At 44.2% G+C, this 53797-nt stretch overlaps 5 protein-coding genes across 5 annotated transcripts; 3 read left to right on the plus strand and 2 right to left on the minus strand.

The window, feature by feature from the left end:
• The first annotated feature begins 5972 nt into the window (after positions 1-5972).
• stmn4 (stathmin-like 4) lies at positions 5973-9422 on the plus strand. Its single transcript, XM_079291000.1, has 5 exons — positions 5973-6028; positions 6782-6877; positions 7125-7330; positions 8001-8192; positions 9095-9422. Exons 1-5 carry the CDS (start codon positions 6016-6018, stop codon positions 9152-9154), a joined length of 567 nt encoding a protein of 188 aa, XP_079147126.1. The 5' UTR covers positions 5973-6015; the 3' UTR covers positions 9155-9422.
• Positions 9423-11667: 2245 nt separating this feature from the next.
• il17a/f3 (interleukin 17a/f3) lies at positions 11668-13398 on the minus strand (the record flags this gene model as incomplete). Its single annotated transcript, XM_079291116.1, has 4 exons — positions 11668-11800; positions 12696-12839; positions 12978-13147; positions 13390-13398. 4 exons carry the CDS (start codon positions 13396-13398, stop codon positions 11668-11670), a joined length of 456 nt encoding a protein of 151 aa, XP_079147242.1.
• A 10440-nt stretch (positions 13399-23838) lies between these two features.
• Positions 23839-30536, minus strand: mcm3 (minichromosome maintenance complex component 3). The gene is made up of 17 exons (XM_079290237.1): positions 30386-30536; positions 29983-30095; positions 29408-29616; positions 29153-29283; positions 28800-29038; positions 28609-28717; positions 28353-28506; positions 28099-28230; positions 27809-28017; positions 27541-27715; positions 27324-27450; positions 27057-27207; positions 26795-26935; positions 26606-26709; positions 26446-26519; positions 24799-24895; positions 23839-24682 (listed from the first exon to the last, which is right to left on the minus strand). The coding sequence occupies exons 1-17, from the start codon at positions 30458-30460 to the stop codon at positions 24484-24486; spliced, it is 2439 nt and encodes an 812-aa protein (XP_079146363.1). The 5' UTR covers positions 30461-30536; the 3' UTR covers positions 23839-24483.
• Positions 30537-34996: 4460 nt separating this feature from the next.
• LOC306793240 (uncharacterized protein) lies at positions 34997-39063 on the plus strand. Its single transcript, XM_079290755.1, has 5 exons — positions 34997-35054; positions 35295-35431; positions 36748-36787; positions 38119-38176; positions 38261-39063. Exons 2-5 carry the CDS (start codon positions 35307-35309, stop codon positions 38341-38343), a joined length of 306 nt encoding a protein of 101 aa, XP_079146881.1. The 5' UTR covers positions 34997-35054; positions 35295-35306; the 3' UTR covers positions 38344-39063.
• Positions 39064-41741: 2678 nt separating this feature from the next.
• Positions 41742-50841, plus strand: znf395b (zinc finger protein 395b). The gene is made up of 10 exons (XM_079290530.1): positions 41742-41832; positions 43893-44073; positions 44593-44783; positions 44874-44986; positions 45721-45920; positions 46095-46195; positions 46492-46804; positions 48172-48267; positions 48479-48585; positions 50102-50841. The coding sequence occupies exons 2-10, from the start codon at positions 43951-43953 to the stop codon at positions 50211-50213; spliced, it is 1356 nt and encodes a 451-aa protein (XP_079146656.1). The 5' UTR covers positions 41742-41832; positions 43893-43950; the 3' UTR covers positions 50214-50841.
• Positions 50842-53797: the final 2956 nt, after the last annotated feature.

Raw genomic sequence — 53797 nt, forward strand, 5'->3', positions numbered from 1 at the left:
ATGTTTGATGAGAGCTGCCAGAGTGAATCAAAACAGTACAGTTGAGGGCAGTAAAAACCAAAACAACAAGAGGAAAGACACTAAAATGAACTCCAGAATCAGGTGATGACCTGACACAACAAGCAGTCATGGGACCACATCACTTTTAAAATAAAATATTGATCAAAACACAAACTCACCTTTAAAGCAAAGTCAGATAACACACGCGTGAACTAGGTGTGTAACGAGACGCGTATTCGCATTGAACCGTTCGGTACGAGGCTCACGGTTCGAGACGCATGACGAACCGAATACGTTTTTTTAAACCTTTATTTAACCAGGTAGTCCCATTGAGATTAAAAATCTCTTTTGCAAGATGTAAGTAACAATACTACATAACATTAAGGAGCAGGTTTTTTTATGCTTATGTGTTGCTAAGAAGACACCCCAGAAGATGAGTCACTCAGGTATAGTTCCATCATTGTTCAAAGTCAAAGAATAACTTCATGATGTTAGTTGTAATGAATAAATATATTTTAAAATAAAGTACATTTCTCTGGCATTTATAGTTTTCTACTGTACCGAAACGTACCGAACCGTGAGTTTTGTGAACCGTTACACCCCTAATGTGAACCCATACAGACGCTTTTGTCTGTGAGCGAGGCTGGAATATTAAAGCGGGGAACTGTCAAGGCCCTTCTCATGCAATAGAATAATGTACCCAATGTTGGGTAGGACAGCAGAATACATCATATGAAAATGAATATGTCGGACCATATTTTTTTTTATCAAAAAAGAATGCAATCAGGTTCCAGCAAGAACACGCCGATAACACAACAGCTACACTTCTACTTTGGTAGTGGCAAAATAGTGTGAATGATAGGAGAAGAATGAGTTGTAAAGTAGTTCAGATAGTAGTAGAGGTACCAGTATATGTGATCTTCACACAAATATAAAATAGAGTTATTTTGAAGAACTGCATGTGCTTCACACTGCAAAAGGTTCTCTACCTGTTCTTGTATGTACTGTCAGGTTCTAAATCATTTAGTGTCCTGCGTGCTTCCAAGCGGGCCCCCTGCTGAGATGCACACACACACACACACACACGCACAGACGACCAATCTTCACCAATTTCTCACACTACTTCGCTCAACCCTCCACCATGCATAATATACATACCCACAGGCACACACTCCTGCGCCATATAATAAAACAGCGGTCCCACCACCCACCCTGCAGTACAGCAGAAAGAGCTCACAACCCTCCCCCGATCCTTCCTCTGCGCTCTTATTGGCTGAGATGCTCCAATGCTGGCCGCGTCTCGGGCCAATGAGATGTCTCCAAGGTGATGTCATGGAGGCAGCGTTGATGCTGATGCTGTTGCCCGGCGCCGCCTGTATCCGTGCAGCCAGACGGGGGTAACCGTAGTCACCGGTCCATCAGCAGCAGCGGAGAAGACAGGGCCAGAGGGGGGTGAGTCTGCATCACGAGACACACAGCTGCACACATCTGCATTTCACTTCATGAACTTTTATGTTTGAATGTAAAACTGTAGGTCATGTGCGAGTGTTGGCATAGGGGGTGAGGGGTGAGGATAGTGATGCAGCGGTTGCTGCTGACAAAAGGGAGAGAACTCGGTGTACCCACAAACTGCACGCTGTGTGACATGTGTCATTTATTATTCATCTGCCATATGTGCAGACACAGCTTTGTGTCTGCATTCGGGAAGGGGAGAGGAAAATGAGTTTGTACGTGCTTTTATGGGGAAAAGGTATGTGTATGTGTATGTGTGTGTGTGGGGGGTGTGGGTGTGACAAAGCAGGATACAACAAAATTAAACAAGTGTGACAAATTGTTTCTAAAAGTTCCTATTCTTGTTATATTTTTGGTCCATTTTGAACATGCATTTTATTGAGTGTTAATTTCACCCCGGGCTGTACAACGCTTTAGGTTTATTACTGTGTGTGCACAGCGTCTCTTCAAGTGCAGCTGTTCTGTAAGAAAAGCTGGGAAGACAACAGTTTACAAACGTAATCTCTGTGAAACCAGTAAAACCAAACCGACTGAATCAAGATGGTTCATAAAGATCTCAGATATAGATGGGTGGTAAGGGCTACATTTACCAGTTCTCTTCATGTGTATCTGGGAGGTGTGGTTTGAAGTTGGTGTCTGTTATAACAGCTCATCCTATAAAAAATCAAAATACTCCACAAATAATCAGAGGTGTAAGATTGTGTTCAGAATTCATGCGAGAATACGAAAATGTTTATAAGTAGTGTATCATATACTGCCAATGGAAACAGAGTCAATAATAAACGTAGGGAAAATAACTTTCGTTAGATGAGAAGAAAATAACGATTTGCCTCTTTAAGGATGTTATGCACCTTTGGAGCTGCTGGTAGGCAGATTTTGTTACTGAGGGACAGAGCCAGGCTAGCTGGCTTTATGCTAAGCTAACCGACTGCTAGATAAAGGAAGGAATAATCAAGTATTATGATATTATGTACAAGCCCAATTTTTAGAGACCTTAAAGGCGAAATATTAGCTTCAGCGAACATGAAGGATGGTGGTCTTCCTGGAAAGAAGTCCCATGAATATCATAAAATAGTTTTATGAAAAAACTTCACTCTGTTTTTCCCAACATGAGTTGTTTTCTCTCTCTCTCTGTATTGACACACAAGAAAGGGAGTGCTCTTACTCCTGCAGCAGGAAGCAGTGCATTGATCTGTAGCCTGGTGGTTCCATAGGATCAGAAGCAGCTGTGTGCGCCGTGCATGTGTATTCCAACAGTGTATAGCAGTACTGCCTGATTAGTATGGGTGTGCGCAACTGTGCATCTTACGGTATCTGCACATTTATGTTGCATGTGTCTATGTGAGCATGTGTGTGTGTGTGTGTGTGTGTGTGTGTGTGTGTGTGTGTGTGTGTGTGTGTGTGTGTGTGTGTGTGTGTGTGTGTGTGTGTGTGTGTGTCCTTGACTGTTTGTCCCACCGGGACACATGTCAGGGTGGTTAGGTGAGCGTGTGCCCTACACTGTAATGACACGTCTCCCACTCGCTTTGTCATCGGTTGTCTCATTAGTGCACTGCTCCTCAGGCATTTCACATGCTGAAAGACTGATAGCATGAAATGCTAACAACATTATTAGCTGTGTCAAAGTTTAAAGGATTTGTTCAACATTTTGATAAATATACTTATTTACTTCCTATCTGAGGGTTACAAGAAAAGACTTATTCAACTGTATTGGCTAGGCGAATAGCCTAGCTTAGCATAAAGACTGGAAACATGGGGAAACAGCTAATTTTGGCTATCTCCGAGGTTCAAATGCCACCAACACCTCTAAAGCTTGCAAATCAACATTGTTGGGGAGTGGAAACACTGCAAGCTTACACATTGCCCATTAACCTTCAGGTAGTGTAGCTAGTTGTTGGAATGCTGTTAACGCTTCTTCAAATATCACTGCTGCTACAACTAGTACTTATTCAAATGCTACTGATACTGCTAATAATACTTCTCCTACAACTACAACTTCTACTACTACTACAACAAATATCACTACTGCTGGAATTCTTTTAAGCTACAGAAACCGTTCGAATATCAAAATATTCAGCTCTTTCAGGAGAGGGGTGACATAACTTCATATTTGTAATCTTTCAACTTTTTGAATTATTCAGCTTTTTGCAATTTTTTAAAAATTGGATATCTATTTTCAGCAATGTTTTTGAGATTCATTTCAGCTTTCAGCATTCCAACGCATTTTCAGCAGGAAATGCATTTTCTAGTTACAAAATGTAAGATGAAGGATGGTGGTCTTCCTGGAAAAGTCCCGTGAATATTAGCTATTATTTTTAAGCAAGTAGTGCATTCTGTCTCTGGCTGGGCAGGGCTTTAGCATACAGCATTTACCAGTGTATATTCCAGAATACTGGTTTGGATGATCATCTATGTAGAACTCTATCTTAGAAGATGAAGGGGAGTTAGTTGAGAGCGGGGGGGGGGGTTGGGCAGACACGTCCCACCACAGATCTTTGGTTAAATTAGGCCCACACACGGAACCAGTGGGATGTCTCGCCCTGAAGTTCAGTCTTTCATTTACTCTGCTATCACTCCTCAGCCTGTTTGCTTCAACACCTAGGTCCTCGTGGGTGTCCACATGATGATACTACCAGAATTAAATCCAAACTTAATTAGCGTGTGCACTCAGCTGTGGATAGGTCAAAGAACTGCAGGGTGCTCCTAGAACTACACATATGAAAGCATTCGCCAAACAGCTGACATTTAAGTATTCAAGACCTGTGAGTGTTTGTTGATTTGATTAATCATGAGCAGCAATGATGAAGGAAGTTGTGTCCATCTTTTAATATGATCGCATATTTATTTGCTATGATGGTCATTGGACTAAATAGGAACTCGAGGGGTGAGGAACCCTTTGTTCTCTCTCATTATACAACCATCTCTTTCACTAGTGTGTTTGCTCGACCGATTTGCAGCATCCCTCAGATGTCCATCAATTCAGTGTTGATGAGACCATCTGACAGACAGACAGACAGAGAGACAGACAGACAGACAGACAGACAGACAGACAGACAGACAGACAGAGAGACAGACAGACAGACAGAGTGCGAGCAGGTGGTGGAAGGTCTGGTGAGACAGTTCTTTGCTTCTGCTCTCTCTCTTTCAAGGCAATTCAGTTGGATGCAATGACTGCTTGAATTAAGTCAGATTTCAATGAAAGTATTCTTGAATTTCACCCCCCCCCCCCACACACACACACACACCCAGTCAAATATGAATGCGTATAATTTGCTGTGATCATTAACAGGCCATAGTCGGTATCACAGAGACATATTTGCTTCAACACGCAGGTTTGAAGTACATGCTCAGCAACTGGTGAAGCAGGCTGGTGTCATTGTTGATGCCTTCCTCTTCCTTTCTTGCATCCTCTCGACGACTTACTGCTGCTCCTCTCTTGCATCACGGCTGTGATTCACTGCAACACGGGGGGGGGGGGGGGCGTCCATAAGAGCGGGAGTTTGTGAGATCACAAGTAGTTTGGTCGCCATTCATCTTCCAATAAGAAGCAATGTGGTAAAATATGGCAAATACAAAACCGTCTGAGCAAATAAATGGTGCACAAGAAGCGTGTGACTTACTTCAGTAGAGCTTCAGTAGAGTCAGTAGAGCTGCTGTTCCATCACATCGCCATGTTTTTCGTTCGTTTGACGATTGACTGGCGCTCTTTTATTTATGTCATTTGGTAGCGCCCTCTACTTCTGCAGTGGTTAAACGGCACGCGACTGGAGAACTGGCACCACCTTATCTCGACGAACTAACTCCTATTATAATATTCAGATACTGTACTTTATAAATTGACATGCACTTTGGATAGAAACTTTGAAGAATTCAAGTAAAAAAACCACATCAGACACAAACTTGTGTGTCTTTTGACATGTCTGTGGGATCTTTCAGCCTGTTCTCTGAGGGTTGTGCAGCACCAGTCTGGGAAACAGAAGAAATCCCTGACATAGAAGTGGACACCACAGATCAGTGATGTATAACCGTGTTCAGGGTCAACAAGAATGCACTTTTGAAGTGAGGGAGCTTTTAAACGCTTATGTCTCCTATTAAAGGAGGGACGGGCTATCTTTCTTCACATGAGAATAAGACGATGACGTATTTATGGTATTATGTGTTTGATGATGTCTTTATATTTATTAGTTCTTGTTTACGTCTCTGGTTTGGTTTTCCCAGTGATCCATGGCAAGAATGACCCTCTGTTTTGGCCCACATGAATTCTTTGAAGCAGAGCTGTTCTCTCATTGGTCAAATTAAACCTGAATGGGAGGTGCTTGCACTGCAGCTTGCCGTCCTGTTCATTCTCTCCGTAGCCTGCTTCTCCCATTCATTATATGACCTTTGAATGTGCTTCATTCAGTCCTCTCTCTCTCTCTCGCTCTCTCTCGCTCTCCCTCTCTCTCTGACAGACTGAGAAGGATTGTTAGCATCTCTGGAGAGTTATACATACGCAGTGAGAAGATGACTCTGGCAGGTAAATGCAGCCACAGCAGAAAGTCACACACACCATGGCAGCTCCCTGAACTCGCCTTTATGAACTGCTCATGATTCCATTGTGGGAATGACAACGAGAGTGCACTTTTATTATCTGAACCATGTGTCGTGACAGTGTTATGACTGTCGTAACAACATAATGAGGATGACTCACTGTCAGCATCGTTCAGTTAGAGTCAAAATAATAAGCATCACAAAGCAACTACATATCTGTGTATGTGTGTGTTTGTATATATTACTCATGTTGTGGGGACATGAATCTGTTTACACAGTCACACTGTGGGGACTCACCTTCTTTCTGGGGACAAAATGCACATCCACATAACGTGAATCGACTTGGTTTAAGGCAAGTGTAAGGTTAAGTTTAGGTTTAGGTTAGGGTTAGAGTAAGATCAGGTCTAGCTCAATGTTTGGGTAAGGTTAGGTTTAATTCAAGGTTGAGGTTAAGTTAATGTTAATAAAATGTTACGGTTGAGGTTGGGTTAGGGTTAGGTTCAGTTCAAGTTAAAGTTAGGTTTTGGTTAAGGTTAGGTTAGGTTGGGAGTGATAAGGGTTAGGGTTAGGATTAGGCTGGTAGTGGTTAATTAGGGTCAGGGTAAGTCTCCAGGAAATGAATGTAAGTGGATCTAATGTCCTCTTAAGTGATGGAAACACGACTGTAATGTGTGTGTGTTCTGTGTGTGCGTGTGTGTGTGTGTGTGTGTGTTCTGTGTGTGTGTGTGTGTGTCCTCAGCCTACAAAGAGAAGGTCAAGGAGCTCCCCCTGGTGTCTCTGTTCTGCGCCTGCTTCAACCCACAGACTGCAGACAAACCTACATACAAGGCAGAAGGTAACAATAAATCACTTTAGCTTGCATGTAAACGATCTTACAGCATTCTAGCCAGATATACGCACTCGTCATTCTGGGAAATGTAGGAGTTATTGTTTCCAAAGCACTTAGCAGAGGCCTGGAGAAGGGCCGTAGGTAAACCACAAACCACACGCTGCACCACAAATCACATTGACGATGTGTAATAGTGTATTAAAAATCCATTGCAAATGAAGATTCTAAACATGGCCACAATCCAACGCCACAGATGCGGTGGACCTGGGCTGGTGCGTCATCAAAGACGTGGAGGTAATTGAGCTGAACAAACGGACATCTGGCCAGGCCTTCGAGGTCATCCTCAAGCCCCCGTCCTTTGACGGGATGCCAGAGCTCAACGGCTCCATGCCGCAGCGCCGCGACCCGTCCCTGGAGGAGATCCAGAAGAAGCTGGAAGCGGCCGAGGAGAGGCGAAAGGTGAGAGGAGCGGAGGGGGGGGGGGGGGGGGGGTGGGTGGGGGTGGGGCTGTTGTCATACCCACGACGAACCCAACCGGACCGGCCCTCAACCTAAACTTGGAACCCTAACCCCAGCTGCTGCTCATCCAGGCATTGTCAAACATCTGACAACTCTCTTTGTGGGCAGCGTGATTTATCGACTCAGGAGGAAATAGGGTGGAAATGTATAAAAAGAAAGAGGGGGGGGGGGAGTGTTGGACTGGGTGGAGGAAGCAGAGGGAGGGTGGAAAAGATGAAAAGAGGGACATGAAAGCACAAGGGCAATCATGAAAGGATGCACCCACCGTGGCTCATGTTCATCAAGCAAAGAGGACGGTGGAGAGAGGGAGAGGAAGGGAGAGGTGAGAGCAATGATAGCCGGCCTGCAACAGAGCGCTCACGCCACACCTGCAGCATCATTTTCTTTAGTAACCAGTTGTTTAAATGTCTTAAAGGCCCCGAAGATGTATTTTCTCAATCAGATTGTTACTTATGAGTGATGAATAAGCCGCAACAGGTTTAGTTCCTTCATATTAGAGCTTTCCCCATTTTCTCTGGTTCGTAGTGGGCGGGACTTAGTTTGAAAAAGGTGATGCACTAACATCCCACGAATAGTTGAGGACGTTGACTTGATCTCTGTCTCCCTCTAGTGCCAGGAGGCAGAGCTGCTGAAGCACCTGGCGGAGAAGAGGGAGCACGAGCGCGAGGTGATCCAGAAGGCCTTTGAGGAGAACAACAACTTCATCAAGAACGCCAAGGAGAAGCTTGAGCAGAAGATGGAGGCCAACAAGGAGAAGAGAGAGGCCCTGCTGGCCGCCATGCTGGAGAGGCTGCAGGAGAAGGTACGGTCCAGTTGACCTTTGCTCTCAAGATCTCCCACTTTATGAAAGATCCACTCTAACACACAAAAAACATTATTGGTGATGTAGGCCTACTATTTTGTCGTTTCTATACAAATGATGATGGATTTGATGAAAAAGCAGTCCCTCAGAGCAGTAAGGGCTTCTGTGTATACATAAACAAGATTTGGAGGAGATTTATCAAAGAGACACACCTGATCTGTTCTGCGCTAGCAGTGCAATCGAGGAACTATTAAAGGAATAGCTCAACTCTTCGTGTTCATTTGGACCGAACAACAGTTAGATGAGAAGATTGATACCACTTTCATGTCTGTGCGATAAGTACGGAGCTAGAGGTGAGAGACGATTAGCTTAGCTTAGCACAAAGAACATATATTGTCGTTTTTGCATTTCTGTTTCTGTGTGGATTAAACAAACACAACACAATGTGTTAATCAGTTAGTCGTAGAGGTGTAGGTATGGGCTTTTTTTACTTTGAGAGATAACCAGGCAACCTGTTTCCCCTGTTTCCAGTCTTTATGCTAAGCTAGGCTAATCGCCTCACAGCTCCACCTCCAAAGTTAGCGTGCGTGGTATCGATCTTCTCATGGAACTCTTTGTAATAAAGAAAACTTTCCTTTAACCTAAAATATTTTCTTCAGTGTAAATGACGCAAGCCTGGGCTTGCATCTCCATTCCAATGTTGTTCACAGGCTTGATCAGTCATCATGAATATTATATGAGGTGGAAAAGAGTTTTTACTTCTCTCCACTCTGTATCATTCCCCTGTTCAATTCTTCATGAACAGTCGCTGAGTCATCGCCTTGTTCAGCCGGCGTCTCCCTCATTAATGCTAATGTAACCATGAATGCTAACATTGCCGTGTCTCTGTGTGTGTCTGGCAGGACAAACACGCGGAAGAAGTGAGGAAGAACAAGGAGATGAAGGAGGAAGCCTGCCGGTAGATGAATGGAGAAGAACAGAAGAGAGAGAGAGAGAGAGAGAGAGAGAGAGAGAGAGAGAGAGAGAGAGAGAGAGAGCGGGACTGGGATTTTTATGATCGGTATAAAAAAATAAAATCACAAAAACCAAGGAAATCAAAATAGTGCAGGAAAGATTTTTTAAAAGAACACAAAAGCAACTGAACAAAGGGGAACGGGGAGTTTTCACTTTTGATGTGTGCTGTAACGATTCTGAACAAGCTGTACAAAGTTTAGCCAACTCAAAAATAAATCTGTCTCTTTGTACGAAAGGAAAAGTGGGTGAGTGGGTGGGTGGGGCATCAAAATAAACATTTACAATTTGTAAAAGAGGGGCAGCGATGGTTGATTGGTGAGGAACGAAAGCATCGAGGCAAAAGATGCACACATTTAAATCACGGCTCTGAATGCTGCAGCAGGGAGTAATAACGCCTGTTCACTGATCTGTGTTTGATGCTTTATATCAGGAGTGGTGACCGTTGTAACACAGCCAATCATACAGAGTAGAGCTGTGATCTAAACTGTTGCCGGCTAAAACATGACAAATGTGTGATGTGCTCAAACAAAACAAAAAGCTGGACGCACGGATGTAGTTTAGAAGTTCCAGTCAGTCCAGACCAGTACAAAGCTGAGAGTCCCAGGCTTTCGTTTACAGGACACTTACCAGTCAATACACACAATCAGGAAGTAACACAAGCTTCTGCTGTTTCCCTGATTCAAAAAGATTTCCCTCGCTCCACCGCTCTCATGCATTTTGTGTGATTGTTGTGTGTGTCTGTTGGGAGGCCTGCGCGGACAGAAACTCAGTGAATCTCACGATATGGTTTATGAATATCAAAGGGAAGAATCAGACCAGGGGGAGAAAGAGAAAGAAAAGAAAGGTTTGAGAAGGGGGAGGGAGCTCTGCTGCAGTCTGACATTTCCCGGCTCTTTGTAAAAAACACTTTTACCTGTCGTGTCTCGTTGTAGATCAGTAGATCATTTGAGTCTTAGATTTAGAGCACTGATTGCACTCTTATTTCATTAAGCACAATTCAAAAGCACATGTGCACACACATGGAGGACAGCAGATATATATATACATATATATATATATATATGTATATATATATATATATATATATATATATATATATATATATATATATATACACACACAGTATAAACAACAATAACATCACAAGGAGGCAAAGAAGTTCAGAATTTGGACAGATTTGGTCATGAGGATGAGGATTGTTTTTGTGGGGGGGGGGGGATTCTGGCTGACCAGCGGTCTCACGTTGCTTTGGCATGTGTCCCTGTGCTCTGATCGTCAGTGTTTGGTTTTCAAAGGAATGTAAACCAAAAAGAGTAAAACGAAAAAGTCAAATTTATCTTGTTGAGTCATACTGACTTGATTGAGGTACATGTTTGCAGTGTATCTGGGGAGTGGGTGTACTGGCTGTGGTGTCGCTGTGTATCTTCGAGGTTGGGTTGATTGTATCTTTTTTGGCATGGTCAGTAAAAACGGCTTGACTGAACGCTGGTTCTCCTCATTCCTCGTGTTCATTGATGGCGCAATGTGTTGCATGCACTTGTACACTCGGGGCAATAAAAAGGTCATTCAAACCCATAATTTAATGAAAGAGTATTTCAATAAATGTTTTATGTGACAGTTAAATTTGACATATTAATATAGATGCTAGAATAGAAGGTTAATACTAATTCTCTTTTTAGTGAAGATGAAAATAAAGCAATCTGATAGCAATATCTGTTAGAGAGGCAGCAAAGTAAAATGATTTGAAGCACACACTGTACACACTGGCTCCCGATGTGAGATTATGTTTTAGGTTGCATCCATGAAACAATAAGACCACATCAAGGGCCATGAATATGTATAAGCATCATATGTGAATCTATGGTGTGAACTTTTACAGGACGCTTATAGGATATATCATATTCGTCGTTGCATGTAAATTCACCAACATAAATAATGTTTTTTTAAATAAATTACAAAATAAACCCATGCCCTACTCATCAAATTATAATAGTTTTTCACAGCCCACAAGATATCAGAGTTGAATTAAAAACTTTAATAAAGCATTCTGATATTGTTTACAATAAAATAAGAACAGAGTTATTATTATTAAATGGTGAGTTGAAAAGGTGAGTGTTTTACGATCAACAAACAAATAATATGGCATATACAAATATATATTTCCAACAACATCCTTTTGATGACTGAGAAAATGACACACAGGAAATGACAGCCTGTACCTACTGCATGTAGTATTTTCCACCACTAGGGGCCAGAAAGAAGCTCTTTGAGTGTAATAAGCAATAAGCAATGAGTAACATGTTAAAGGCCCGGCCACATTAGAAAGCGCTACAACATTATTCCTTATGTGTGTCTTTTGGAAAATACATAAAAGATGATTCACTCAAAACTTTAAATAATATTGGACGTTTGAGTTAGAAAATGGTAAAACATTGGCAATATGCTGAAAGAGTTGCTACCGTCACAAGAGTGCTCTGTGTGGCTGCTGTGGGACGACACTGGGCCTCACGCAGGTGCAGCCCACTGTGATCACCTCCGTCCCCAGTCTGAAGCCGTACCATTTCCTCCTGCTACCGGGCCTTTGCTTGGAGATTCTGGAGCGGGATGGAGAAATGAGGGAGCGCTGATTAAACACAGACAATGTCATTCTGAGATCCTTAAATGGAATCACATAGAAAAGACGAGGAAGAAACAAGTTAAAGTCAACAAGACAATCTAATACAATCCAGTGTGTTTCCATTCAGTTGGAACTCTTGGAAAACAGTGAGTCGATACCTCACCTTGTATTGGTATGCGTTAAAAACTCAGCTATAAAAACATTCTTTTACGTTTACGCATATATTGCTGTTTTTACATTTCTGTTTTTGTGTAGATGAAACAAACAACGCAATGTGTTAATCAGTCAGTTTTAGAGGTGTATATCTGGGTACTTGTTTTTTAAATCTTTGAGATGCTAAGCTAGGCTAATGTGCAGAAGAATACAGTGTTCTCTGTTCTTGTAATGGAAACAGTGAAACAATAGCTCATCTTGTACTCGTGTATGAGGTGTATTAGTGCCATTTTACGGAGTCGGGGGAGGGGGGTAATATTCTGAGAAAAAAACTCATAATGTCCCAGATTAAAGTCGTGAATTTTTGAAAAAAAAACTTCTCTGAGATTCTTGTGACAAATTTATGGAAACAAACTTACAAATTTGCGGTCATAAAATGTATGAGAAAAAAATCTGAAATACAATTTAAAAATCCAGCAATAAAAACAGATTTTCTCTGCCACCATTTCAAAATAACTGCTGCCCAGCAGCTTGTTTCAACATTAGGATAGAAAATGATCTCCAAACTACATTTCACTCTGTTAGGTGGACCCACTTGATGAACTTACTGTGTTTATCTACACATACGGACATTTGTAGCGCAGTAACTTCAACGAGAAACAAAAGCAGAGGCCAAAACTACATCATTAGCTGCTTTTACAAAGACTGCGGTGGCTCACTTGTGGAGGACCAGGACCTGGTGGTAGATGGGTTTGGCCTCAAGGGCTGCATTCTCTCCTCCCCCCTGCAGGCTCAGACAGCCAGAGGTCAGGCACACAGCATGAAAGATCCGCTGAGGCAACCGAGACTCCACACAGGACTCTCTGGAGAGGGAGGAAACACGTCTTCATGAATGGGAACACAGGCTTTGAAAGTCCAGAACTGAGAACTGAACCGCCCAACAAACGGGTGTTTTTTCTTCGGCACCAGCTTGTGCAAAGCGATGAGAGAAGGACCGGTACCTGTATGTCCACGGAGACAGAGACATGTTGGCGATGGTCGAGGCGGACCTGCCGAACTGAGGCGGCACTGAGGGATCCAGGACCAGTCTCACAGACGTGCCACTCAGTCTGGCTCCTTGCCCCGACTTCAGGGAGACCGCCAGACCCAGCACCATCAGAGCTCTCAACACCTGAACGCCAGCAAGGACTTTATCGGTTAGAAGGCATGTCAAACAAAGAAGAAATACATTTACACAAAAGAGATTTGTCTGTCATTTGCTTCACAATGTTAAGACCAACAGTTTGGAGGCATTAGATACATTCACTTTTCATTTAAAGTGTTGACATCCCATTGGGACATGTCCCATCATGAACCCTGTAGTCACCCGGTGAACAGTGATCTGGTGGCCATGGATAAGATTGAAGCACTCACCAGCAGCATGGTTCGTCTCGCCTGCAGAGCCCGACTTTAACAGTGAGGCGGTCCTGTGCTGTCTCGTCGTGTCTACGTCCCGCTCTGTGCTTATATGCAGGCGGACTGTGTTGGTGTGTGTTGGCAAGATCTGCGGTGCATTCCCGCTATGACTGTCTCTAATTTTTAGAGATGTCGATCTGGAGATAAGATTTCGTGGTCTTTCCTGGTCCCCGTCCTCTCGTCACTTTCTACCCGTGTGTGCACTTTTCTCGTGAGACAATGTTTGTCGTTACGGCGACAAACATTTCAAACATACGAAGGCCGTCCTGCACTGGATGAAGTTACTACTTTTGTGTTGCACAAAGCATTGTTTGTTTGTTTTACTTGGCCCCATTTTGACCCGTCAGTGCCGAGAAGAAGCAATACTTCCTCTGAGTGAGATGAGCCAGCTGACACCCAAAGGTGTGAAAACCTTTGTTCTCCTATGGAACTCTTTGATGTGGTTGTAAAAACTACACTATTTGTTACTTTAAGTTAAAGAAAAAAAGCACTCGTGTGAAAATCTGCAACTGAAGCTTGATTCTTTTTTTTTGTTCTTTCAGTGCACAAAACAAACCAGCGATAATTTTGTCAATCTAAACCAAAGTAAAACAGATAATTATTTATTATGTCTTGAAATGGTCCTGTTATTGTTAGTATTCCTTTAAGAAACCGACTCATCATCACGAACAGCCTCAACTTTGATTTACTTCTCCGAGTCATATAAAACACAAGTAAGCACACCTACACACTGCCAGCCCAGAATGAACGATGTAGGTCAGGGAAACGCTGAGGAGACGTCTGGTAATGAATCAGCAGAACCACTTTCAAACAGAAACTGTGCGATAGCATCTCCTCTCCTCCTGCGTCATAAGGAGCCTACGAACTGGAGCACGGTTACTGGATGTAGGAGTGAGGAGAATCGTGTTCAGAACTTCTGCGCTATCTGACCGAGTTTGCTGCATAAAAAAATCCTTCTCACGAACATCTGATCTTGTGACCTTAAACCTGGTGCTGGGATAGAAACTGACCACTTCTTAACTGGGTTTATTGAATGCCTGGCAGGCCTCATGTTCAGCTTGAAACACATTTTTAAACTACAGTTGAAGACTTCTGACTGTAACTCCTCTGTCGTTGTGACATTAACGTTAGTCATCGTGAGACGGCTCGAACACGTGTTGAGATTGAAACGGTTCGTCAAAAGCATCCACCGAGCTGGTGGCTTGGCCGGAGATGAGCTGTTTCTCCACGACGATGTAGAAAAGCATCCATTCTGTTCCGGGTTCAGCCAACAGCAATGGTGTGTGGTTGTTTGCAGTCCATGCTGCAGCAGGAGTGAAGAACAGAACAGTAACGTGAACACCTTAAAGTGATAGCTCAGAGTCTTACTCACACAGGTAGTGCTGCTCCATGAGAGCGCAATAGATCCTCCAGTTTGACCAGTCGACTGCCCCGTGTAGCAAGAACCCAGGTTTTACTGGGACTACAATCCTCCCGAATAAATGAGGATACTGCTCACCTGTACTTCCCCTTTCATTTGAAGGAACAACAGAAACTGTGGGATTGCCACTCTGAGCATCTTCATCGACATCATGGTTGTCATGGCCAAGTTGAACTAGTAGCAGTATGATAGATCATTACCTGTGGCAGAAAGGGATTACAGAATTATCACGAAATGCTGTGAGAAACTGAAATAGAGAGAAGGAGAGAGAAAGGAAGGGTTGTTTTCACAGAGTGTCCCACTCTTTATGTGGAACAGGAGTCTGAATGTAGTGCAGTCTCATCTTTAGTTGTGAGTTTAAGGAGACAATTAGAAACAATTCTTGAAGCAAAGGTTTTGTGACATACTGACATTTGGGAAATCACATCCACTAGTATTCACTTTCTTGCCAATAGTTATTTCAATAATAATAATAATAATAATAACTTCATTGATTTAGCACCTTTAAAAACAGAGTTTACAAAGTACTTTGACAGACAAAGCAGCAAAAGCAAGGCAATAATAACAACAAGAGAAAGCTCAGTGAGACCGTCGATACGATAAAAGTAACTAAGTAAATTATTTCTAAGTAAACTAAGAAATAAATAAGATAAAATAAAAAACGTTTAGTAAAATAATTTAGTAAAATCAAGAAATAAAAATAAAACAGAAAAACGACGACATCACATAAAAAGAAGTGATTTAAAAGAGATTATCTCCTCAGGGAGGTCATTTAAAAGCTGAGGGGTCCTGATGGAGAAAGCATGGTCACCTTTAGTTTTCAGCCTCGACTTTGGAACAGCCAGAAGGGCCCCACCTGAGGATCTCAGGCTGCGAGCTGGGTCATGAGGGGTCAACATTGACTCTATATATGATGGGGCCAGATCCATACGTGCTTTCAAAGTGATCAGTAAAATCAATTCTAAAACGTACAGGGAGCCGGTGGAGAGAAGCCAGGGTTGGGGTGATGTGACGCAGTCTGTTCAAACCAGTGAGAAGCAGAGCTGCTGCGTTCTGAACTAGTTGGAGGCTGAATTACTTTTTCCAGGTCAGGTTGAGAGAGAATTCTTTTGACTTTGGAGATGGTTCTAATTTACAGGACTGTACAACTTTTGTGATTTGTGGTTTGAAGCTTGAATCTGAATCACATCGTACTCCTGAGTTTCTGGCAGTGGACTTTATGTTAACGGACAGAGGGCCAAGGACACTTTTAATGGGAGTGATAGGGTTTGGGGGACTAAATCTTATGATTTCTGATTTTAAGTTATTGAGTTGAACAAAATGTTGTGCCATCCAACAGCTGATATCATTAAGACAGCCTGGATATGAAGCTAAGGCCAGTTAGCTTAGCATTAAGACAATTCACCTGGCTCTGTTCAAAGGCAGCAAGACCTTCTATCACTCTGTTTCTTGTTTTTAAGTGCTGGTAGGCAGATTTAGCTATTTCCCCGTCAGCTTAATGCTAAGATAACCAGCTTAGCACCTTGCCGTAGCCTTTTATTTACCATTGAACTTTTATGTTGAACTATTGCTTTCAGACATAAAAACAAAAAGACCTAAAATGCAAGCCTGTCTTCTCTTGCGCTTTACCAAAACTCACAAGCAATGACTGCTAATCCGCCTGCGATGTTTCTTTAGGAGGGTCACAGTAACTTTGAATAATTTGCTTATTCTAAGAAGTTTCTATAATCATGTGTAAACCCAGCTTTAAAAGACGAAAGTAAAACTAAACTGGGTGTCACAGCTGAGGTGTAAGACGCGAGGCTGCTGCAGCAGGCTGCAGCCTTTGATACCATAAGTGATATGAGTCAGCCGTGGGTGTCGAGAGCCCGAGGCCTCTCGTGTCCCGGATGGTTGATCAGAACCACAGCAGAGTTACCAAAGCCCAAAGTCAGATACCGTACGTCCCCTCCACCATCACCTGAAACATAAGCCGACTCGCCATGCTGAACTGTTACGTGAGGGGAAGCAGCGTGTCAGGGGAGGTGGGAGCTGAGCACAGGGGACTTCATGGGACCGGCCTCCCACACGGAGTGGATTCTTGGGGGGGGGGGGGGGTTCAGATTCAGTGCTTCTTGGAAATACTCTGTAACTCCAGCAGGAAGAGGTTAATCATTCGAGAGCAGCTCTTCTGGGAAATCACAAAGTTCCCCAGCATCTCCGACCATTTTTCAATTTCACTATGCTCTTCATTGAACAGGTGTTCCATGCGCATTTTTGACATTAAAGTTAATTTCCGCACCATTGTTTGGTACACTGGAATAAATAGGTTTGAACAAATTCGATTTTTTTTTGTCTGCAATTGGTTCAGATTAGCTGCTCATTCTGTTTTATGAAACAAAAAGGAAAGAACAGCACACTAGTCTTTCTGGTTATTCCATGATGTATCTGATGTCAAAGATCTATCAGACAAATGGAGAAATGGAGGCCACGTGAACCCTGGAAGAAATAAGTTGTTCTGTTTCTTAGCTTTATTTTAATCCGGGTGTCGTCTGAGCAAATTTTAAAATTTCAAAGCCTTTTTAAAATGTCAGCTTGTCCTTTTCGGACACATTTTTATCAAATTAGACATTCAGTAAAAAGAAAAAAAAGTTGAATGAAGCCTTAAGTAAAGAGGTAAAAATGAAACAAAAATTGCAAGTGCATGGGGCATGCAGTGACTTCTCAGGATGCAAAGTATGTATGCTGCACAACAAATATAAACGCATCATATTTGTTTTTGCTGCCAGTTTCACGAGTTGAAATAAAAAGATATTTTCTACACACACAAAAGTCTTATTTCTCCCGTTCTGGTCAAAACAAAGTTCGCTTTGTTGCACTTCTCCTTAGTGGCGATTCAAGATGCTGAAGTTACTACACAGGTGTGTCTTGGGCTAGTCACAAAAAAAACAAAGGCCGCTCTGCAATATGGGATATATCTCACAACACCACAGATGTCTCAGGTTTTGAGAGAGCTTCCCATTGTCATGCCAACTGCAGGACTGTCCAGCAGAGACGTCGTATGTGAATCGAATGATCGTTTCACTGCCGCGAGACGTATCCAGCTGTCGTTTCTGAGAATTTGGTGGTGCAGCCAACAGTGCTCGACGTCCTGGTACACCAGGGTCTTGACCAAACAGCAATTTTACATCGTAACCGACTCGAGTAGCAAATAAAAAAATGCACATCTGTAGTCCTAGTCACATGAAAGCCAGAGTTCAGAGCTCCCAATGAATGTCTTTTTTCACGATAAAACTGCACGTTTTGAAGTGGCGTTCTGTTGGGACCAGCCCAAGGCACACCTGTTTAACAACGATGCTGTGTAATCAGCATCTTGATGTGTCACACCTGTTTAATAACGACACTTTGGAATCAGCATCTCGATGTCTCACACCTGTTTTATAACGACGCTGTGTAATCAGCATCTCGATGTGTCACACCTGTTTAATAACGACGCTGTGTAATCAGCATCTTGATGTGTCACACCTGTTTAATAACAACGCTGTGTAATCAGCATCTTGATGTATCACACCTGTTTAATAACAACGCTGTGTAATCATCATCTTGATGTGTCACACCTGTTTAATAACGACGCTTTGGAATCAGCATCTTGATGTGTCACACCTGTTTAATAACGACGCTTTGGAATCAGCATCTCGATGTGTCACACCTGTTTTATAACGACGCTGTGTAATCAGCATCTCGATGTGTCACACCTCTTTAATAACGATGCTTTGTAATCATCATCTTGATGTGTCACACCTGTTTAATAACGACGCTTTGGAATCAGCATCTAGATGTGCCACACCTGTTTAATAATGACGCTTTGGAATCAGCATCTCGATGTGTCACACCTGTTTAATAACAACGCTTTGTAATCATCATCTCGATGTGTCACACCTGTTTAATAACGACGCTTTGGAATCTGCATCTTGATGTGTCACACCTGGTTAATAACGACGCTTTGGAATCAGCATCTCGATGTGTCACACCTGTTTTATAACGACGCTGTGTAATCAGCATCTCGATGTGTCACACCTGTTTAATAACGACGCTGTGTAATCAGCATCTTGATGTGTCACACCTGTTTAATAACGACGCTGTGTAATCATCATCTTGATGTGTCACACCTGTTTAATAACGACGCTGTGTCATCATCATCTTGATGTGTCACATCTGTTTAATAACGACGCTGTGTAATCAGCATCTCGATGTGTCACACCTGTTTAATAACAACGCTGTGTAATCATCATCTTGATGTGTCACACCTGTTTAATAACGACGCTGTGTAATCAGCATCTCGATGTGTCACACCTGTTTAATAACGACGCTGTGTAATCAGCATCTTGATGTGTCACACCTGTTTAATAACGACGCTGTGTAATCAGCATCTTGATGTATCACACCTGTTTAATAACAACGCTGTGTAATCATCATCTTGATGTGTCACACCTGTTTAATAACGACGCTTTGGAATCAGCATCTTGATGTGTCACACCTGTTTAATAACGACGCTTTGGAATCAGCATCTCGATGTGTCACACCTGTTTTATAACGACGCTGTGTAATCAGCATCTCGATGTGTCACACCTCTTTAATAAAGACGCTTTGTAATCATCATCTTGATGTGTCACACCTGTTTAATAACGACGCTTTGGAATCAGCATCTCGATGTGTCACACCTGTTTAATAACTACGCTTTGTAATCATCATCTCGATGTGTCACACCTGTTTAATAACGACGCTTTGTAAACATCATCTTGATGTGTCACACCTGTTTAATAACGACGCTTTGGAATCAGCATCTAGATGTGCCACACCTGTTTAATAATGACGCTTTGGAATCAGCATCTCGATGTGTCACACCTGTTTAATAACAACGCTTTGTAATCATCATCTCGATGTGTCACACCTGTTTAATAACGACGCTTTGGAATCTGCATCTTGATGTGTCACACCTGGTTAATAACGACGCTTTGGAATCAGCATCTCGATGTGTCACACCTGTTTTATAACGACGCTGTGTAATCAGCATCTCGATGTGTCACACCTGTTTAATAACGACGCTGTGTAATCAGCATCTTGATGTGTCACACCTGTTTAATAACGACGCTGTGTAATCATCATCTTGATGTGTCACACCTGTTTAATAACGACGCTGTGTCATCATCATCTTGATGTGTCACATCTGTTTAATAACGACGCTGTGTAATCAGCATCTCGATGTGTCACACCTGTTTAATAACAACGCTGTGTAATCATCATCTTGATGTGTCACACCTGTTTAATAACGACGCTGTGTAATCAGCATCTCGATGTGTCACACCTGTTTAATAACGACGCTGTGTAATCAGCATCTTGATGTGTCACACCTGTTTAATAACGACGCTGTGTAATCAGCATCTTGATGTATCACACCTGTTTAATAACAACGCTGTGTAATCATCATCTTGATGTGTCACACCTGTTTAATAACGACGCTTTGGAATCAGCATCTTGATGTGTCACACCTGTTTAATAACGACGCTTTGGAATCAGCATCTCGATGTGTCACACCTGTTTTATAACGACGCTGTGTAATCAGCATCTCGATGTGTCACACCTCTTTAATAAAGACGCTTTGTAATCATCATCTTGATGTGTCACACCTGTTTAATAACGACGCTTTGGAATCAGCATCTCGATGTGTCACACCTGTTTAATAACTACGCTTTGTAATCATCATCTCGATGTGTCACACCTGTTTAATAACGACGCTTTGTAAACATCATCTTGATGTGTCACACCTGTTTAATAACGACGCTTTGGAATCAGCATCTTGATGTGTCACACCTGTTTAATAACGACACTTTTTAATAAACATCTTGATGTGTCACACCTGTTTAATAACGACGCTTTGGAATCAGCATCTTGATGTGTCACACCTGTTTAATAACGACGCTGTGTAATCACCATCTTGATGTGTCACACCTGTTTAATAACGACACTTTGTAATCAACATCTTGATGTGTCACACCTGTTTAATAACGACGCTTTGGAATCAGCATCTTGATGTGTCACACCTGTTTAATAACAACGCTGTGTAATCAGCATCTTGATGTGTCACACCTGTTTAATAACGACGCTTTGGAATCAGCATCTTGATGTGTCACACCTGTTTAATAACGACACTTTGTAATCAACATCTTGATGTGTCACACCTGTTTAATAACGACGCTTTGGAATCAGCATCTTGATGTGTCACACCTGTTTAATAACGACGCTTTGGAATTAGCATCTTGATGTGTCACACCTGTTTAATAACGACACTTTGTAATCAACATCTTGATGTGTCACACCTGTTTAATAACGACGCTTTGGAATCAGCATCTTGATGTGTCACACCTGTTTAATAACGACGCTTTGGAATCAGCATCTCGATGTGTCACACCTGTTTTATAACGACGCTTTGTAATCATCATCTCGATGTGTCACACCTGTTTAATAACGACGCTTTGGAATCAGCATCTCGATGTGTCACACCTCTTTAATAACGACGCTTTGTAATCATCATCTTGATGTGTCACACCTGTTTTATAACGACGCTTTGTAATCATCATCTTGATGTGTCACACCTGTTTAATAACGACGCTTTGGAATCAGCATCTTGATGTGTCACACCTGTTTAATAACGACACTTTGTAATCAACATCTTGATGTGTCACACCTGTTTAATAACGACGCTTTGGAATCAGCATCTTGATGTGTCACACCTGTTTAATAACGACGCTTTGGAATCAGCATCTCGATGTGTCACACCTGTTTTATAACGACGCTTTGTAATCATCATCTCGATGTGTCACACCTGTTTAATAACGACGCTTTGGAATCAGCATCTCGATGTGTCACACCTCTTTAATAACGACGCTTTGTAATCATCATCTTGATGTGTCACACCTGTTTTATAACGACGCTTTGTAATCATCATCTTGATGTGTCACACCTGTTTAATAACGACGCTTTGGAATCAGCATCTCGATGTGTCACACCTGTTTTATAACGACGCTGTGTAATCAGCATCTCGATGTGTCACACCTCTTTAATAACGACGCTTTGTAATCATCATCTTGATGTGTCACACCTGTTTAATAACGACGCTTTGGAATCAGCATCTTGATGTGCCACACCTGTTTAATAATGACGCTTTGGAATCAGCATCTCGATGTGTCACACCTGTTTAATAACTACGCTTTGTAATCATCATCTCGATGTGTCACACCTGTTTAATAACGACGCTTTGTAAACATCATCTTGATCTGTCACACCTGTTTAATAACGACGCTGTGTAATCAGCAGCTTGATGTATCACACCTGTTTAATAACAACGCTGTGTAATCAGCATCTTGATGTGTCACACCTGTTTAATAACGACGCTTTGGAATCAGCATCTTGATGTGTCACACCTGTTTAATAACGACGCTTTGTAGTCATCATCTTGATGTGTCACACCTGTTTAATAACGACGCTTTGGAATCAGCATCTTGATGTGTCACACCTGTTTAATAACGACACTTTGTAATCAACATCTTGATGTGTCACACCTGTTTAATAACGACGCTTTGGAATCAGCATCTTGATGTGTCACACCTGTTTAATAACGACGCTTTGTAATCAGCATCTCGATGTGTCACACCTGTTTTATAACGACGCTTTGTAATCAGCATCTCGATGTGTCACACCTCTTTAATAACGACGCTGTGTAATCAGCATCTCGATGTGTCACACCTCTTTAATAACGACGCTTTGTAATCATCATCTTGATGTGTCACACCTGTTTAATAACGACGCTTTGGAATCAGCATCTTGATGTGTCACACCTGTTTAATAATGACGCTTTGGAATCAGCATTTCGATGTGTCACACCTGTTTAATAACGACGCTTTGTAATCATCATCTTGATGTGTCACACCTGTTTAATAATGATACTTTGGAATCAGCATCTTGATGTGTCACACCTGTTTAATAACGACGCTTTGGAATCAGCATCTTGATGTGTCACACCTGTTTAATAACGACGCTTTGGAATCAGCATCTTGATGTGTCACACCTGTTTAATAACGACGCTTTGGAATCAGCATCTTGATGTGTCACACCTGTTTAATAACGACGCTTTGTAATCATCATCTTGATGTCACACCTGTTTAATAATGACGCTGTGTAATCAGCATCTTGATGTATCACACCTGTTTAATAACAACGCTGTGTAATCAGCATCTTGATGTGTCACACCTGTTTAATAACGACGCTTTGGAATCAGCATCTTGATGTGTCACACCTGTTTAATAACGACGCTTTGTAATCATCATCTTGATGTGTCACACCTGTTTAATAACGACGCTTTGGAATCAGCATCTTGATGTGTCACACCTGTTTAATAACGACGCTTTGGAATCAGCATCTTGATGTGTCACACCTGTTTTATAACGACGCTTTGTAATCAGCATCTCGATGTGTCACACCTGTTTTATAACGACGCTTTGTAATCAGCATCTCGATGTGTCACACCTGTTTTATAATGACGCTTTGTAATCAGCATCTCGATGTGTCACACCTGTTTTATAAGGACGCTGTGTATTCAGCATCTCAATGTCTCACACCTGTTTAATAACGACACTTTGTAATCAGCATCTCGATGTGTCACACCTGTTTAATAACGACACTTTGTAATCATCATCTTGATGTGTCACACCCGTTTAATAACGACGCTTTGTAATCAGCATCTTGATGTGTCACACCTGTTTAATAATGACGCTGTGTAATCAGCATCTTGATGTGTCACACCTGTTTAATAACGACGCTGTGTAATCACCATCTTGATGTGTCACACCTGTTTAATAATGACGCTGTGTAATCAGCATCTTGATGTGTCACACCTGTTTAATGACGCTGTGTAATCAGCATCTCGATGTGTCACACCTGTTTTATAACAATGCTGTGTAATCAGCATCTCGATGTGTCACACCTGTTTAATAACAACACTTTGTAATCATCATCTTGATGTGTCACACCTGTTTAATAACGACACTTTGTAATCAGCATCTTGATTTGTCACACCTGTTTAATAACGACGCTTTGTAATCAGCATCTCGATGTGTCACACCTGTTTAATGACGACGCTGTGTAATCAGCATCTTGATGTGTCACACCTGCACATGAGGTAAAAGGTATGAAGTAACATGTTGTAATATAGCGCTTGACCATTAATTCAAGAACCCAAGTCGTGTCCCATTACATTTATTTTTTAATACACAACTAGTTACAATTTCAAAACTTATTTTCAACTAGATACAAATCCAGACATCAGAAGTGTTGGTATGCCACTTAATGTCATTATCCCGCTGTAGCAACAGTGGAACAATCTGCACCACAGTGGATCCAAATCCATCGGGACAATAAACAGTTTGAGATCATCATCGGTGCCTCATGTGAGGAACTCACTGGAGATCAGGGTGTGTTTTGCGTGTGCCACATGAAGAGATGAAACAGAGGATGCATGACGGTACAGAAAAAAATGAATGTGCATTTGAATACAAGTCTCGGTTTCTTTCAAAGTCCATGCAATCAACGTCAGTCCCTCAGATGAGGAAGATGATGTCGTCAGCCACCATGACCTGGTTGTCGTCCTGCATGCGAGCCAGGGCGCCGCGAACCTCTGGCTCTGTGAAGCGGCACTCGCGCCCTTTGTTGATGTCGTCCGTCAGGTTCGTCATCTTCACCGACTGAGCGTGAGCGGACTGGAACACGGCGAACAGGGAGGACTTGAACTCCTTCAGCCTGGTGAAGGAAGCGCACGAAAGGAACGCAGCGTTATTTATAGCAAGTAGTAGCTGATCGTGAGGAACATATCTGGAATGCATTGATACACTTGTTTGTTTGAATGCGCCGCCTACCTCTCTGCGGAGAGCTCCGAGTCTTCAGCCTGTGACGCGGCGTCCATGGGCTCCTCCTCCCGCTGGGGCTTGGCTGGTTTTGGGGTGCCGGCCTGAACTAGAGAGCAGAACGACCAACGTGAGAACTCCAGTCGGGAACATGCATGCTTAAAGTAAGGGTTCCATCCTTTGAACTGCTTTGAAGAGGCTGCTTTGAAGAGGCTGCTTTGCGTGAACCTACACGTCATACAGGAACGCTATTCATTGTTATTTTCAGCCTTGGTGGAAGAGGTAATCTTAATAAAATGGTACTTTAAGATTTATCATAACTGATGTATAAACACATCAGAAGGAATTTAAAGTAATGTAATGTTATCTGTGAGGTCGAGATCATTTTAACAAATGAATATGCTGTTACAGGCAAGTTCATAGGACTGGAGTAGAACTGACTGAGTAACTGTTTTCAGAGGTTGCCAGGAAGATGAGTGGACAAAGCTCTGGCTAGCTGAGAGCTAGCTAGCTAACTAACTAGCATACAGCTGGCTAGTTAGCGAGGCAACGTTAGCGTGTCCTTCTCCGGAGCGAGGAAGAGCAAACATTACACCCAGCGTTGCCGTAGGCCACCAGCTCGCTGTTCGGCTCATTTTCTGTGCTCAGATAGCATGCTAGCGAACTCGTCGGCTAGCTAGCATGCTAATTCCACAATACTTAAATACTACACATGGTTACAGAGACTAAGCTCAAAAATGTTTTGCTTTCCTACGCTGTGACAAGTGGGTGGATGAAGAATTAAGTTGTTAAAATGTACTCATATACACACCATGCTTTTTAAATTGACCACACTGTTTGTTTTAGTTGTTACTGCAAAACTACTCCTCCGTGAGTCCACACGCTTATTTGGAAGTTAACCAAGCCGCTATAGCAACGATGCACTGGACATGGTCGCTGCTCTAACAATCCTGCTACGTTGATTTGAAGGGAAATGTCCTTTCTACTCCTATTCTAGTTCCATGACCAGGTTTATCGGTCGCAATGCATTCTATTTCACAAGTTGTTTAAAAGTTTTGTATGCAAAATCTTGATCTGCAAAAGTTAATAGTAGCTACAGCTTTAAAAATGTACTTGAGTAGAGGAATAAAGTAACAAAATAGAAATACTCAAGTGTAAGCATTTCAAATATTAATCTCCGTAGATACTTTCCACCACTGACTATCAGAATAAGTTGGGCCATACACCATGCAAGTTGCAATTAACACGTTATAAGATAGTTTTTATGAAAAAAATATTTTTGTCTGTTTATTTGCATGCATATCCATATATGTGTGTTCTGTGACTGGATAGAGAAGAGTGGCAGTGCTCCAGGATTATAAGAACCATGTTGATTGGATATTCTTAGCTATTACATTTTATTTTAAATGTAGTGAACAGACGGTCAGCCTCAATAGTGTTCATGCTACAAAGTTCATACACAAAAATTTAATTTGCAGTTCATCCACAAAAAGAGAGTCTCTTAAAAATATATATTTTTTAAAAAGAGAGAACACAGTGGAACAGGAGAAGGTAGATGTGCTGAAGTGAGAATGAATGTTCAGTTGTGTCTGGAACGAGTGACAGAGAATGTGAATGCAGACTACAGCGGTGTGGGGAGGTAATAAAAGTGATGCTTACTCTGAGGAACCTCCTGCTCCTCGCTGAAGTCATACGGGCTGTAGGCCTCGCTGCCCTGAGAACCACATCGCCCCCTGCAGGACGCACAGGATAGTGTTATCAATGATGGCGGTGAGAGCTTTTACAAAAAATTATAAGAATTATGTATCAAAAGCGTCACCTCTTTTTGGCGGTTTTCTGTGAACTTTGAGTGGAGGACTCCTCTTCCTCCTCTGAACCAGAGTCCCGCTCCTGTCTCGAGCGTTTCTTCTCTTTCTCCAGGACCTGCGGAGGAAACCGGACAATATGAGCTCCATTCACATGTTAAAAACACATCATTCCATCCTTGAGCAGACACAGCGCGACAGACCTTTTTAAAGTAGGCGAACTGGACGAGCTCCACGGCCACCTCCGAGTCCTCCAGCTCCACGGCTTTGCTCATGCGGGCCTTGGCGTGTGCCGTGGACAGACGGATCAGCGTCTCCAGCGTACGGGCCGTCACTGGAGAGGTCTGAGGACGACAAGGTCAGAGCAAAATCTAAACGTCTGCTGTGATTAGACCTCTGCTCAGACCTTCTGTACATCCCCAATAGAACCGCTGCATAAAAAGGCGTGTGCGTGCTGCTGCTCACCCTGGCCATGTCGGCACCCATCTGCTCCTGGCTCCTCAGCCTCGTGTACTCCTCTGCGATGTGATTGGCTGCCTCCTGCGTCAGCACAGGTGTCACCGCCTTGGCGAGGTGGATGTACTTCCTCATGAACTCCTTGCTCACAATCTTATCCCTGAGACAAATGACACAGTACTTCTCTCTTTAGTTATTCTCTTAAACCAGACACCCAGATGTTTTTTGTACATGTGGATAAAAATGACTTATTTTTTTTGTCCCTGCTGTGCGTACCGCTTCCTCTTGCTTCCATGCAGCAGGTTGTTGTGTTTCTCGTAGATCTGCAGCTCCTCGTGTTCCTCTACTATAGCGTCTGGGTCTTCAGTAGCCAGGACGTCTACTGTCCCGCCAAAAGCCATGGCTGAAAAAAAACAAAACACCAAGGACATTTTTAAACAAACAGCAACATAATACACAGATTGCAGTTTTAAGAAGTCCTCGTGCACAGCACCTGCTCCCTCCTGCTCGCGGGGGTCGCGGTAGCGGTGCATCCTCAGCACGTGGTCGGAGATCTCGCGGTCCTGCTCGGCATCCATCTGATCCAGCACGATGAACAGGAGGTCAAAACGCGACAGTAGGGAGTCCTGGAGGCCGATGTTCTCCATGGGGGTCTTGTACTGGTCGTACTGCACAAGACAAGAGCGGGGTCAACACTTGTAGAGAGAAAAAAAGAGACGAGTAAATCAAGACAAAGAGTTCTCGTTCGACGGGCTGCTCACCCTGCCATAGACGGGGTTGGCGGCCGCCAGCACGGAGCAGCGTGCGTTGAGGCGGGCGTGGATGCCGGCCTTGGCGATGGTGACGCGGCCCTGCTCCATCACCTCATGGATGGCCGTGCGGTCCATGTCGGACATTTTGTCAAACTCGTCGATGCAGACCACGCCGCGGTCGGCCAGCACCATGGCGCCCGCCTCCAGACGGCGCTCGCCTTGGGGAGGGACAGACGCAGAGAGTTAGCGCGTGGGCTAAAGGGACGCTAATAACGTTTGCGCGCCAGCGTGGATCATACCGGTCTCCTGGTCGGTGGTGACGGCGGCGGTCAGACCCACTCCAGTGGAGCCCCGCCCGGTGGTGGGGATGGCCCTGGGTGCTGTGTGAAGCACGTAACGCAGCAGCTGGGACTTCGCTACCGATGGATCGCCTGGTGAAGAAGAAGAGCGCGTGATGAGGTTAACCAACAAAGTGCAGCAGAACAGCTCATTAGTATTGGGAAAAGATTTTTTTTATTGAAGTGTCATTAGCACGAATAATAAACGGCAGTACCGATGAGAAGGATGTTGATGTCTCCTCTGATGCGCGACCCATTCTCCAACACCTTCTCCACGCCGCCCAGCAACATGCAGAGGATGGCCTTCTTTATGTACTCGTGGCCATGGATGCTGGGAGCCAGGGAGTGAGCCAGCTGATCAAACACATCCTGAGCAAAAAATAAAAACAGAAAAGGGAGGATTAAAAAGGGAGCTCATTCTCACAATGAGCCGGTGCGAGCTACGAGTAGTTCGAAGGATCCAAGTCTTACCAAGGAGTGGATCCGGCTGAAGTTCCTGATCTTGCCCACGTCGTCCGCTGAGAAGTTGGGGGACACTTCCTTGCTCATCGGTTTGATGTGGCAGGCTATCATGATGGTCCTGAGCAAGAGAAACGGTTAATTAATAACAAAGAACTCAGGGAAAACTCAGCAGCTGCGGCGCACACTTGATCCCGTCTCACCTGAACGTTCCGGAGGTGAACCCCCCCTTCTTTCCGGGCAGGCAGCGGTACGTCCCGATGGCTTGCACTCTGTCTCCCGGCTTGACTACGTCCACCAGGTCGTTGTCCAGGATGATGTCCACGGAGCGGGGCAGCTGGCCGGCAGGGGCTTTCTCCGGCATCTCCTGCACCGTGATGGTCTGGTGGTCCTTGTAGACGGAGAGACCAAACTCCGTCTCCAGGGGGTTGTTCTCCTCGTCCTTGTCGAGAGAGGGACAGAAAGACAGGAGGTGATGTGTGTGGAGCGGAAAAGGCATGGAGCCAAAAACTGCTCCAGTCAGAGGAGTACACAGATCAAGTTATAGTGTCGTTACCTTGGTGGGGTAGATGGCAGTGGAAGGGAAGGCATCCAGCGAGGTCATGTCGGTGTACTTCCTCTCCATTGTCTTCTTGGTGGCCGGGCAGTAGTGGACGCTGCGCACTACTTTAGGACGCACCAAGGAACCTAAAGAAGAAGGCAACGATATACGCGTTCTAACCATCACCGTGAGCATTGAGAAATGACTACATGAAGGCAAGAGACAAAGCAGTAGAGCGCAAAATTGGGGGGGGGCCGACCACACACTCACACTTGGTGATGATGCCCTCCACGCACACCATGCTGCCCAGCAGGCGGGAGGTCAGGGTCCGGGGGGTGACATGCTTGGTGCCGAAGCTGCCCTCCAGGGCGACGAAGAACTCCTCGTACTGCTTGGCGTAGGTGGCATCCACGGAGGCCACGAGGTCCTTCAGGGCCCGCTGGAAGGCCAGCAGCTCCTCGAAGGCATTGCTCATCAGTCTGGAGGAGACGACAAAACACACGAGCCGAGGAGGAGTTCATATACTTTCACTCTGGAGGCTGTTTTGTGGTTGTAAACGGGGAATGATAACACACCAAAAAACACAGTCTACATCAAAGTCAAGATGTGTATTCAGTGGTACAGCAGCTACAGAAACGTTAGTGTGAGGGATCAAAACAGCTCACGTTTGTAAACACTAAAAAAAACTGATTACTGGTTATTATATGCAATGAATCATAATGGGTGAGAATTAAGGGACTCAAAACGGTTTCTTAGATCAGCTGACTGTGAGCCATGGTAATAACAAACATATCAGTTCTCACTCTCACCACACACACACACACACACACTCTCTCTCTCCTTACTTTGCAGCCCGGGCCTCGTTGCGTCTCCTCAGGTCGTTGATGTTGACGACGAGTCGAGCTTTATTCTCACTGATCATGTCCCGGACCTTGCTTTGGTAAACCCCCTGGTCTTGCTGCAGGAAACGGACATAAAGGGTTTCCCCATTGTTAACCCATAATAATTCGAGAATGATTTCACTGGGTTTATGGGAACAGATGCATCAGATTACGGAGAACTAAACTCAACTGTCGCACCAAGGGTCGTAGTAACATGTAGAGTTTAGCAAAGCGATGTCAATTACCTGTCAACAGTGACATTAGTGATCAAACTGGTCCAATGGAAGGCGGTTCTTTTGTTATGGCCGCATGGTTCCTCATATATTTGCCACAACAAAGAGTTTAACCGGATAAAAATCGGACTTACAGTGTCGTCCAGAAAGTCCAGGTAATCCCTCTGAGCCTCTCTCATCTCCCGCTCATCTACGACCTCGGTTGCCATGGTGGGATGTTATATATTGCGCTTTAAAAATCTTTAAATATGTTTACAGAGTTTGGTACGGTGAGCGCCTCGCTGCCGGCGGACTACACACTGAGGAGATTTTCGCGCCACTGCGTGCCGGGTACAAGTAGAGCGTGAGAAGCGATTGGTCAACTCTGCACGCGCGTTTTGCATAGTTGGCGGGTAAGCGTACAGCTGTCCAATAGAATGCACCGTGACAGCAAATGAGCCCGCCCCTTCAAGAACTCGCGCGAAAGTGGAGCCGGAAAGGGGTCGTGGCTTGGCTGTGGCTTGTGTCGGAGAGAACCAACACTGCGGCCTTATAATCGCCCAAAAAGTGCCTGAAACCGGAAGCGTGGAAGCATTTTGTAAAGCGAAAATGACGAAAAGTCACGAGGAACAGCTCGTTTACGGAGGTTCCATTTAGTCACATTTTGTTGGATTCTTTTTTGTCTTTCGCAGCCAGCAAATTAGTCCACATACGTTTATCATAGTAGGCCTATCGTACAACTGCTAAACACCGTATATAGTGACGTCACTCTACTTAAAGCCCACAAAGTCATGCTGTAGCTTGTTATCGATGATGATCAGAGATTATTCATATTTTAGAAACATAATCATGTATAATCTGTTTTGATAATTAGAGAAGTTCTGTGCATAAAGTTATGGGATGTTAATGTGTAACCCAGGACTCACGTTCTTCTTTCAGACACTGTTGGCATGGAGGTATAAATAAATATTGAAAACATAATATACACTCTCCACCACATCCAATACTATATCATTATATAAATATAATAATAACATAATAAATATAAAAATATAAACATTTATACAGGGTTTTATAAACCCTTAGAAAACATAAACATCTCTTGTGAATTTGTTCAAAATCCAATACAGGCATAATCTTCCGAAAGTGTCACTTGCCAGTATTACATGTACTTTCACAGCATTTTGTTCGTATCAAAACAACAACATGTTTATGCAGATGCAGACACATTGCTTTTGTTAAAAATGTAACAACCTTTTGAAGTATTTAGTATTTTAATGATATTGTGTGACTTTCATTTCTAGGAGAGTGTTAGCAAGGAGAACCCTAAGGCCCAGGGCCTCACACTGACAAAGGCAGGAAAGGGCCACACCAATGCTTTAACCGAAAGTAAATATGGTGACAGTACAGTGTTCATTGGGAGGGCTGTGTGTGTGTGTATAACTTATAACTATTGGACTGATGACTTTTCATCAGCACTGTCACCACTTCAGAAGTTCAACTTGTCCAATACTTTGGTTTATGACGAAATACCTGCACAACAAGCGGCATCCGTTGTGTGTCGTGCTTATTAGCAGAGTTAGCATGCTAACACGGCAAACTAACATGTGGACCACCTGCTATATATCACTGTTAGCATGTTGCCACTCCGACATTAGCATTTAGCTCAAAGCTCACTATTTGTGGCACTATTATTGAAATGCAGCCGATTCCTCCTTCAGTTCACGTCTCCATTAGTGAAACATAAAGTAAATATGTAGCATAAAAGCAAAAAACAGCAATGACTCCAGAATTCCCAGCAGGAGTCTGGTTTTAGACTCCACCAGGCCGACCCTGACAGAGGGAACAAATCATCTTCAGAGAGCTCTTCACAGGTGGGAAGTAAACATTTAAACGGTCTCCTCCTTTGCTCTGTGTGCTCACCATTCAAGATGCTGCTTCTCTGAAGCCGCAGAAGCTTCGAACAGAATGAAATGCTTTGAAACAATGGCAGCAGGCGTCACAGCATTGGGCCTTTGTACACATGCTGGCGTCTTACCACATCACGTTTCCTCTTTTACCAATAGAGGAATCTCTGTTCAGGGTTTAAAGCAGGCCGAGCAGCAGCACAATCACTGAACAAAGCTCTTCATCACAGCATCATTCACTAAGACAACACCTCTGTTGACTCTCTTCAAAGTGGCTCCTGTAGTGAATCTGTTTGTGCATTTCATGTTAAATCTTGCTGAGCCGGTGATTCCATCTTTAGTCACATCAAGGATACCGTCTGCTCGGACTTCAACTGCAACAGAATTGTGTAATTCAACAAAAACTGATGAAGAGTTTCTGTCCAACGGAACAAAGTGAAGCTAACAGAAGCACAGCTTTAAGTCAGAGAACATCAACAGCTTCTTACATCTGCTGAACAAGCTTCAGTCCATAATTCCAATAAATAACAGCAACACTCTTCCAGCACAGTTAAATTAAAATCTATAAATCCCCACAGAGACGAACACGTCATCATTTTCAATTAACAACGACCAACTGTGAATGTGGACGTCTGAGTCAAAACTAAAATCCCATCTTTGAGCACAGAATTGACTCCTAATATTCTTCAAGTAATGAGTTCAACGTGGTTAAATCGTGGCAATTTGATCCGAAATGACGGAGCAGAGATTGAATGTCTGATCCTGGCCAACAGGGTTCTAGTATCAGAGCCAACAGGAGAGTGCTCTGTGAGGATCTGCTGGACATCAGCTGAGCGACTACATGATGATGGTGACGGTGGAGAGAGACACGTTGAAGGTGGTGTTCTGCTGCGGTACGCTGTGGGGATGATGGGCATCAGGGGGCAGCGGTCACTTGGATTGAAATGCAGCAGAGCAGCGTGTTTACGGATGACTGACCGATTCTCTGATCAAAGCATCAAATCCTGATCAGAGGCCGAGGCCTGACCCTGAGGTCCCAAACAGGATGGCTGAAGTCGCTGAGTCTTTCTTCTCCACTAATCCCGGTCCGACACAGAGGGCATCGATGTCAGCACCTGATCAAGTCATCCTCTCTGCAGAGCCTCGCTAATAGGAGCGCTGATCCAGAACCACTTCGGGGTGGATGAGGATGGTGGAGCTTTGCTCTTCATTGGACTGAAACGGGACATTTGCATTTTAATGAACGAGCAACAGTCCTGACACAAGTATGTATGTAACACACACACAGCTGTACCAGAGTCAACAGCACATCTCTGCCGTTAATCCACTTACAACTTTGAGCCACCAGAGGACACCAAATCATCATGATTACAATTAAATAAATGTTGAAAGAAGCAAAGCTTCATGTTGTAGTTTGGCTGTAGCTCACAGATTTCATTTGTTATGTTTGATTAAATGCGCCAGCAGAACTTGTCATATCGGCTATGGACAAAATAATGAAATAAAAACCTTAATAAAAAACACAATAGAGAAACTTTAGAGATACTGATGACGCTATAGTCATCATATTCATAGGTTTATGCTCCAGCTTGGGTTGTAGCTTTGACTCCATCTTCTGTTCTGTTTACAGTATCGGGCGAATGTGCAGACATTTTAAATAGTTCACCACTATGACACAATCACCAGTTAATGAACCAATACCCGTCATCTAACTATATGATCGCATTCTGTCCTCAGTCTGACCAGTGCAGTGCTCCTGGTTTCCCACAGGTGGTACCAGGTCTGCTTTCTCACAGGTGGTACCAGGTCTGCTTTCCCACAGGTGGTACCAGGTCTGGTTTCTCCTCCCTGTTCATGGAGCGTCTGCCTGGAGAAGAAGACCGAGCTGGACTTCTCTATCATCCCGCTGGCTGGCAGGCAGTGGGATGATAGAGAAGTCCAGCCTTCTCTTTAGACAGCACACTTTATGTTCGGGAATAAATCTAATGCTGTTCATGATCATGAAATAAATCTTGATTTTTGAGTGTGTGTAACAATCAGTGAAGATAAGATAAAATAAGGTAGAACTTTATTAATCCCGAGGGAAATTCGAGAAGATTACAACAGAAGAATAGCAACAACAAAAAAAGTAAACAAACACAGTGTTTGCACGCCCATTACTGCGGTTGTCTCACCGAACATACCAGTGTCTTATCTTCTGCAGCCTGTTTCTGTACATTCCATTGCTGGTTTGTGTCACTGAGAGGAATGAAACTGGGACGGCAGTGATGGACAGGATTCATGACCCGTAAATAGTTTGTTTAATTCAAGGAGGGGAACACAGCGCTGTCAACGTGGGTTGATTGAGTTAAGACACATGTTGCATAGAAAAAGTAAACAAAGATTAAATACAAGAATATAAATACAAGGTGAATAAGAGGTGACACGAACACCAGTGCCTAATGGAAGCTAAAATAGAAAAGTCATATCGAGCAAGATATTGAGAGAGAGAAAGTTAGTCATTGAAAAATGTGATAACGTTAATTCAGACAGTAAGAATAATGTGGTGCAGTTATCAGTTAACATCTGAGATCCCTGAAGGGTTTCACCGCTGATTCCCTCCCCAGTGAACCAGCCTCCCATTGAAGGCAGGAGAATGCTCATGAAGGAAGTTGATCTCAGACATGTACTCTACTGTCGCTGGCTTTTTGCTTGTTGATTTAGTGACAGAAAAAACACACAATGGCCCCATTCATGGGCTCGTTGTCAGCACCTCCTTCTCAACAGACAGCACACCAATGAGACGAGTCCCTCCCCGAGTCCCTCCCCGAGTCCCTCCCCGAGTCACCTGCCTGCTGCGAGCCACATAAAGCAACGGCAGCTGAGTGACTGACAGCAGTGAGTGACTGAGCTACCGCTGAGTCAAGCAGCATACAATGTAAGTAGTGAACCCTGTGGGTTTTTGTGTTGCTATATTGTCTTTTTGAAAGAACATGGTTATCTGAAGAATGTGAGATGCTGCATGTTCACTGGACAGCATCAGATTGTACCTTATTGAAGAAATGAATGTTAATTCCACATATTCGACAGCCACTTTGGTTGCTGGTGAGTTTTGCTTTGACGCTGTAATCCTGTACTTTGTTGACACCTTTTGCTGCATTTTGCCCTTCTCTTTCAGAACACCAGGACAATGGCTCCAGTTGGGATGGTAAGCGCACTGGGTTGGCTTTCATCCCCAGAGGTGGGCATCATCTCCCTCATCGTCTTCCTCATCCTCAGCGTCACTCTCCTCACCCTCTGCGCCCGCTGTCAAAGGTGAGGGGAAACATGTTCATTGAGGGAAAGTGACAATTAACTTGAGTGTGTTAGTGCCGAGCCCTCCTCGAGCATACTGTAGAACATACGCCGCGTTTGATGGATTGCTCTTCTCTGTGCTGTCACTCAAAGGGAGTGAAAGGAGTTAAGAGCAGTGTCACCCAAGGTGTGAGTAATGGTGCCCGACGCTGCCGCCCAGAATAAAACAAGTCTTCTCCTGTTTGCCTCACAATGCGCCGGCTGATTCATTTCTTTCCTTCCCCGGACATAAAGATGCTTTAATAGCTATGCATCACTTGGACTCGTTGGACTCGATGTTTCATTTTTTTGATGAAGGGCGTTGCCTGTTTGAAGAGGACGAAGCAGAGAAGTTGCTGTCAGATATCATTTTTATTTGAGGGTGTTGATGCCAAATGGGCTGGGCTTGGATCATTAACCTTCAACAGCGCTGCTCTTCCCAATAAGATCGTTGTGTGTGTGTGTGTGTGTGTGTGGGTGTGTGTGTGTGTGTGTGTGTGTGTGTTTGCACGCCCATTACTGCGGTTGTCTCACCGAACATACCAGTGTCTTATCTTCTGCAGCCTGTTTCTGTACATTCCATTGCTGGTTTGTGTCACTGAGAGGAATGAAACTGGGACGGCAGTGATGGACAGGATTCATGACCCGTAAATAGTTTGTTTAATTCAAGGAGGGGAACACAGCGCTGTCAACGTGGGTTGATTGAGTTAAGACACATGTTGCATAAAGGAATTCTTCGGTACATATCCGATGCCCCCACTTTTTTTTGCCTTTGGTTCTTTACACAGAAGGAGGACAATGGCTCCAGTAGGGCTGGTTGGCACGCTGGGTTGGCTTTCATCCCCAGAGACGGGCATCATCTTCAGAGTAATACAATGCAGACTTTAAGGTGACGGTAGTCTGACTTGAGATCTCACAACTTCAACCTATAAGTGCTGGAAACGTTGTTATAAACGAATAAGGCCAATGACTAACTCAGTGTGGCATTTTTTGGAAATGCGCAGGAGATGTTTTCAAGTCCTTTGAGTGGCTGACGGCAGAACTACAGGCACAAAGACTTGTTGTAGAGCAGGGGACGGAGACCAGAGGACCTGGTGAACCAGGATGTATTCAGGATACAATATAAAAAGCCAGAGAGAAAACAGGTGGCAGACGGACAGCGTTTTAAGGGTCTTGAGCCATAAATCAAATCCACATATGTAAATAGAACTATATGCACATTTGTCCCCTTAAGTGACAGATATGGCACATCATCGTAACACGTGATAGCCTCTAATTTTCTCCTTTGTTATCAACAGGAACGTTGGCAACGCCTACGACGTGAATGCCGGAATGACGGTAACTGTTTCTCATCTCTCTCTCTCTCTGTTTCCGCTTCTTTCTCGAATGGTCTGTCACTTAACAGCTCGCTCCATTCGTGCAACATCACCTTCAACCTTCAATATCACAATGTAGTATCTGTTGCAGTTCAGTCGCTGCCAAATGAGAGCGGATGACAATCAGAAGGAGGAAGTAGAGGCTGTGGTACTGTAGCCACTTCTGGCCTTCTTAGATTCAAACCATGCAAGCCCGTGGGACGAATGGAAATAGATTAGGCCGTCAATTAAAATGTCTAATGATGTGAAACATTAGAAAGAATTTTACCTGGCTGTTATGACATCATGAGCAATATTTCCTGAATATGATCAGCCTGAATGACAAACGTTTGGGGTGTGACGTATGGAATCAGCAGGAACATATTTCACTTTGTGATTATGATACTTTTACGATTTCATTCTTAAAGTTGTCCAACCTGAAAACCTCAGTCCAGTTTTGCCAACTATATTTCAGTGAAAGTAGCTAGCAGCACTAGCGCCAAGCCATCAACACTGACAGCCCGTCCCATCAGGCCTCCCTCTAAAGCCGCTCCCCCAAAATGATCACAATGAACTCAACCAACCAACAGGCGGGTAGCCCGTCCAATCACTACATTCCAGCCGAATGTAATGATTGGATAACTACAGTCTTGCAACAGCCACAGATGCCAGATTTTTTTTTTCTGTCACAGCATTTGATTCATTGATTGCTAACAGGATGTACTGAGAATTTCAACAAAAAAATATCCAAAAATGTTTTTACAGAAGATTACCTACCCTGCCTTTAAAATGGTAAAAATAATATGCTGTAATGCAATATCATGGCACAGCATACGGTTTGAGTCAAGCGTTGTCTGACTCATGGAATTAGCAGGAGTGCAGAGGGACAAACAACGAGACACAAAGGGCAAAACGAACAAATCAGTATCTGTTGAGTCACCCGAAACCTAATCAAAGCTGCAAATTGTAGCCCTTCATCTTGACGCAGGGACGTGGAGCATATTCTCACTCAGTGAGACAAAGGTTACAGATAGATTCCTGAAAGGCTTTCTGATGTTGAGGAAATGAATTCCAGAAACATTGTTGGTATGTTCGACTCCAGTTGTTGTTACTTTCCTTTGCTTTTGCCAGGGACCTCACTTCGAGAGTTTAATATGTACAACCACACATCATGCGTAAAGCAAGCTCCAAAACGCCCCAAACGTACTGTTAGCCCTTGTTTCCGGTCTTAGCTCCATATTTACCTCACGGACATACTGTTCACAAGCTATGTCCCTATTGTCCTTCAACCTTTTCTGTCTTTCTCTTTGACAGACTGATGGAGGAGGAGGACCCAACGGGACCGCCGGCACAAAGACAGGAGGAGTCGCCGGTGAGTTCCCTGTAATTGGAAAACAAAATGTTCAATCAAATGTTAATGCGTCACTTACGGGTTTTTTCTCATCGACGTTTCCAGACCCAGGAGCGACATCACCATGGAGGAGCCACAAAAGCATGCCTCCCAGCACACTAGACAGACCCTCAGCTCTGACCACCTAACCAACCAGTTCCAGTCCTGAACACGAACACACAGCACCACATAACACACACACACACACACACACTTTCCACTCTTGACATTGTCCCAAATGGACAGATGGACAGAAAGTTGGCCTTGCCCTCTGCCAGCTCGAGCCACCAACCCCACCATGTCACATCAGGCTTCACTCATCATTCCTCAAGGAAGATCCTCTTCTTTAAGTCTCTCATTCATGGATTCTGAATTCATCTGGAAGAACTTTTCATCTCAAGACTTTCTTTTTGTTGGATTCTGAATTTGCCGTGGAGCTGAGTCGAATGCAGTAGAACATTTTTAAGGACAGAAACTTTTTGCTTTCGCGGAAATCATGTTGACTGACCAGGTCCACATTTGGGGAAACAAGCTAATTGGCTTTCTTTCTGAGAGTTAAACGAGAAGATTGATACCACCTTCGTATGAGACTATTAAATATGAAGCTGCAGCAACGGTTACCCCCCCCCCCCCTTCCTTTTCCAATCTTTATGCTAAGCTAAGCTAACAGTACTCGCTTTAGCTTCAAATTTAATAAACAGATATACTAGTGGTATCAATTGTCTCATCTACCTCTCGGCAAGAAGGTGATTAAACATGTTACCTTGAATATTTTTGCCAGCCTTATTCAAACTACTGCATTACTGTGGAGTTAATGATTATGGGATGTATTATTGATGTCACTACTGGCAGCCACTGGTTTCCACTCCTGTACCACATACAAATAAATGAGCGGAAGTTTGGCTTGAAGTTTGTAATCCATCACATCAATTCACGAAAATTCGAGGGACACTTTGCCGATTTATAACCAGCTGAGTCATTGCAGTGCGTGTAATTATTGTGTTGTAAACGAACGTGTATGACTTCCTTGATACTCGTGGGTCTGTTTGTCCTGGACACAAAGACAGTCTAAAAACCATTCTTGCTAGTAAGGCAAGGCAAGGCAAGTTTATTTGTACAGCACATTTCAACAACAAGGTAATTCAAAGTGCTTCACATAAAACCATTAAAAGCATCAAAACATGAGGCAAAAGAAAAGGAGATTTAAAAACAATTAAAGAAACAGTGTAAGAAATAAAATGCAGTAGTAAAAGTAAAGGAGATTTAAAACATACATTGAAACAATAATCGATGTCTCCCTGAGACATTACGCTGCACGCAATCAACCACACACTGCCGCAATAGTATTGATGGGAGTGGCCCCTGAGCATTGAAAGTGAACCAAAGGTCAGAAAAGCTTCAAAGTAGGGCGGAGTTGTCGTTCTTGTCATACCGGTTTGTCGTCTCATGCACTGCCATATCAAGCTGCTGAGCTGTCCTTATAAAGCATGCTCAAGTGAGACACTGACGTCAGTGATCCTGCTTCCCTTGCCACTGAACATTAGAAGCACTATTTTCTCAGCGTCATACCATGAGGTGGGTTGTTTGGTCAATGTCACTCAATCTAATCAAACCACTCCAACACGGCCCTGGTGAAGCAGAATAGCTGAGTTTTAAGTTGAAGTCAAAATTGAAATAAACATATAAATGTAAAAATGTTTTTTCTCCTAACTTTGATTGTGTTTGGGTGTCTTAAAATGGGTTTATGCAAAATGTGACTGTGTATATCAGATTTTGATGAACATATGCTTCCTGTACCAGTAAATATTCTTTTCAGTAACTAGCTGGTATAGGGGCTCTGACACCCTCTGTTTTAAGGATGGCAACATCAGCCGATCGACTGCTTTGGACCAGACTGAATTCTTAATTAACTGTTGAATGGATTGCTTTGAAATGTTCAGGTCCCCGGAGGATGAACCAGACTGACTTTAGTGATCCCCTGATTGTCCTCTGGCTCCACCGTGAGGTTGACAGAGTTGTTTTTTCGTGGAACGTCTCAACAGCTGTTGGATGAATTGTCGTCACATTTGGACCATGAACATATGTACCAAATGATTTGGTACATATGTTCCCAGATGTGATGAATCTGGCTTGAATCTGCCTTTTTGTGATCCCTTGCCTTTTCCTCAAGCGCCGCTGTGAGGTTTAAATATTTGGGTTTGATTGGAACGTCTCAGCTACTGGACCAATTATCGTGGAATTGGTACAAACATTCACATTCCCCTCAGGCTTAATTTAATCACTTTGGCAATCCACCGACTTCATCATCGTGTCAAATCTTTAATGTGTCACTCGTACCGAGAAAACTAATGACAATCCCATCAGGAACAGCTGTACTTTGTTTTTAGGACTAATGAACACATGTTAGCACGCTAACATGCTAAACAAAGACGGTGAATATGGAAAACATATCAGCAAAGTCATCCTGTAGTTTACACTGTATGGTACATCAAGTAGGCGGGATTATTTCCAATGAGAGAATATCTCAATTTGTACTTTCCTAAAATTGGACTTCATCTAAACTGTAGGCAACACTACCACCCATCTAAACCGACATTTGTCCGCTAACCACTAGTCTTAATATCATTACACCTATTGTACAATGGCATATTAATGTCTTATCAACACTGCTGCTGTGAAAAATCATTATCTGTTTATCATTTAAATCTCAGTCTGTCTCACCAGTCAGCGCAGTTGCCAGAAGGCCTGAGGAAAGCTTCCATGGAGTCAGTAATGTATGAAATATTCTGTCTGGTTTAGGAATGAGATTGGGACTAGGATTGGGTTACTGCCGCTCTCTCTCTGTGTCTGACTGCGTCAGTGCTCAGACCTTAAAATCCCTGCTGACTGGATGTCTGGTGGAGAGGGTTGCAGACAGCCGGCACTAATCCGGTCTCTCGAACACACACGGAAACACACACACACACACACACACACACACACATGCACACGTTGGAATCACACATGCAAATTGTGTATGATCTCCATGCAGGCATTTTATCATGTGATGTTGGGGGTTGATACACGCTGTATAAACCGTGGTGTCAGCAGTTTTATTAGTTTTGAGCTATTGGATTAAAACCTTTAATGATGCATGAAAGGTTTTCCTCAGTCATCTGTGTTTTTTTTATTTCATGTTTCATGTTGAAACATGTAATTTTGCACACTTGTTTTTCTTTATTAAGGACAGAATCCAAACCGTCAACCCAATTTCTAAAGCTCAGATTTGTATGTGCTTAAGGGAGACAGACAGACAGACAGACAGGCAGACAGCGAGACAGACCAAGAGTGAGGATGCTGTCTGCTGCTGCTGCTCTGGTAACCCCTCACCTACATCATCCTTTTGTGCACGGCGCGCGCTCGTGGTTGATGTCTCTGCGCTCTGCACAGCTGCCACTGCGCAGACATTGGTTCGCCAAACGGACGCACGTAGGGCGCGTATCCGACCGGCCAACCCCCTTTTCCCTCCAACCCCCACACACCCACCCCCCCTGACAGACTGGAGAGCCGGCAAGAGGCGGGACAGCCAGCCAAGCAGCAACGACCGGCTTCTGAAGCTCAGTGACGGGACGGACAACACCGAGGTCTCCACCGAACGAGTAAGACAAAAAAATACATTGTGGTTCATGTTCTAAGCGGATATGTTTTGGTGCGTTGCAGCGAAGCAGCGTACAAAATATTGTTTTCCTTCAGCGGCTGAGCTGGGGGAGGGAAGGGGGGAGGAGGGAAGGGGGTGTTTCTCCTGATCTCAATCTGCATTGCCGGCCGGGTGGAGATCAGTGTTGTAGTTGACGGATGATTAAACTCTGACTTGTATTCAAGTGAGTATCATAAAGCGCATCATAACCACCGTCATAGAAAAAAAAACAAGGCTGTATTTGTTTGGGAAAGTGCGAATTGCGTCATTTAAAGCTCTGTCACCGCGTGCGACTCACAGCACATTTGCAATGACCCATGTTATAACGTCATTATTCTTAATGTTGTAGTATTAAAATGCGTGTAAGCTCTTATTATGCGTCCATAAATTGATCGCATCCGCCTCCACTAAATCAGTAGGAGGGGGTGGCGTTATTGTTTTTGTGTTCATTTTAGCAGCACACACTACATTTTCATCCCTTCTGTCGACCTCCTTCTGCTGTTGCATGATGGGTCGCGAGTGTAATTTCACTGGGCTGTGTTTTTATTAATTTTTTTTGCCGTTCAAAAGTGCGGTTATTTGCAGCAGCGTTGCCCCGTCCGGCTCACAATCCCCCCCGGCAGAACTCGTGTCCGCACACGTTGTCAGAAAGGAGGTGTGTGCCTGAACCGCAGAGCTCAGCCAATGAGCGGCGGCTCCCCCGCCCAGACTGTGGCGCTTGTTTACTACTGGAGCCCGACGCTGATTGGTGCAAATGTGGAGGGGGAAATCGGGCTTTGTGCTGCGTTCGGGTGCACAGAGAGCGTTGCAAACAGTCAGACGACGGTCTAATGAGAGGTAAACAACGTGCAGTTTATTAACATGAACGACTGTGTACACTATTCACTTTGTGACACGGCCACCGTGATAAAATATTACACAGTATCAGGACTATTTCAGAGTTATTTGACAGTTTGTCGTCGTGTTTGGTGTTTTTTTTTATGTATTTGAATCATTATATTCATAGTAATAACAAAATATTGTAAGTATGTGTAAATATTGAAAACAAACAAAGTATTTTGTTTTATATTTAATTCACAACAATATAAAACTGAAAAAGCCTCACGAGAAACCAAAACTATTTGGCATCTTTGCCAGGGATTGAATCATTACTTCTTCTTTTCTTCCAATTTATTTGCTGTAACATGAGCTCAGATGTGCTCCAGTCATTGAGTTTCACAGCTTTAAAGTGACATAATACTCCAAGCATCGTACATTTTTTAGTAAACGTTTTGAGCCAATTGACCATTTCCTCAGCATTATTCCCACGTGCCCTGAATGCAGCACTACCCCCATTTTACCTCTGTGGGCGTCAGGTCACAGTGAACGTCAGATCACGTCTCCGGAACTCCTTATCAGTCGCATGCTTTATCAGAATAGACAACACAACTACAGCACCAGCTCAGCGCCCACAAATCTGTGTTCACTTCAAATGTTTGCAATCATTTCCATAATCCCCTGCGGTGTTGTTGCCCTGCGCTGTCAGGCAGAGAGATCCAAGACTCACCGCTCACCTTCTCGATCAACATGTGCATTCATCAGAGACGGGCTAACGTTATCATTTGGTACCGTGGCTCTTCCTGTTTGGAAATAACCTATATATATATATATATATATATATAAAGTGGATTGAAACACACTGTTTAAACGGGCACTTTTACACATGAATGTCACGTGGTGTGGGCTTTGAAAGAAGTGGACATCTGGGAGGCGGAGAGATGAAATGAAAGATGCTATGAAGTTGCATTGTGGGAAATGTAGGATCCAGTGATTTTGAAGCTCGGGGAGCCCGTCAGGATATCTCGACCTCTGCTGGGCATACTTTTTATTAAATCTGCCTTGAGTACCCGAACGTGATGAGTGCAACACGAACTTTAATAAAACATTTAGTGCATATTGCATTGCTGTTGAAACATTGGGCGGTGCAGTCAGATATTTTGGACATGTTCGAATCTCATGTTGTACCTGGTGTCTCGTCTACAGGGAGGTGTGACATCCAGCTGAGTTCCCCTCACTTGTGTGCGGCAGCACCGTGGCAGCTATGGGACCTGAGGACAGAGCCGGAGCAGGGCCGGGCGGGACGGCAGTCAGCCCAGAGGGCACGCAGGCCCGCGCCTCGGCAACGACGCGCAGCGGCGGCGGGCCCGACGCGCAGCGGACCCTGGTGAGTGGACGGAGAGAGGGACTCCCAATTCACGTCACTTCCAACCCCTCTATCTGTTCATTCGTTTACATTTTTGGATAAACACATGTGAATATAGCAGTCGCCAGGAGGCAATATGTTGGTTATGACTCATATCTTGATGATGGGACGAGGAACATTTCAGTAAGCCACAGAAAAAGGAAAGAGCATCCTCAAATGGATGATGATTTCCTCCTCCTGCATTCTGCGTAATGCGCCGCCTGGTCAGAAGCTGGCACCCACATCCTTTTCCCACTGTCATACGGGCAGATTGTGCTGTCTGCAGGCAGGACGCCACAGATGGACAGGAAATATTCCCATAACTGCTTTATTCATGGTCAACAGAGAGACTCGTGTAAACCCAATAAGGCTGAAAGAGAGTCTGGGTTACTCACTGTCTGTTTCCATTCATTTACTGCCTGGGTGCGTAGTGTTGGCACAAAAGCTGCTGCTGTATTTTTTTAACTAGGAGCTCTTTATTTTCATTACTTCGAACCAAAGGTGGACACACAGTGGTGTGCGCAGGTGGAGAAAGCGTTCGCGGAGAGCCGTCATCGCAAGAACACCACATCAGTCCAGCTGCCGCAGAGGGAGGCCGAGCGAGGCTGGAGCAACCGGGCTGCTTCCTCGCAAGCCGCGGCACCCGCGATGCACCTCAGCAACGGGCCGGCGACCCGAGAGGCCCCGTACTGGTGAGGGATGCAGGTGACGGTGTGTGATGGGCTGCACCTCGTCACACGCCGGGAGTCTAAAGGAGACTTTTCTTTGTTTGCTGCGTCCAGTTTCCGCAGCCCAGAGTCGGTGGAGATGGACGAGATCATGGCGGCCATGGTTCTGACCAGTCTGTCCTGCAGCACCGTGGTCCAGGGCCCTCCACAGACAGATCCCGGACCAGGTCTGTCTCACCTCATACCAAGAGTCCTTATCGTTAGTTAGTATTACCTCGTTTTCAGCCTGGCTAAAGCTGTATTCAGTATATGAAGTGTAAGAATTGTCCGAAGATAAGTCATCAACTGGGGAAGTTTAATGGTGATACCTATTCGTTCATTTCTACCCTATTCACCAGGCGTCTCTCCTCTTCAGTAGAAAAGAGTTTTAAAGCCAGTGAACAATGGCATCTGTCTAAAGTTTGCTAACATTAGCCGCCATAAGCTGCTGGTCATACCAGACCAAGAAACCACCAAAGCCCCAGAGTGGATTGAATCGAGCAAGGTGTGTTTTGTCGCTTATGAACATTGAAATATGAAAACTTAGTCTCACTGAGAGGAATTGCTTGTGAAAATCCCTGCTGTGCTTCCGATAGATAGAAGATGAATAAAGAAACATGCCGGAAGGATATAGTGGCTGCTGCTGGGTCTACTTTCCCTTTAAAACTTTGATTGAAGTTTAAAAAAAAGTCAAAAATAGAGTTCTTGCAATTAAAGATTTTTTGGCAAGGTGAAAAACAAAATAGCAGTAAACATAAACAGAGCATTTAAAGAGCCGATGGGACAACACACAGTGTGAGACACCTGCTGTCTCCTGTCCCTAATGCACAGTTTCTATTTCACACAACATCTGATTCCTAAACCGCAGAGCATGTGTTCACAGTCAACTGTTTTTCTGAGAACGGACTTCCTGCTTTTCCAGCTGGCTCGTCTTCCTCAGCTGACATGGAGTGTGGCGGCGGCGAGCTCTCCGACAGCGGCAGCAGCGGCTACTGGAGCTGGGACCACGGCAACGTGAGTCCCGCCCCCTCGCCGTCCGTCACGGAGATGGACAGCAGCCCAGACGAAGGCCTGCAAATGGAGCTGGAGCAGGGAGAGGAGCTCAATGCCAAGAAGCCAAAGGTACGCAGCTGCATACGGAGGTCACAGCTGAAGGTTCAGCGCCGTGTGGTGGAGACCTCAGGCGCCCTTAGAACCAGCAAAGGCAGCATGTGACGGAAGACTTTGAGTCTTTCTGTGCATTTCTCTTGCTCTCCTGTCCGTGTACTTCACCTGTGTTCTCTCTATCTCTCTCAGAGCTCTTTCAGAGGTGTGTACAGGTGTCTGTGGCCCAGCTGTGGCAAGGTGCTCACGTCTTCAGTTGGAATGAAAAGACACATCCGTGTGCTGCATCTGGGGTGAGTTGGATTCACGTGTATACGGTCAGTTGCATCCCCAATGAGAGATGGATGCTGGGAATGTTTCCATACTGGTGACATTCTTAGCACATTTCTGAGCTGCAAAACAACATTAAAAAAACAAGAGGGAATCAAATTTTCAGGTTGTGGGAGTGCTCTGACTTAGTTACAGGAAGTGTTGAAGCATTTTGAGATTTCTTTTCTATCTGGGCCACAGCGAGTGCTGCATTCAGTAAAGGTCCAAGTTAACAACGCTCACTTTTTATCTGGTCCGTCCCTCCGCCTGCCACACACAGCAGTGGGTCAGATCAGTCCCAGAGAGAGGAGGACTTCTACTACACCAAGATCTCCTGTGAGAGCGTGGACGCCAGCTCTACTCCAGCTCCAGCTCCAAGTCCGGCTCCTTCCCAGCAAGCACTGGGCCAGTCCTCGTCCTCCCATCTCAGCTGGGCCTCCTGCAGTTCCCCTCCTCCCTCTGGGCTCCAGATCCCTCCAGCTCACAGACCCAGGTCCAACTCCAGCTCCGGGGCCGGCCCGAGCAGGCCCAGTCCGCTCAGCCAGTCGGCCCCCAGCAGCTTCTGGCAGATCCACTCAGAGCATCTCTATCAGGTGGGTGCAGCCGCGTTGCTCTGTGGTCTCCGAGGAGACTGTGATGGCTGTAAAGTACTGGCAGGAAAAGTGGGTGCACAAGGGAAATGAATAAGTTCTTCTGAGCCAATAAGACTCGCTCTGTCGAGAGGTGACAACAGCCATGTACCAGCTCTAAACCCTAAAATAGTCCCCGATTAATAACCCACTTCACACCGCAACATGTGGTTCTTTTTCACCTCCGTTTTTGTGCAAAATCTGTAGCTGGATGCAGTTTCAGGACATTGTTACAACAGTTATATTTTCCTTTCTTTGAAACGGATCATTATGTGGATTATTTTCCAAAAATATGACATTAAGATATCGTCACATCTGCAGGCTGAAATTTATTCCAATGAGACACTCAACCCATCTAACATGAGAGATTTATTTTCGGCCTATTTGAGTTTTGGCACAAAGTACCCATTTTAGCATTGGCATTTAAGATCCCTAACTTTAATCAATAATTGTTTACTTCCCAGAGTTCTTCTCTGCAAGCGAGCAATGTTTTGTGGGCGCCGATCGCTCTGAGAGCGACTAAAAGGAGACAGCCCAGCTCTTGTTAGCATGAATTATTCAATGTCAGACATGGATGCAGCGTGCGAATACAGGGATTTGTATTCTGTCGGCCAAATTCTGTCGTCTTCTCCATGAAATCAGGCTGCAAATGAAAATGGAGTGTATGGAGTGTATGTTGCATGGTTGTCGTGTTGTTTCATAGGTCCTTCTTGCCCAGCGCCTTCCCCCACCCCCCCCCCCCCTTCTCCCCGTGCAGATACCCACTCTAACGAGCCAATGAGCTACTACTTTGTTTATGCATCACAAAGCAGCACATTTCGCTGGTGACCCGCATTTACCCTGTACCGCCGAGTCTGTAAATGGATGCTTTGTGACAGTGAGAGAGTAAGCTGTCTCCCTCAAGGAGACTAGACTCTCTCCAGCCTGTAAAAGGCGGAAAAACACGACATGGAATCTCCCAGTGTGGTTGTGCACGGCCGGTTAGGACCAGATGTAGACGTGTGCCCACTTTGGACTGACTCGACCCGCAAACCTTTTGAAAAATGTCCATGTTTTTATGTGGTACAGATGTAAAACTCTGTCCATTCTTTGGACCACGTTTCTTCAGGGATGCAGGAGTCTGGAGGGGAGGCCCTGCCGAGGGTGGGTTGAATTGTGGGTCAGTGCTGCTACTGGAGCAGCGCTTGTGTTTGCGTGGGTGTCATGGCTGCTGGAGGATTGTGGTTTGGCAAATGGTTGTGGGTAGAACCTCAGCCCATCAGGAAGAAGCTTTCTGCACCCTTATTTCTAAGATGAATCAAGTGTTGCCTCTTCTCTTCTACTCCATCCAGGCCTGTAGCCCCGTCCAGGTATCTGGGACCCCCAGAAGCCCCGGCTGCCAGGGTTGGACCCCCTCCACCCCCGTCACTGGCCACAGTAACACTCCGGTGGGTCTTCTGTCCTGTTATGTCTTGATATCTGTCTGTTTGTTTACCTGCCCGTCAGCCTGACTTGACTACTCTAAAGAACACAGCCACGAATACTTGTGTAGCAACCATGCCGGCCACAGGGGAATGAAATGACCACATTCGATGCCTCTTTCGTGACTTGTTCTCCATTCTGCCATTGTACTTTATCTGTGGTTGTGTGTCTCTTCAGGTGGTGAAACCTCGCTGTCGGTCTGTCAGTGTCGGGGAACAGTGGCTCCAACAGAACAGGCTGCAGCCAATAAGTGTGTCTCCCTCCCGCACTCACTGCTCCTTCAGGTGAGGCTTTGTTCCTGCTCGAGGTCTTGACTTTTAACTCTTTAATTTTTTTTACCTGCTTTTAGAATTCAAACACCACAAAGAGTCTACAAAGAGTCTACAAAGAGTCTACAAAGACTCTACAAAGAGTCGCGTGTGTCTCTGCGCCGTACTGCGTTATCTTTTCAGCCCCAAGAGTGTTCTGCCTGGCTCCGCCCTACGGTGCTGTGATTGGCTAGTACTGGCTAGTAATACTGTGCTGTGATTGGTAGGTTATCTGGCGATAGCAACGTGCTGTGACAAGAGGCTTTGATGTGGAGGAAGTTGTATGATCTCCCTTATTTAGCGGCAGGCTTGTTAGCTAGCTAAACTTACGAACTCCCCCGTGCTTTCATGCTACACTGCTTACAGGAAATGATCCGAACAAAGTTGTCACTCATCTGGTGATAGCGAGGTGCTTTCCGACGCTGTGACGAGAGTGTGTGGCTGAAGCGTTAAGTTGTTTCATATTTAATCATTTGGCGGCTGGCTAGTTAGCTAGCTAGCTTGCTAATCGCACTTTCATGCCACACTGGTGGGAGAGGTTTGCCCAGCCATGAATCTCCTGAGGTTTAGACAACAAAGCTACTTTGTTCGGTTTAGGAAAAGATCACGGGTCAGGTTATAAATACATAAATAGAAAAAGAGGAGAAGTTACTCTTGAAAGCAAACTCGTTAAACTTCCAGAAAACAAGAGCAACATAAATGTATTTGTTGTCCAATTCAAGTCTATGTATCAAAATGATTATTTTCAGTCTTGATTTATCTGCAAATACTTTTTTTCAATCAGTCAATCAGTCAGTCAATCAATCATTTAGTCTATAAAATGAAAGACAATAATGGAAGATGTCCTTCACAGTTTCCGAAATACCAAGATGACGTCATCAAATGTGTTGATTTGTCTGACTAACACTCAGAAATCTAAAGATAGGAAGGAACTAGGGACTATTTAACATATTTCTTAAAATCCTTGAAAAACCCTCAAACTAAATTCCAACAATAATCAATGTGTTCTTTTTTCTGAGGATTTATCACCAGATTCCTTCAGCTATAGTAACGAGACCTGATCAGTTCAGTGGTGAGGCGATGCTGTTGTCAATGTCCAGTTTTCATATGTTATTTTACAGTTCAGATGTAGGAGACCGCTGTCAAGAAGGTTCCATATATTTTGAACATGGAGTGTAAATAATCGATATTGATCTGGGTCCTCACATCCGTCTGCTGCTTTCTGTTTTGATTCCAGCATCTGTCCACTATCTGTCACCTCCTGGTTGTCATTTTATCGCCCACTGTCTGGAGAAATCACCTTTCCATGACATGGCCAGGAGAGATCAAATAGATTCAATCTTCTCTCCATTATTATTAATTTGTTATTTCCCCTGAGTCTCATGTTTTTATAGAGATTGCTCACATCAAGCGTGCGTCTCAGCGCCCTCTCCTTTCCTTTGCCCTCTCTCATCCCTTCTCATCCACATGATTTGTGTCTCTGCATCTGCAGGAAGGGTCGCGGGGAGGCCAAAAAGTGCCGCAAGGTGTACGGAGTGGAGCGCAAGGATCAGTGGTGCACCGCCTGTCGCTGGAAAAAGGCCTGCCAGCGCTTCCTCGACTAAAGACTGCTGCGTGACGGGGAGAGAGAGAGAGTGAGAGAGAGCGCAAGAGAGAGAGAACGAGAGCATGAGAAGCAAAGACGTGGATGGATGGATGAGTGGTAAAAAAAAAGACTTTTATCAAAAAGAGGATATCAATCAGGGCCTGAGCGCCATCAAGAAAAACAACTCTTGTGGTTTGTTTTCTTTCAGGCTACATCCACACGAATACGTTTTCATTTTGCAACACATAACTTCTGCTCGGTTTTACGCCTGTTACCTTTACGTCCACGCTACTCGAAAGCGCAGACACGTTCGCTTCCTGATTGGCTCTCATCAGTCACAATGTGTCCGTCCCTGATTGGTCAGTTCCCTATCACATGTACGGTGCAAGTCTCTCTCTGTCGGTTTATTTCTGTCTGTGGATTGCTGCCGTAAGTAAACCCGGCCGGCGGTGCACGGCGAGCTCGATCACGTGATCACTATTTACATGTCAGGGGATTATACAAAGGACAATTCCTTTAAATGCTTTAGAATCAGGGGGTCTTAGAAATCTTCATTTGAGTCAATATTTTGCAGCCAAATCAAATAGTTTACAGCAGCGGTTCCCAAACTTTTTAGGCCGCGCACCCCCTTCTACATCCCGACCGGGTTCGCGCACCCCCCCCCCCCCCCCTTAATAAAAAAAAAAAGCAACAGAGCCTAAAAATAAAATCGGACCAATGAGAGAACAGTTTGCTCGCGCGTGGCATTTGTTGACAAGATTTAGTCCGCTGTTAAATGTTGCAGTGTGAACACAAACCGAACAAAGGAGCAACTGCAACAAAGCAAACGAACTGAAGGTGTGAAAACGCCCTGAAACACTGCAACAAAGTTTCAATAACTTTCAGTTACACAAGGCGTCACTTTTAAAGAGCAATACGGATGCGAGCACACACAGGCTCAGAGGCAGATTATCACATTTCATTTACAATTAATGACCGACTAATGTAGCCAGGATGTCTTCGGACAAAGCATCGATGCGGCGACACAGTGTTGTTGGACACCGGGATCATGTCCAACTTGTTTGCTTCTTTCTCCCCAATCATACATTCCACCATCTCTCTGGCAGCTGGCGAGCTCACGTCTTCGGCGATTGTGTGCGGTAGCCCCTTTCTCACTATTCTGTAACCAGATATGAAGCCCGTAGTGCGTCATTTATAGACCAACACATGAATGAGACTCCAGTTGTTTTTGGCTGTTTTGTAACTCCTCCAATTTGGATATAAACAATGTAAGGGGCTTTTGACTTGCACTGGCATGCTTGGTGTTCAGGTGGCGACGTAAATAAGAGCTTCAGACTGTTAGCCAGAACCTCACTGCACACCACGCACTGTGGCTTTGGGCAATCTGCGTTGCCAATCCAAGTGAAGCCCAGACACAGATACTTTTCATCATATTTCCTCTTTTTTTCCCAGTCTGATGCTCACTCTCGTTTCCTCTTTTTTCACCTTGACTCCGCGATGGGCCGATGTGCTCCCCATTTGTCTGTGCTATCCCTTCCTCCTTTTCGGTCTCCTCCGTCTCATCTTCCTCTGACTCTGGCTCGATTTCTTCTCCCGGTCTCTCCCCAACGCACCTCTCCGTTCCCCTCGCCTCCGATTCCTCTCTCTCTCTCTCTCTCTCTCTCTCTCTCTCTCTCTCTCTCTCTCTCTCTCTCTCTCTCTCTCTCTCTCTCACTCTCTCTGTCCCTCTCCTCTTTTACGACTGATGGCTTCAGATGTCCCACTTGACAGTTTCCCCGATTTCAGCCAGTTTAGCATATTTAAATGAATGTTGCTGAATGCATGAAGTTCGCTGTTAGCTGAGGTTAGCTGCACAAGCTAGGCCGGCTAGTGTGTACACTGGCGGCAGGCGCAAGACGCAGGAAATTGTACGTTTTTAATTTTAAATCTTACAAAGGGAATTTTTATAATTCATGTTTTATTTTGTGAAAAATCCCACTTTTTAAATTACATTTTTTTAATATTTAATATTATTACACCATCAGACCGCCATTACACTTTTCCTCTCGCGCACCCCCTAGAGGCAGCTCGTGCACCCCCAGGGGTGCGCGCACCACACTTTGGGAATCCGTGGTTTACAGGATATTCAACTTACGTTTCTTTATAATGCTTTTCATACTTGTCTTCTTTCTTTGTACGAAGGCAGTAAAGTAGTCCCTGAATATGAGATGTGAGTTTACAGATAGTTACAATCCCTCCTCTGCATTGTGGAGGTTGGTTTACGGTGCCGGTTACGCCTCATCTATTGGCGAATCTCTGCGTTACACTCGTGGTCTTTTTGATTCGTCACAGTTTGTACACCCTCTGGCGTTTCGGACAATAATGCACTGCATCGAGTATAAACGGCTCCATACATACTCCGTATAACCGTATAAACAAAGCTTGAGTAACCGTGCTGAGTTCTGTCCATTGACACTATCTCTGTTTTCCACCACCTTGACCGCCTTGTATAGTCATTGGCGTCACCTAGTGGTGAGGTTGCAGATTGCAGCCGACTGAAACTTCTCTCCCGTGTGCCAAATGTCTGGAACTACGGTGCGATCCAAAGCAATGTGAAACGGTATCTTTGGTTTGTCCATTCTGAGCTACAGAATAGAGACAAACGGCTCATTTGAAGGAAAACAACCCACATTGATTCTTATTTTTCAGTTGATACTTATTACATACGTCTTAATATTGGATCCTCCGAAACGCTCCTTTTAACAGGTCCAAGCTAAGAAATCTCTGGTCTCACTTTTCGCCATCGCTGTTCTTCAAACCGCAGAGTAGACGGTCTGCTTCCTGTTTACACCGGTACGCATACGACGAGGGTGCGTGAAAGTTCCTGAAATATGTGTTTTCGTGCATGTCGGTATGGACGGAGATCACTTCTAGAAACGGTGCTAAAACGCTCGTGGGCATGGAGGTATTAGTGTGGATGTAGTCTCAACCTTTTTGTTTCCTTTCCTAAATAAATGCAAGTGGACTTTTCTGTATCTTTGTAACTTGATCCTAAAAAGTGAAGTCTGCGATGGTGCTAACTGTTGACTGACTTTGACCATGTGATGTGCTAAGCCTACAATACTCTCCTACTTTATCCAAAGGTTCATATTACTGCCCCTGTAGCTCCACTGTATTAGACTGCTACTTGGCTGTTTTCTTTATTCCAATCCTCTCTTCCAGTGGTTACACAGTGGTTATGATGTACATTATATTGTGTGCTTTGAGTTACGTACAAGTATTTTATACCTTCTTTTTTTTATCGTCTTGTTCCGACCCGTGTATTGGGCAGATTCATTTTTTCTTTTTTTTAATTCATGTTTTTTGGCACTTTGTTGGAATATAAACTCACAAGAATAAGCTACATTTGGTTCGACTCAACCAAGTTCCTGGTGCCTTCCTGCCCGTGTGTTGGCATACGACCAGTGTTAATGGTTTTTAAGCTATGGAGTCATGGCAGTGGGACCAGCATTAGGCAAATGAGTTTGTAAAAGCAATAAAAAAAGAGGAAATATATTGTCAAACACAAATTAAAAATCACTCAGAATTTGAAAAGTGTTTAGTAGTTGTTTTTTCCTTCTGCAT

This window comes from Melanostigma gelatinosum (assembly GCF_949748355.1).
Source record: "Melanostigma gelatinosum genome assembly, chromosome: 19".
NCBI lineage: Eukaryota > Metazoa > Chordata > Actinopteri > Perciformes > Zoarcidae > Melanostigma > Melanostigma gelatinosum.

Coding starts and splice junctions, on each gene's coding strand:
- stmn4 (XM_079291000.1), top strand. Junction 6,878..7,124: donor ACCTACATACAAGGCAGAAG/GTAACAATAAAT, acceptor CCAACGCCACAG/ATGCGGTGGACCTGGGCTGG. Junction 7,331..8,000: donor CGGCCGAGGAGAGGCGAAAG/GTGAGAGGAGCG, acceptor GTCTCCCTCTAG/TGCCAGGAGGCAGAGCTGCT.
- mcm3 (XM_079290237.1), bottom strand. CDS start 30,460: ATGGCAACCGAGGTCGTAGATGAGCGGGAGATGAGAGAGGCTCAGAGG. Junction 28,507..28,608: donor TCAGCCGGATCCACTCCTTG/GTAAGACTTGGA, acceptor TTTTTTGCTCAG/GATGTGTTTGATCAGCTGGC. Junction 28,231..28,352: donor CATCAACATCCTTCTCATCG/GTACTGCCGTTT, acceptor CTTCTTCACCAG/GCGATCCATCGGTAGCGAAG.
- LOC306793240 (XM_079290755.1), top strand. CDS start 35,307: ATGGCTCCAGTTGGGATGGTAAGCGCACTGGGTTGGCTTTCATCCCCA. Junction 35,432..36,747: donor CTCTGCGCCCGCTGTCAAAG/GTGAGGGGAAAC, acceptor TGTTATCAACAG/GAACGTTGGCAACGCCTACG. Junction 36,788..38,118: donor ACGTGAATGCCGGAATGACG/GTAACTGTTTCT, acceptor TCTCTTTGACAG/ACTGATGGAGGAGGAGGACC.
- znf395b (XM_079290530.1), top strand. CDS start 43,951: ATGGGACCTGAGGACAGAGCCGGAGCAGGGCCGGGCGGGACGGCAGTC. Junction 44,074..44,592: donor CCGACGCGCAGCGGACCCTG/GTGAGTGGACGG, acceptor TTCGAACCAAAG/GTGGACACACAGTGGTGTGC. Junction 45,921..46,094: donor TCAATGCCAAGAAGCCAAAG/GTACGCAGCTGC, acceptor TATCTCTCTCAG/AGCTCTTTCAGAGGTGTGTA.